This window comes from Arachis hypogaea, chromosome 16 (assembly GCF_003086295.3).
Source record: "Arachis hypogaea cultivar Tifrunner chromosome 16, arahy.Tifrunner.gnm2.J5K5, whole genome shotgun sequence".
Classification (NCBI taxonomy): domain Eukaryota; kingdom Viridiplantae; phylum Streptophyta; class Magnoliopsida; order Fabales; family Fabaceae; genus Arachis; species Arachis hypogaea.
In genome coordinates, this window is record NC_092051.1 from 58,106,773 (window position 1) to 58,178,861 (window position 72,089).

Below are 72,089 nucleotides of genomic sequence, written 5' to 3' on the forward strand. Positions count from 1 at the left end.
ATTCCCCAAATGGAAAATAAAAAGAATCAATGCACATGCGACAAAATTAAATTTAATGCATGAGTTTGCAATACAAAGTGGAAAAATTTGGACAATTAGGTTAAGGAACTTTAAAATTATATAAAGTATGTATGTTAGGTGAGATCTTAGACTAATCAAGAATTCACTTATTAGCTCACTTAGCCTTATACATATACCCTTACCTTTACCTTAGCCCCATTACAACCTTGAAAAAGACCTCATGATTTTTGTATGTCTGTATTCTATAATTGTTGATTGGTTAGATGAAGAACAAAGTTATAGAAAGTAAGGATAGAAAAAGAATAGAGTGATTAACCCAATAAACACTGAGTGACTAGAGATTAAACACAAAATCCAGTGAGGGTTCAATAGCTCATCACCATATATCTCTGCTTAAATTGTTAATTGTCTTGCAAGTTTGTGAAATATTTTTACCCATTTCAATTGTAAAAGTGCTTTAACATTATCTAAGGTTTGGCTATGCATATATGATTCCTTGAGGATATGAATTGATTTAACTACATTTAAGCTTTATATACAAGTGAATAACAATTAGAATTGCATGACTCATTTAGGTAGTTGCATTTAGAATAGATTGCATTGCATGAGATTCCACCACTTTAACCTTAGCTTATTCTTTATCTTGGATTTAGCATGAGGACATGCTATTGTTTAAGTGTGGGGAGGTTGATAAACCCATATTTTATGATATATTTTGTGCTCAATTTAAGTGATTTATTCAACCCTATACCCATTTATTCATTTGAAATTGCATGGTTTTACTTTCCCTTCCTTATTATGTGATGTATGTGAAAAACATGTTTCCTATGCTTTAAAAATAATTATTTTAATTACCTTTATTACCATTCGATGCCGTGATTTATGTGTTGAGTATTTTTAGATCCCGTAAGGCAGGAATGATTTAAAGGATGGGAAGGAAACATACAAAAATGGAAGGAAAGCACAAAATGGAGTTTTTGAAGGAACTGGCAGCGACGCGAACGCATGGACGACGCGGCCGCATGCCCAGCGCGAAAAGGCAGCGACGCGAACGCATGACTGACGCGGACGCGCACCTTGAGCAGAATGCAGATGACACGTACAAGTGACCGAAGCGAATGCGTCACAAGGAAATCTCCCAGATGACGCGACCGCGTGACCCACGTGGACGCGTGACAGACGCCAAACACCAGAAACTGCAGAAAACGCTCCAAGCAATTTCTGAAACCCTTTTTGGCCCAGATCCAAGTACAGAAAGGACAGATTAGAGGTTATAAAGTGGAGGAATGCATCCATTCAGAGGAGGCCTTCGATTATTCATTTTTCACAATTTAGATGTAGTTTTTAGAGGGAGAGGTTCTCTCCTCTCTCTTAGGTTTTAGGATTAGGATTCCTCTTAAAGGATTTAGTATTTCAAACTCTTTATCAGGTTTAATATTTCTTTTACTTTATAATTCTCTTTTACTTTCAAATACTTTAATGCTCTCATTTAATTACTTATGTTGCCAAATTGGCTTATGAACTCTTTAAGTTTAGATTGATTTTCTTTTATTAATGCAATAGAGGTATTTCAGATTTATAATTTAGCTCTTCATATTCTCGGCTTTAATTGATTAATTGGAGACTCTTGAGTTATCAAACTCATCGTGATTGATAATTGTTATTTTGCTAATTGAATCGAATTCCAATAACTCTAGTCTTTCCTTAGGAATTGACTAGGACCTGAGGATCAAATTGATTAGTCCACTTGATTTTTCTTTGTTTAGTAAAGGTTAATTAAATGGGATTAAAACCCAATTATCATCGCCACTGATAAGGATAACTAGGATAGGAATTTCAGTTCTCATACCTTGCCAAGAGTTTATTTTACAATTATTTATTTATTTTACTTGTCATTTAAACTACTTGTTCCTTACTTTCAAAACCCCCAATTTACAAAACTCATAACCAATAATAAGAACACCTCCCTGCAGTTCCTTGAGAAGATGACCCGAGGTTTAAATACTTTGGTTATCAATTTTAAAGGGGTTTGTTACTTGTGACAACCAAAACGTTTGTATGAAATAATTTTCTGTTGGTTTAGAAGCTATACTTACAACGCGATCATATTTTACGTTTCTTTACCGATAGAAAAACCGATCGTCAGTCGCCCACGCGTACACGTGGTTGGCCATAAAGGGAACATGACGCGCATGCATCAGGGACGCGTACGCATGAATGAATTTGTGCCTTTCGTACGATGCCATCCTCAGACCATCACAACTTTCTGGTCAGCACGCTTTTACGCCGATGGTTCAACCCACGCGTACGCGTCGCTGACGCTTATGTGTGGGTTGAACTTTTTGTAGGGGACGCGTACGCGTGGGGTGACTTGTGCGCCACGCACCCCTCCTGCGCTTCTCTCGTGCAACTTTCTGTAAGGTTTAGCGTTGCATGTGATGCGTGCGCATGGTTCACGCGCACGCGTGGGACGCATTTTTTTATGCAGTATGCAGAATGCAAAATGCAGATGCTGATGCAGATATTATGAATGAATACTATAAAAAATAGAATAAAATAAAAATAAGAATAAAACAAAACAAAATAAAACTAAGAATAAAAATATAATAAAATAAAACTAAGGAAAAAATAGAAGATAATACCATGGTGGGTTGTCTCCCACCTAGCACTTTTAGTTAAAGTCCTTAAGTTGGACATTTGGTGAGCTCTTTGTCATGGTGGCTTGTGCTGGAACTCGTCTTGAAACTTCCACCAATGCTTGGACTTCCAATAAGCTATATCAATACCAAGTAAATTTCTCAAGTTTTGATGGAGTTCTTCACAAGCTTTGAGCTCCCAAATTTGATCCTCATATATTCCCGGATCCCAAATCCTGTTTCTGCACCCGTCTTCAAGTGGAGCATGATGATTCCATCCGGGTGGTTCAACCTTAGAATTCTCATTTAAGCATCCAAACATCCTCCTAGACACAATTAATTGAGAATTATGCCAACCCTTGCAATCAGGCCCTGAGCTTCCAACCATAACGAACCTAGGATGGTGTTGCCAACCACTACCCATCTCCTTTTTACTCTTAATGCCACAAAGAGCTCTAAGTTGACCATCTGTCTCAAGTAAACCATATTCAAGTGGGAAAGTAAAGGTCAAGGATAAGAATTTTACCCACTTGAATGTTGTATTGGATGGTAATGGCTTTGGGGGAGGTGTTTCTAATGATCTTGCAAGCTCCACTCCCTTGTGCTCTTCTTTGACAACTTCCACCTCTTTGCAAGCTTCTTCAATATCAACCTCTTCCTCTTGGTAGCTTTCTTCCAATTTGATCTCTTCTTCATTGTTCACCAAGGGCATGGGAGGTTGTGCTTCTTCTTCTTTAATCTCTATCTCTTGATCAACCTCTTCAAAGTCTTTAGCCATGACATGCCTTAGAGGTTGTACACCCTCTTCAACATCAAATTCAAATGTCTTGGAAGGAGGTTCTATGATTGGACTTTCCCATGGAGGTTCTACATCTCCCAAGTCTTCAACCACTTCTTCCTCTTCAATAATTACTGCTTTGTCCAGTTGTTTTAGTATAAAATCATACTCATCCTTGATGATTTCCTTTCCATGACAACTCCTTTCAACTATTCCTTCATCTTCAAGGGTCTCTCCTACCTTTACCTTTTGGGCCTCCTCTTGCTCTAAGACAATATCAGACTCCTCTTCGATGTCTTCCTTCACTAATTCTTCAACCACTCTTTCGACTTCAAGGGTCTCTGATAAACCCATATTTTATGAGTTCTTTTGTGCTTAATTTGAGTGATTTATACAATCCTTCACCTGCTTATTCACATTAATTGCATGGTTTTACTTTCCCTTCCTTATTACGTCATATTGTGAAAAACATGTTTCCTAAGCTTTAAAAATTAATTATTTTAATTACCTTTATTTCCATTCGATGCCGTGATTAGTGTGTTGAGTAGTTTCAGATTTTCTAAGGCAGAATGACTTAAAGGATGGAAAAGGAAACATATAAAATGGAAGGAGAAAGCAAAACGGAGCTTTAAGGAAACTGGTATCCATGCGATCGCATGGATGACGCGATCGCGTGCCAGAAGCGAAGATGCAGCGATGCGGCCGCATGACTGACGCGACCGCGTGGCAAGGAAAAGCTCTGAATGACGCGACCGCGTGACCCACGTGGACGTGTGACAGAGGCCACGTATCAGAATTTACAGAATGCGCCCCCAGCGATTTCTGAAGCCCTTTTTTGGCCCAGATCCAAGTACAGACAGCATAGACCAGAGGTTATAAAGTGTGGGAATGCACCCATTCAAAGGGAGCTCGCATATTTTACTTTTCAATGATTTAGATTTAGTTGAGAGGGAGATCTTCTCCTCTCTCTCTTTTAGGATTAGGATTTAGGATTTCTTCTTGCTTTAAGAGTAACTCTCAATCCAGGTTTTACGTTCCTTTGTTTTAGCTTCCTTTTACTTTTATTTATTCCAGCACTTGAATTGATCAATGAATTTATGAATTTCATCCATGTTATAGATTGTTATCTGAATTAATAATATTTGAGGTATTTTTAGTTTATGATTGTTCTCTTTGATTTAAGTTACCATTGCTTCCCATCTAAGGATATTTTTATTATTCCAGCAATTTTACTTTTTCCCCTTTTGGTCCTGGTTAAGAATTCAGTAACTCAACAGTTATTAAACTCAACATAATTGATAATCATTATCTTTCTAATTGAGCTGAACTTAAGTAATCCCAACCTTTTCTTAGGAAATAAATAGGATTCAAAGGTCAATTTAATTAGTCCCTTGACTTTCCGTTGCCCTAGTACAGGTTGATCAAGTGGAGTTTAGATTCAACTTTCATTATAGTTGAGAGAGATAACTGCGTTGGACCTCCAATTTCTCTTACCTTGCGAAAAGTCTGTTTTACAGTACTTATTTACTTTAATTGCCATTTACTTTACTTGTCATTCAAATTACTTGCCTCTCATCTTCTAAACCCCGATTACAACCTTTATAGCCAATAATAAAAACATACTTCCTCGCAGTTCCTTGAGAAGACGACCCGAGGTTTGAATACTCGGTTAACAATTTTTAAAGGGGTTTGTTACTTATGACACCCAAAACGTTTGTACGTTGGGATTTTTGTCGGTTTAGAGACTATACCTACAACGCAACTGTTTCTATGAATCTCTTTACTAGTAAAAAAACCTAACGTCAGTCTCTACTACCTTCATCTGTAGGGCCTCCTCTAGCTTCTTATGAAGTATGGATTCGCGAAGATGATTCCTTCTTTCTTGTTCCATATCAATAGCATAATTGGGATCATCTTGCTCTTGGATTGATGGATGTGGGTGCTCTACCATGGAGGGTGGTAATGGAATAGAAAGATCATTATGTGGTTAAAAAAGAAGCATGCTAAAGCTTGAGGGTTGAATATTGGAGGTAGAGGGTTGGTCTATGCGGGATATAAGTGCTTGAAGAGTAGATGTGAGACTAGTGATAGAGGCAAGTGTAGTATGAAGCTCTGTTTGCCCTTGGTGAATAATACCAATGGTGTTGTCATCTAGTGGAGGTTGGGGTGAATATGGGTTAGGGTCATATGGAGGTGAATGGTGTAAAGGGGCTTGTGAGTATGGTGGTTCAAAGGTGTGTTGGGGAGGTGGTTCATAAGCATATGATGGGACTTGTTGGTAACTACAAGGGGGTCCACCATATCTATCATCTTGGTATGCACCTCGGAATGGCTCCTGACCATAGTAATTTGGTGGAGGTGGTTTGTCACGAAAGGGTCCACCATAACTATTGTCTTGGCATGCATTGTAGGATGGTCGTTGTCCATAGTATCTTCGAAGGTGTTGTTGCCAAAAGGGTTGATCAGATCCTCGTGGCTCCTTCCATCTTTGATTGTTTCGACCTTGATACATGTTCCTGTTATAGCTTCCATTCCTTTCAACAACATTAGAACCAAACTCAAAGTGACAGGGATGAGAACTTATAGTAGCTAATAAAAATTAAAAACAAAAATAAAAGCAAATAAACAAGCAAAATAAAATATTTACAATAACCAATAATAAGGCACACGTTTGCAATTCCCCGGCAACGGCGCCATTTTGACAATCGGGTTTCTATCGGTAAAGAATTTTTATAAAAATAATTGCGTTGTAAGTATAGTTTCTAAACCAATAGAGAATCCTTTCGTACAAAAACTTGTTTGTCACCAAAGCAAACCCAATAAAATTAATAACCGAAGTATTTAAACCTCGGGTCGTCTCTCAAGAAATTGCAGGGAGGTGTATTTATTATTGGTTATGGGTTTTTCTGAGAAGATTTTGAGTTTGAGAACATAAAAATAAATAATTGTAATTTAAAGCAGTGGAAATTAAAAAGAGAATTTATATAATTAATTAAAAAGCCTTGACCGGGGTGTGATTAATTGGAAGTTCTATCCTTAATGGATTTTCTCAAGTGTAGTGTCAAGAGGTTGTTATTTTCACTTTGTTAACCCTTACTAAATAAAGGAAAGTCAAGTGATTGAGCTAACTCTTATTCGCAAATCCTAATCCTCTCCCTTGGGAAGGTCTAGTGTTAGTAAATACAGAATTAGCCAACAACTTCTAATTTAACTAATCACTTAAGCATTCCACTTCATGTGTCTCCTCTTAATCAACCCCCATGTCAAGTTGGGAGCTTACTCCATTGACATAACCTTTAAAATTCACTTTTTACCACCCGTAACTTTTAATATTTCTACTTTTACCACCCTAACTTTCAGAAATTACCAAATAACCCCGCAAACACCAAAATAATTACTTCCTTGCCCTTTCTAAGATCTAAAAGGTGTTCTTCAATGTTCTTCACCACACTCAAAGTGTTCTTCGTGTTCTTCGTAAGTTCTTCAAATTCTTTCTTTATTTTTACCCGTTTTTCAATCTTTTCAGCAACCGATTTTTACCAAAATTCATAATAAATTAGCAGCCATTAAAACCCCATCTTTTCTACATGATTTCAACACAAATTGAACCTCAATTTAAGCTTAGGGTTTCGTTTTTCCAGCTGCCCAAGAACATGAACTTTAAAGCTTGAATTTCATCAAATTTCATCAAAGTTTCACCAAATTTTCACCAAGAATCAATCATATATGCAACCAATTTTTAGCACAGCCAAATCATACAACACTCACACAAATCAAACACAAATAATCAAGATTAATTTCGTGACACCCTACCTGGTTTTGCTGCTCCTAATTCAGTTAGACTTTCAGGTGGTCCTTAAGCACTTTTTCCTCCTAAATCACATCAAGAACAACTTTAAATCCAAAAACTCTCAACTGACCAAATCTCACTCAGTATGTTAGGAAGAGATATATAACCTTAGACTTGCTGGAAATTCACATTTCTTGGCCCTCGAGTCAAGTTAAGCATGATTCCTAAGGAAGAACATCAAGAAAACACATGTTTTGCATGGTTTTCCTTGAAAACTGAATTGAAATGGGAGGGAGACAGCCATCTCACCTTATTTCCATCCTTGGTAAGTTACATAGTTATGTAGAGGAAGAAGAGAGGATCATTTTGGTGAAATCGGAGTTTTGATTTAAGTTTTAATTTAGAAGAAATCAAGCTTTGAAGATTAAGTGTTCATGAAAGTTTCTCTCTTTTCTCTCTTGTTATTTTCGGCCAAAATGATGAAATGAGACAGCCTTGGAGGTCTTGGGGTGTAAGGTGAGTTGTGATTGGTTGGCTTGGAGGTGGATTAAAATAATATTAAAATATCTCTGGTGTACAACTACTAAAACTAGGTGTACCGGAACACTCGTAAAAACATCTCTAAAAATTATTTTCTGAGCTACTAGCATAAATGACACTAGTAACATATTTATTATGAGAATAGAACATGTATAATGAGGCCTTAGCATTGCTAAATTCATCAGAGAGTGCTAGTGCTAAGCTGCACTAGTAAACCGTAAACCCAGTTAAACCGATTTTCTATTTTTAACAAAAACAGACTAGGTAACCTTATAATGTCATTCAAGTATTTTCTAATACTAATATAATAATAATATTATACTATTATCTCTCTCCTCTCATGAATCGAGTCCGGTTCATCAAACAGAGACTATTTACGAAAATCAGAATCAAAACTGCCAACCGATACGGTTCAAAAACTAGGTTCTTCGCGATTGCATTATCGAGCTTGCCTCAAAGGAGGTTCTAGCTTAAGGATGACATAATGATAATGAGGATTGAGATACTTGATGATATAGCAGAGGTGTTCCCTTTACTGATCTTCTGGAGAAATCCGTACTTTTAGAAAAGATCTCATGTACTCGAAAATCAGGGTTGTTACATTCTACCCTCCTAAAAGAAAATTTTGCCCTCAAAATTTCAGTTACCTAGGAATAAATGCGGGTAATCAGCTTTCATCTTATCTTCCAGTTCCCAAGTGTGCTCTTCCTCTCCTCTTGGATCCCATGCTACTTTGACTAAGCGAACAACTTTGCCTCTTAGATGCTTATCACTTCTTTCTACTATCTGAACCGGTGATGCTTCATATGTCAAATCATTTCATAACTGTACTGTCTCTGGTTGTAAAACATGACTCTTGTCAGGAATATATTTCTTAAGTTGCGAGACATGAAAAACATCATGAAGATTTGATAAATAAGGAGGAAGGACTATTTGATGAACTACTAGACCGACTCTTTTAAGTATTTGGAAAGGTTCTATGTATCGTGGGTTAAACTTCTTAGTCTTAAGGGCTCTACCTATTCCAGTAATCGAAGTTACTTCTAAAAAGACATGATCTCCCTCACTAAACTCTAAGGGTCTACGTCTATTATCGGCATAGCTCTTTTGACGGCTCTGTGCGGTCTGGATCTTCTGGCGAATCCCCTTTATCTTCTCAGTAGTTTCTTGCACTAAGTCTGGACCTAAGACACTAGCTTCTCCGTCATCATTCCAACACAATGGTGTCTGACATCTCCTTCCGTAGAGAGCTTCATATGGTGCCATCCCGATACTTTGTTGGTAACTGTTGTTGTAGACGAACTCGACCAATGGCAAATACCTATCCCAATTGCCCTGGTTATCCATCACACAAGATCTTAACATGTCTTCCAATGTCTGGATTGTTCGCTCTGATTGTCTGTCTATCTGAGGATGGTATGCTGTACTCATATGCAATTCTGTTCCTAAAGCTTTCTGGAAAGCTCCCCAGAATCTGGAAGTAAACCTCGGATCTCGATCTAAAACAATTGACGAAGGTATCCCGTGCAATTGTACGATTTCTTGAAAATATAGCCGTGCTAGCCTTTCTAAAGTATAGTCAACTCGAATCGAAAGAAAATGTGTTGATTCTATTAACCTGTCCACAATCACCCAAATAGCATCGTGTCCTATTGAGGTCCTTGGCAATCCCGTGACAAAATCCATAGTGATACGCTCCTATTTCCATTATGGTATTTCCAAGGGTTGCAGGGTTCCTGACGGTTTCTGGTGTTCCACCTTCATCTTCTGGCAGGTTAAACATTTTGAGACATAATCAGCTACCTCTTTCTTCAAGCCCGGCTGCCAGAACATTTGTTTCAAATCCTTGATACATCTTTGTTACTCCAGGATGCATAGAAAATATACTTTGATGAGCTTCTGCAAGAATCCTTTTCTGCAAATCTCCAGAGCTAGGCACACAAATTCTGTTCTTGTATCTCTAGAGGATGCTACGATCTAGTCTTACAACTTCTGGTTCCTCTACTTTCATCCATCTCAGCATCATCATCATTTTTGAATACTGTGCTTGTGCTTGCTGAATCCTAATCTTAAAATCTGGTGTTATATGCAATTGGGCCAAACGGACTCCACTTGACGTCTCAGTCATAGCCAACTTAAGGTCCTCAAATTCTGCGAGTAACTTTTCATCCTTTATCATCATCCAAGAGATATTCAAATTCTTCCTGCTCAAAGCGTCTGCCACCACGTTCGCTTTTCCTGGTTGATAACTTAACTTAAAATCACAGTCCTTCAGGAACTCCATCCACCTTCGCTGTCGCATATTAAGATCCTTCTGGTCAAAGATATACTTTAAACTTTTGTGGTCAGAGAAATCTTCTAGTTGAGCGCCATACAAATAGTGTCTCCAGATCTTCAGAGCAAACACTACTGCAGCTAACTCCAATTCATGCGTCGGATAATTTCGTTCATGAGGTCTCATCTGCCGGGAAGCATAAGCCACCACATTTTTGTCTTGGATCAGCACACATCCAAGTCCTTTATGAGAGGCGTCACAGTATACTTCAAAAGGTTTCTGCGGGTCGGGTAGTACTAATACAGGTGCAGTTGTTAACTTCTCCTTAAGCATCTTGAAACTTCTATCACACTCAGCCGTCCAAATGAACGGAACTTCCTTTCGTGTAAGGTAAGTCAGAGGTAAGGCTATCTGTGAAAACCCTTTAATAAACCTCCGGTAATATCCAGCAAGTTCGAGAAACTCCGAACTTCTGTAACGGTCGTAGGTGGTTCCCATTGCACTACTGCTTCAATTTTTGAAGGATCACTGCAATTCCTCCCTGTGATATAACATGTCCTAAAAATGCCACCTTCTCGGTCCAGAACTCGCACTTTGATAGCTTAGCATATAACTTCAGAGTCCTTACTATCTGCAATACAGTCCTTAGATGCTCTTCATGCTCTCTTTCTGTCTTCGAATAGATGAGAATATCGTCTATGAAGACTACTTTGAACTGATCAAGGTACGGACGGAAAATACGATTCATGTAACCCATGAAAATCGCAGGAGCATTAGTTAGTCCAAACGACATAACCGTATACTCATAGTGACCATCTCGAGTTCTAAATGCAGTCTTCGGTATATCTGACTCTTTCACTCGAATCTGGTGATAGCACGATCGCAAATCAATCTTCGAAAATACAGTTGCACCTTTTAACTGATCCATCAAATCATCTATTCGTGGAAGTGGGTACTTGTTCTTGATAGTGACTTTATTTAACTGTCGGTAATCTACACAAAGTCACATTCCACCATCCTTCTTCTTTACTAGCAACACCGGAGCTCCCCAAGGTGATGCGCTGGGACGAATAAATTTTTTTCCAAGTAGCTCATCGAACTGCTTCTTCAACTCTGCAAGTTCCAGTGGTGACATCCGGTACGGTGCTATGGAAATCGGTCTAGTTCCAGGTACAAGTTCAATGCTGAATTCTATCTCTCGCTGACGAGGAAACTCAGGTATGTCGTCCGGGAAAATATCAGGAAATTCCTTCACCACTTGGATTCGTTCTAAGCTTAGTTCACTATCATTCGAGCTAGCCGCTAACAGAACGTACCCCTCACAATCACTCCCGTCTAATGCAACTCTTACAGAATTTTGATATAAAGTATGAGACAGAAATGGTTTAATATCTAAACTATCAGACGGAAAAACAGCAGTTCTTTCATAACAATCAAGGAAAAAATGATACTTAGATAACCAATCTAATCCTAGAATAACTTCTAAACCACATAGAGGTAAACAGATTAGATAGTGTATAGAAGTCCTGTTCCTAATAGCGAATGGTACTTGCAGGCACACTAAACTGGTCAAAGTATTTTGGGATGCAGGTGTATGGACAATCAAGTAAAAATTAAATTTAAAGAAATATAATCCTAACTCGTGAGCAATAGTTAGAGAAATAAAGAATGCGATGCACCCGAATCATACAGTACAGTTAGAAATCGATTCTTGACATAACCTGACCTTGAATGAGGGTGTTCGATTGCACAACATCTTCAATAGTGATAGCAAAAACTCGTCCTTGTTGTTGGGTTCTAACTGAATTTTGAGTAAATCCCTTCGGACAATCCTTGGCAATATGTCCAAGTTCTCCACAAGCATAGCAGTTAGGTGATCCAAACTGGCAAGACCTGTTACTATGCTCTTTTCCACATTGCTTACATGTAGGGTTTATGTAAGCCTGACGGGCTCGTTTACCATTGCCTTTCCTTACTTTACCTCGAGCGATAAATCCAAACTTTATAGTATTGCCAGCGGACTCATCTACCATTCTTTTTCGACAGTCTCTTGCCCGATGTCCTTCCTTATTACAGTAGTAACATAAACCTGTTCTGAACCGGCAAAGCCTACTACCATGATGCTTTCCACAAGTTGGACATACTACACCACTTTGAGCTTGGTGAGGTTGACTCTCATGTCCTTGTTCAATGTCACAGTTATTGTCACTACCATTATTGTGAGTTAAAAGGCTGACATCTCGGTAGTTTCCATTCCAACAATGGAATTGACCAATGGCTTTAAAGTTGCGACCTTGAGGGGCTAAATTTTGAACAAAGTCTCTTTGTGAATCCTCCCTACGTCTTGCTCGAGCTATCGCCACCTTCTTTGAACATTCTTCCACTAGTTTACTTTTATTCACCAGTTCAGCAAAATTTCGTATCTCCAGCGAAACAACAGAATTCATCAGTTCTTCTCGGAGTCCTCCTTCAAACTTTAAATACTTCCATTCCTCAAAGTCTTCTCGGTTCCCTTGACAAATCTTGGAGAAACGGCATAAGTCATCGAACTTACGGGCATACTCAGCAATAGTCATATCCCCTTATTTCAACTGCATAAGTTCCATCTCCTTAACATCTCGTGCTGCTCCCAGAAAATACTTTTTATAAAATTTGTCCCTAAAGATATCCTACATGTATATATACATACAACATCCCATGTCCTGACCTGTTCAAGAGGTCCCTAAGCTGGCACCTAGGCTAGCCTAGACTCTATACTCACCTAGTCCCTCTAAACTACTAAAGCGAGGGAAAGTACGATCTAGGTCTTCAAAACTCAAGTCAGGTGGAACGTCATCAAAAGATAGAACATCATCTGCTACTCCTCTGCACGATCAGACTTTTCCACAGGACGTCTCTCTGGTACCTCATGAAGTAGCCACACAATAGGAATCTGGTACACAGGATTTAGGTTAAAGTGCACATACGAACAAGGTACAAACGTTGGCTGGTCTCACAGTATATACATATAATCTGAGAACGATACTCACCCTAGACTCAGAAGACTGCCTAGAGTAGAATCCCTTTTTGCGTACAATCGTCAGCGAACTACGGAAAGGAACTCTTACTTCCATCTGAAGGGGAAGGGAGAGAGAAGGGGTAAGAACTGGGGAGTTCTTAGTAGGGCCGGGGTTATTAGTTATGTTCATTTATTTGGGGTCGATTAGCAGACAAATAACATAATATAGCAAAGCAGTAAACAGAAGATAAAGATAGAAAGAGAAAGTAGAGATAACAGAAAGCAGAACACAAACAAAAGAATACAAGAAAATAAAACACAGAAAAAGAATACAAGAAAATAAAACACAGAAATAACATGCAAGTAGACAAACATAAAGAAATAGACCTCACACAGAAAGGAATGCAACAGAGAATGATGCGCAGACAAGAATGATGCATGTCTAGCCCTAGTGCAGGTAATGAGCTCATCTGTCGGTTACTAACCCGCTCCCGACGTTATCCAGCAACCTCTGTCTGGATAAGGCTTTCCTATTGGCTATACCCCTGTGTACAGGAAATAACCCCTCTGCCACCACAGGGTCCACTGCACACAGGAAATAACACATCTGCCACTGCAGGGATGTACGCCGACACACCTTCTGTATACAGGAAATAACCCCTCTGCCACTACAGAAATGGAACAGGTGGTCACGGTACTTCTGTAGCAGGAAATAACCCCTCTGCCTTACAGAAATAAATATGGATCTGTACCGTAGGAAAGCGTTCTCAGTGATCACACCATTATCTATCTGACTGCCTCACTGCAGCAGATGATCATACAAGTATATCTGGAGTTGCCTTAAAGCAACAAATGAATAAACACATCTCTTGGGTTGCCTCAAGCAACAAATCATCACATAATCATTCTCATTATCATCAGTCATCATCATTCTCATTATTCATCCTCATTTTCACATTTTTATGCAGTACCTCTTTCTTTTTCTGTTCCATCATACTGTACAAACTTTACATCTTTCACTTTTACAACATCTTAATTCAAACCATTTCTCTTTATCACATTACTCTTTTCTCTTTGTCTTTTTACTTTGCTCTAATTACTCTTTTCTCTGTATCCCTTTATTCTGCTCTGGTTACTCTGTTCTCTGTGTTTCTTTACTCTGCTCTGATTTCTCTGTTTAACGTATGTATTTAAAGCTTATGTAAATTTCGGTATGAATAGTTAGTGTATCCCAAGTATAGGTTCATTAAGTCTATACTGAAACAGATTAACTTTTCATATAATACCTAACCCTATTCGCAATTCCAGGACTAACTATGTTGCCCTAGTTCGTTCACTAGTCTCTGTCTGTTTTTCTGTCATTAAAACTTTACAGACTTTTCTTTGGTTCTTATCTTTTCTTCAACTTTTTATCTTTCCTTTATCTTTTCCTCACTAATATGTTCTTACCACTCCCTAAGTATTTTATGAAGGTAATTATGAGATTTTGTGCTTAAAGTTGTCTTTCTAAGGCTTTTACAGAAAACTACCTTTTTCGCATTATTTTATTATTTTTATTAAAATATTATTTTTAATTAAATATTATTATTTAATATTTTATTATTATTTATTATTTTATCATTAAATTTTTGAAAATTACCCCACTTTAACTTTTAACCTTTAGAATTCACTTTTTACCACCCGTAACATTTAATATTTCTACTTTTACCACCCTAACTTTCAGAAATTACCAAATAACCCCTCAAACACCAAAATAATTACTTCCTAGCCCTTTCTAAGATCTAAAAGGTGTTCTTCAATGTTCTTCACCACACTCAAAGTGTTCTTCGTGTTCTTTGTAAGTTCTTCAAATTCTTTCTCTGTTTTTACCCGTTTTTCAGTCTTTTCAGCAATCGATTTTTACCAAAATTCATAATAAATTAGCAGCCACTAAAACCCCATCTTTTATACATGATTTTAACACAAATTGAACCTCAATTTAAGCTTAGGTTTTCGTTTTTCCAGCTGCCCAAGAACATGAACTTTAAAGCTTGAATTTCTTCAAATTTCATCAAAATTTCACCAAATTTTCACCAAGAATCAATCATATATGCAACCAATTTTTAGCACAGCCAAATCATACAGCATTCACACAAATCAAACACAAATAATCAAGATTAATTTTGTGACACCCTACCTGGTTTTGCTGCTCCTAATTCAGTTAGACTTTCAGGTGGTCCTTAAGCACTTTTTCCTCCTAAATCACATCAAGAACAACTTTAAATCTAAAAACTCTCAACTGACCAAATCTCACTCAGTATGTTAGGAAGAGATATATCACCTTAGACTTGCCGGAAATTCACGTTTCTTGGTCCTCAAGTCAAATTAAGCATGATTCCTAAGGAAGAACATCAAGAAAACACATGTTTTGCATGGTTTTCCTTGAAAACCGAATTGAAATGGGAGGGAGACAGCCATCTCACTTTATTTCCATCCTTGATAAGTTACATGGTTATGTAGAGGAAGAAGAGAGGATCATTTTGGTGAAATCGGAGTTTTGATTTGAGTTTTAGTTCAAAAGAAATCAAGCTTTGAAGATTAAGTGTTCATGAAGGTTTCTCTCTTTTCTCTCTTGTTATTTTCGGCCAAAATGATGAAATGAGACAGCCTTGGAGGTCTTGGGGGTGTAACATGAGTTGTGATTGGTTGGCTTGGAGGTGGATTTAAATAATATTAAAATATCTCTGGTGTACAACTACTAAAACTAGGTGTACCGGAACACTCGTAAAAACATCTCTAAAAATTATTTTCTGAGCTACTAGCATAAATGACACTAGTAACATATTTATTATGAGAATAGAACATGTATAATGAGGCCTTAGCATTGCTAAATTCATCAGAGAGTGCTAGTGCTAAGCTGCACCAGTAAACCGTAAACCCGGTTAAACTGATTTTCTGTTTTTAACAAAAACAGACCAGGTAACCTTATAATGTCATTCAAGCATTTTCTAATACTAATATAATGATAATATTATACTATTATCTCTCTCCTCTCATGAATTGAGTTCGGTTCGTCAAACAGAGACTATTTACGAAAATCAGAATCAAAACTGCCAACCGATACGGTTCAAAAACTAGGTTCTTCGCGATTGCATTATCGAGCTTGCCTCAAAAGAGGTTCTAGCTTAAGGATCACATAATGACAATGAGGATTGAGATACTTGTTGATATATCAAAGGTTTTCCCCTTACTGATCTTCCGGAGAAATTCGTACTTTCAGAAAAGATCTCGCGTACTTTAAAACCGGGGTTGTTACATTCTACCCTGCTAAAAGAAAATTTTGCCCTCAAAATTTCAGTTACCTGAGAATAGATGCGGGTAATCAACTTTCATTTTATCTTCCAGTTCCCAAGTGTGTTCTTCTTCTCCTCTTTGTCCCCAAGCTACTTTGACTAAGCGAACGATTTTGCCTCTTAGCTGCTTATCACTTCATTCTACGATCTGAACTGGTGATGCTTGATATGTCAAATCATTTCGTAACTGTACTGTCTCTGGTTGTAAAATGTGACTCTCATCAGGAATATACTTCTTAAGTTGCGAGACATGAAAAACATCATGAAGGTTTGACAGATATGGAGGAAGGGCTACTTGATAAGCTACTAGACCGACTCTTTTAAGTATTTGGAAAGGTCCTATGTATCGAGGGTTAAGCTTTTTAGTCTTAAGGGCTCTACCTATTCCAGTAGTCGGGGTTACTTTAAGAAAAACATGGTTTCCCTCACTAAACTCTAAGGGTCTATGTCTATTATCGGCATAGCTCTTTTGACGGCTCTGTGCTATCTGGATCTTCTGGCGGATCCCCTTTATCTTCTCAGTAGTTTCTTGCACTAAGTCTGGACCTAAGACACTAACTTCTCCGTCGTCATTCCAACATAATGGTGTCTGACATCTACTTCCGTAGAGAGCTTCATATGGTGCCATCCCGATACTTTGTTGGTAACTGTTGTTGTAGACGAACTTGACCAATGGCAAATACCTATCCCAACTGCCCTGGTTATCCATCACACAAGATCTTAACATGTCTTCCAATGTCTGGATTGTTTGCTTTGATTGTCCGTCTGTCTGAGGGTGGTATGCTGTGCTCATGTGCAATTCTATTCCTAAAGCTTTCTGGAAAGCTCCCCAGAATCTGGAAGTAAACCTCGGATCTCGATCTGAAACAATTGACGAAGGTATTCCGTGCAATCGTACGATTTCTTAAATATATATCCGTGCCAGCCTTTCTAATGTATAGTTAACTTGAATAGGAAGGAAGTGCGCTAATTTTGTCAACCTGTCCATAATTACCCAAATGGCATCGTGTCCTGTTGAGGTCCTTGGCAATCTCGTGACAAAATCCATAGTGATTTGCTCCCATTTCCATTGTGGTATTTCTAAGGGTTGCAGGGTTCTTGACGGTTTCTGGTGTTCCACCTTCACCTTCTGGCAGGTTAAACATTTTGAGACATAATCAGCTACCTCTTTCTTCAAGCCCGGCCAACAGAACATTTGTTTCAAATCCTGATACATCTTTGTTACTCCAGGATGCATAGAAAATCTACTTTGATGAGCTTCTGCAAGAATTCTTTGCCGCAAATCTCCAGAGCTAGGCACACAAATTCTGTTCTTGTATCTCCAGAGGCTGCTACGATCTAGTCTTACAGCTTCTAGTTCCTTTACTTTCATCCGTCTCAGCATCGTCATCATATCTGAGTCCTATGCTTGTGCTTGCTGAATCCTAATCTTAAAATCTGGTGTTATATGCAATTGGGCCAAACGGACTCCACTTGACGTCTCAGTCATAGCCAACTTAAGGTCCTCAAATTCCGCAAGTAGCTTCTCTTCCTTTATCATCATCCAAGAGATACTCAAATTCTTCCTGCTCAAGGAGTCTGCCACCACGTTTGCTTTTCCTGGGTGGTAACTTAACTTAAAATCATAGTCTTTCAGGAACTCCATCCACCTTCGCTGTCGCATATTAAGATCCTTCTGGTCAAAGATATACTTTAAACTTTTGTGATCGGAGAAAACTTCTAGTTGAGTGCCATACAAATAGCGTCTCCAGATCTTCAGAGCAAACACTACTGCAGCCAATTCGAAGTCATGCGTCGTATAATTTCGTTCATGAGGTCTCAACTGCCGGGAAGCATAAGCCACCACATTTTTGTCTTGCATCAGCACACATCCAAGTCCTTTATGAGAGGCGTAACAGTATACTTCAAAAGGTTTCTGCAGATCGGGTAGTACTAGTACAGGTGCAGTTGTTAGCTTTTCCTTAAGCATCTTGAAGCTTCTATCACACTCAGCCGTCCAGATAAATGGGAGTGCAAGGTAAGTCAAAGGTAAGGCTATCTGTGAAAATCCTTTGATGAACCTCCAGTAATAGCCAGCAAGTCCAAGAAAACTCCGAACTTCTGTAACAGTTGTAGGTGGTTCCCATTGCACTACTGCTTCAATTTTTGAAGGATCCACTGCAATTCCTCCCTCTGATATAACATGTCCCAAAAATGCTACCTTCTCTGTCCAGAATTCGCACTTTGATAGTTTAGCATATAATTTCCGAGTCCTCAGTATCTGCAATACAGTCCTTAGATGCTCTTCATGCTCTCTTTCTATCTTCGAATAGATGAGAATATCATCTATGAAAACTACTACGAACTGATCAAGGTACGGACGGAAAATACGATTCATGTAATCCATGAAAATCGCAGGAGCATTAGTTAGTCCAAATGACATAACCGTATACTCATAGTGACCATATCGAGTTCTAAATGCAGTCTTCGGTATATCTGACTCTTTCACTCGAATCTGGTGATAGCCCGATCGTAAATCAATCTTTGAGAACACAATTGCACCTTTTAACTGATCTATCAAATCATCTATTCGTGGAAGTGGGTGCTTGTTCTTGATAGTGACTTTATTTAACTGTCGGTAATCTACACAAAGTCGCATTCCACCATCCTTCTTCTTTACTAGCAACACCGGAGCTCCCCAAGGTGATGTGCTGGGACGAATAAATTTTTTTCCAAGTAGCTCATCCAATTGCTTCTTCAACTCTGCAAGTTCCAGTGGTGACATCCGGTACGGTGCTATGGAAATCGGTCCGGTTCCAGGTACAAGTTCAATGCTGAATTCTATCTCTCGTTGAGGAGGAAACTCAGGTATGTCGTCCGAGAAAACATCAAGAAATTCCTTCACCACTCGGATTTGTTCTAAGCTTAGTTCACTGTCATTTGAGCTAGCCGCTAATAGAACATACCCCTCACAATCACTCCCGTCTAATGTAACTCTTACAGAATTCAGATATAAAGTATGAGACAGAAATGGTTTAATATCTAAACTATCAGACGGAATAACATACAGCAGTTCTTTCATAGCAATCAAGAAAAACATGATACTTGGACAACCAATCTAATCCTAGAATAATTTCTAAACCACATAGAGGCAAACAGATTAGATCATGTATAAAAGCACTGTTCCTAATAACAAATGGTACTTGCAGGCTCACTAAACTAGTCAAAGCATTTTGGGATGCAGGTGTATGGATAATTAGATCAAAGTTCAACTCAGAGAAATCTAGTCCCAACTCACGAGAAACAGTTAAAGAGATAAATGAATGCAATGCACCTGAGTCATACAGTACAGTTAGAAATCGATTTTTGACATAACACTGACCTTGGATCAGGGCGTCTGATTGCATAGCATCATCAGCATTCATAGCAAACACTCGACCTTATTGTTGGGTTCGCACTAGATTCCGAACAAATTTTCCTGGGTAGATCCTAGCTTTGTGTCTAGATTCCTCACAAGTAAAATAAGTGTTCGTTCCTTACAGCATCCAAATATAACATAACCATAACCATGGAGGTCATAACAGCTATGAGGATAGCTGTGCCTCACATCGATTTGTCATTCGGAACTCGATTAAACTATGCCTATTCCCAGTCATTAAGGTCCTATCCGCACCAAACAATCAATATTAAGGTGATCAGTCTTAATATCTCAAGTTAGGCAAGAACATTTCCAAAATGAGCACTCATAGACATTCATGCCAAATGTATCTTGAAGATACCCTAATAGCATGAGACACACAAGCAGAGTATGCAATGAAGCATAGTCAGTCCACTCCCCAGGCTCCACTGGGAACGAACTGCTCTGATACCAAATTGTAACGACCCAACTTCCGGTATGCCATGGTCATACAAGAAGCTAAGTGTTACCAACTTGTTCTTCCTAATTATTAACTATTACTTAATATATGAGCCTGTTTCTTGTTAGAACGTTGCCAATTTATGAGTAACTTTTTTTTTCTTTGTTTTATTTGTTGCGGATGATAAGGTGAAATAAACAAGCAGACATTGATAGAAATAATAAGGAAGCATAAAGAAATATAGAAACACAACTGATAATATACATCATGAACACTATATCAAAACAGGTAGCGTTTACAAAGATCAAGTTAGTTCACATCCTCATCAACCTACGTAGCTAATATATACACGACACTCCCAGGGCCTGGCCTATACAAAAAGCCGCTAAACTGGCGCCCAGGCTAGCCTAACTACTATATAGCTCCTAGCTCTCGGGTGTACTAACACAAGTGAGAGACTAACTATCAGATAATGTCAGACTAGAGTGTCATCAAAAGAATGCCCCTACTGTTGTTAAAAAATATCTACACGTGGTTGTTCAGAGAATCATCATGAGGCTCATCGATCTCCTCATCCTGCTCTATCTCTATCTCAGGATCCTCCTCCTCCTCATCGTCCGCAGCTACAGCTATACCCTCAGATCCACCAGAAACACTACTGTCACTATGTACAAAACCATTCGCGAGCACAGGTCCGTTCACGTTTATAGGAGCTACTCCACTGTCTGGTAGTGCCGGCTCATCAGGCTGTGGCAAGTCGAGGATCGGCTCAGGGGGAAAATCCTACTCTGGTGGTATCACAGGTACGTAGTCACCAGGTAACTCAGGCTCATCAAGAATGATAGGCTCAGGTACCGCCTCATTCAAAGGTGGAGCTGGTATAGGGTGCTCAGGATCATCAGGAAAAGGATGTCCAGGTGCGTCAAGATGTAACCAGGATAAGGGAAAGTCGTAAGGAGCATCGGGGTCAAAATGCGGGCAAGACAGAGGATGTTGAAAAGCTCGATTAGGTAACGCATATCGTCTAATACGAGGCTCCAAACCCATAATGAAGTAACTGTGATGTACCGGATCCTCATAAACGTAAGGGTCCTCGAACTCATAGAAGATCACGCCCGTCTCCATCTGAGGGGGAGGAAGGGAGAGAAGGGGTAAGAACTGGGGAGTTCTTAGTAGGGTCGGGGTTGTTAGTTATGTTCATTTATTCGTTTTCGATTAGCAGATAGATAATAGAATACAGTAATGTAGTAAACAGAGGTTAAAAATACATAGAAAAACAAAGAACAGAACACAAGCAGAAGAATACAAGAAGATAAAGCATAGACATAGCACTCGAACAGACAAACATAAAGAAATAGATCACACACAAAAAAGAATGCAACAGAGAGTGATGCACAGACAAGAATGTTGCATGTCTAGCCCTAGTACAGGTCATGAGCTCATGTGTCGGTTGGCTGCCCGCAATCCCGACATTTATCCGGTCACGAGTAGTCCCCATTTTCCGAATACGATTTTCCGTTCCTAAATAAATGCGCATATAATAATAGCCGCTCATTTGAGACAGCCTCTGCTTACTGCAGGAAAAAAAAAATATATATATATATATATATATATATATATATATATATATATATATATATATATATATATATATATATATATATACTCTGCTCTGCTCTGGGGAAGCGGAAAATAGCTGTAGGTGACTTAGTTTCCATACAGAAGCTCTGGGTTGCATTAAGCAACTAATATATATTAAATATAGCTCTGGGTTGCATCAAGCAACTAATATATATAAATATCTCTTTATTATATTACTCTTCTCTTTATATCTCTTTACTCTATTCTGGTTTCTCTTTTCTCTATATCTCTTTTCTCTTCTCTGATTGTTCTTTTCATCTGTATCTATATTACTCTTTTTCTCTTTATCTCTTTACTTTACTCTGGTTACTCTGTTTTCTGTATTTCTCTACTCTGCTCTGATTTCTCTGTTTAACGTATGTATTTAAAGCTTATGTAAATGTCGGTATGAACAGTTAGCCTATCCCAAGTATAGGTTCATTAAGTCTATACTAAAATAGTTTAACTTTTCATATAATACCTAACCCTATTCGCAATTCCAGGACTAACTATGTTGCCCTAGTTCGTTCACTAGTCTCTGTCTGTTTTTCTGTCATTAAAACTTTACAGACTTTTTCTTCGATTTTTATCTTTTCTTCAACTTTTTATCTTTTATTTATCTTTGCCTCACTAATATGTTTTTACCACTCCCTAAGTGTTTTATGAAGGTAATTATGAGATTCTGCGCTTAAAGATGTCTTTCTAAAGCTTTTACAGAAAACTGCCTTTTCCGCATTATTTTATTATTTTTATTAAAATATTATTTTTAATTAAATATTATTATTTAATATTTTATTATTTTTTTTATTATTTTATCATTAAATTTTCGAAAATTAACTTACTTTTACTTTTAACCTTTAAGAAATTACCAAACAACCCCTTAAACACCAAAAATTTTACTTCCTTGCCCTTTTTAAGATCTAAGGCCTGTTCTTCATTGTTCTTCATCACACTCAAAGTGTTCTTCATGTTCTTCATAAATTCTTCAGATTCTTTCTCTGTTTTTACCCGTTTTTCAGTCTTTTTGGCAACCGATTTTTTCTATAATTCATAATAAATTAGCAGCCACCAAAACCCCATCTTTTCTACATGATTTTAACACAAATTGAACCTCAATTTAAGCTTAGGGTTTCATTTTTCCAGCTGCCCAAGAACATGAACTTTAAAGCTTGAATTTCATCAAATTTCATCAAAATTTCACCAAATTTTCACCAAGAATCAATCATATATGCAACCAATTTTTAGCACAGCCAAATATTACAACTTTCACACAACTCAAACACAAATAATCAAGATTAATTTCATGACACCCTACCTGGTTTTGCTGCTCCTAATTCAATCAAACTTTTAGGTGGTCCTTAAGCACTTTTTCCTCCTAAATCACATCAAGAAAACACATATTTAAGCATGTTTCCTTGAAACCGAATCAAAAGAGAGATGGTGCAGCCAACTCACCTTGATCCCAGCCTTGATAAGTCATATGATCATGTAGAGAAAGAAGAGAGGATCATTTTGGTCGGATTGGAATTTTGATTTGAGTTTTAGTTCAGCAGAAATCAAGCTTTGAAGATTTGGAACTAAGAACTTTTCTCTCTTTTTCTCTCTATCTATTTTCGGCCACAAAGTGAAAATGAGCCAGCCTTGGGGGTTTTGGGGGTGTAGGGTGAGTTGTGATTGGTTGGCTTGGAGGTGGATTAAAATAATATTAAAATATCTCAGGTGTATAACTACTAAAACTAGATGTATCGGAACACTTGCAAAAACATCTCTAAAAACTATTTTCTGAGCTACTAGCATAAATGACACTAGTAACATATTTATTATGAGAATAAAACATGAATAATGAGGCCTTAGCATTGCTAAAGTCATCAGAGAGTGCTGGTGCTAAGCTGCACCAGAAAATTGTGAACCCGGTTAAATCGATTTTCTGTTTTTAACTAAAACTGATCAGGTAACCTTATAATATCATTCAAGAGGCTTCTAATACTCATATAATGATAATATCATCCTATTATCACTCTTCTCTCATAAATCAAGTCCGGTTTGTCAAACTGAGACTATTTACGAAAAACCAAATCAAAACTCCTAACCGATACGGTTCAAAAACAAGGTTCTTCGTGATTGCATTATCGAGCTTGTCTCGGAAAAGGTTCTAACTTAAAAATGACATAATGACAATGAGGATTGAGATACTTGATGATATATCAAAGGTTTTCCCCTTACTGATCTTCCGGAGAAATTCGTACTTTCAGAAAAGATCTCGCGTACTCCAAAACCGGGGTTGTTACATTCTGGATCTGCTTCAACAAGAATGTTATTGTCCTTGCTCCTGCTCATATGAAAAAGAGGGAACAGAAAAATAATAATAATAGGGATCCTTTTTGCCCAGGTATAGAGGTTCCCTTATGTAAGTAGAAGAAGAAAAGAAGAAGAGAAAATCTGAACTCAGAGAGAGAGAGGGGGAGAGAAGGAGAATTTTCGAAAATTATTTTTGAAAAAGAGTTAGTGATTTCGAAAATAGTTTTTGAAAAAGGTTAGTAATTTTTTGAAAATTAAAATCAAAAATTAAAATAATTAGTTAATTAAAAAAAAATTTTGAAAAAGAGGGAAGATATTTTCGAAAATTAGAGAGAGAGTGAGTTAGTTAGGTAGTTTTGAAAAAGGTAAGAAACAAACAAAAAGTTAGTTAGTTAGTTGAAACAAATTTAAAAATCAATTTTGAGAAGATAAGAAGATAAGAAGTTAGAAAAGATATTTTAAAACCAAATTTTGAAAAAGATAAGATAAAGAGATATTTTTGAAAAGATATGATTGAAATTAGTTTTGAAAAAGATTTGATTTTTAAAATCACAATTAATGACTTGATTCACAAGAAATCACAAGATATGATTCTAGAACTCAAAGTTTGAATCTTTCTTAACAAGCAAGTAACAAACTTGAAATTTTTGAATCAAAATATTAATTAATGATGTTATTTTCAAAAATTATGATATAAAATTAAGAAAGAGATTTTTGAAAAATATTTTTAAAATTTTCGAAAATAAATAAGAAAAATGAAAAAGATTTGATTTTTGAAAAAAGTTTTGAAAAAGATAAGATTTTTAAATTGAAAATTTGATTTGACTCATAAAAACTACTAGATTTTAAAAAGTTTTGAAAAAGTCAACTCAAATTTTCGAAATTTATGAGTGAAAAAGGGAAAGATATTTTTTTGATTTTTTTGAATTTTTATGATGAGAGAGAAAAATATGAAAATGATGCAATGCATGAAAATTTTTGGATCAAAACAATGAATGCATGCAAGGATGCTATGAATGTCAAGATGAACACCAAGAACACTTTGAATGTCAAGATGAACATCAAGAACTTATTTTTGAAAAATTTTTAATGCAAAGAAAACATGCAAGACACCAAACTTAAAAATTTTTCATGTATAGACACTATGAATGCAAGAATGCATATGAAAAACAAGAAAAGACACAAAACATGAAAACATCAAGATCAAACAAGAAGACTTATCAAGAACAACTTGAAGATCATGAAGAACACTATGAATGCATGAATTTTTCGAAAAATGCAAGATGAATATGCAATTGACACCAAACTTTCAACTTGACTCAAGACTCAAACAAGAAACACAAAATATTTTTGATTTTTTTGATTTTCTAATTTTTTTGGTATTTTTGGATATTTTTTTTGGAAAAAAACATATAGGAAAAAGAAAATAAGGATTTCAACATTTTTTTAATATGAATTCCAGGAATCTTGTATTCTTAGTCTAAAGCTCCAATCTGAGGGTTAGGCATGGCTTAATAGCCAGCCAAGCTTTAGTATGCTATTACATGCATTGAAGTGATTAGTTGAATCCTCAGTCCAAAGGAATTTGGACATGGCTTCACAGCCAGCCAGGATTCAACAAATCATCATGAAACACTAGAATTCATTCTTAAAAATTCTGAAGAAAAATATATTTTTGAAAACATTTATTTTTAAATTTTTTTTCGAAAACAGATGAGAAATTTTTGAAAGGTTTTTGAAAAATTTTTGAAAATAAAATAAAAATAAAATTACCTAATCTGAGCAACAGGATGAACCGTCAGTTGTCCAAACTCGAACAATCCCCGGCAACGGCGCCAAAAACTTGGTGCACGAAATTGTGATCTCAGGCAACGGCGCCAGAAACTCTGTACGCACGTCTTAATAAATCATTTTTCATTCACAACTTCGGTACAACTAACCAGCAAGTGCACTGGGTCGTCCAAGTAATAAACCTTACGTGAGTAAGGGTCGATACCACAGAGATTGTTGGTATGAAGCAAGCTATGGTCACCTTGTAAATCTCAGTCAGGCGGATATCAAAAGGTTATGGAGTTTTCGAAATTTAATAATAAGTAAACATAAAATAAGGATAGAAACACTTATGTAATTCATTGGTGAGAATTTCAGATAAGTGTATAGAGATGCTTTCGTTCCTCTGAACCTCTGCTTTCCTGCTGTCTTCATCCAATCAGTCTTACTCCTTTCCATGGCTGGCTTTATGCAAGGACATCACCGTTGTCAATGGCTACTTTTAATCCTCTCTGGAAAATGGTCTTATGCACTGTCACTGCATGGCTAATCGTCTGGAGGCATCACCCTTGCCAAAGGCTGCATCCCATCCTCTTGTGAAAATGATCCAAATGCTCTGTCACAGTACGGCTAATCATCTGAGGTTCTCGATCATACTGGAATAGGATTTACCCTCCTTTTGCGTCTATCACTACGCCTAGCATTCGCGAGTTTGAAGTTCATCACAGTCATTCAATCCCAGAGTCCTACTCGGAATATCACAGACAAGGTTTAGACTTTCCGAACTCTCATGAATGCCCCCATCAATCTAGCTTATACCACGAAGATTCTGATTAAGAGATCCAAGAGATACTCATTCAATCTAAGGTAGAACGGAAGTGGTTGTCAGGCACGCGTTCATAGGGAATGATGATGATTGTCACGTTCATCACATTCAGGTTGAAGTGCGAATGAATATCTTAGAAGCGGAATAAGTTGAATTGAATAGAAAAACAGTAGTACTTTGCATTAATCTTTGAGGAACAGTAGAGCTCCACACCTTAATCTATGGAGTGTAGAAACTCTACCGTTAAAAATACATAAGTGAAAGGTCCAGGCATGGCTGAGAGGCCAGCCCCCATGATCTAAGAACCAGACGTCCCAAGATGCCTAATACAATAGTAAAAAGTCCTATTTATACTAAACTAGTTACTAGGGTTTACATAAGTAAGTAATTGTTGCATAAATCCACTTCCGGGGCCCACTTGGTGTGTGCTTGGGCTGAGCTTGAATGTTACACGTGCAGAGGCTCTTTCTGGAGTTGAACGCCAGGTTGTAACGTATTTCTGGCGTTCAACTCTGGTTTGTGACGAGTTTCTGGCGTTTAACTCCAGACAGCAGCGTAGAACTGGCGTTCAACGCCCTTTTAAGTCATCTAAACTCGGCCAAAGTATAGACTATTATATATTGCTGGAAAGCCCTGGATGTCTAGTTTCCAACGCAATTAGAAGCGCGCCATTTTGAGTTCTGTAGCTCTAGAAAATCCACTTTGAGTGCAGGGAGGTCAGAATCCAACAGCATCAGCAGTCCTTCTTCTACCTCTGAATCTGATTTTTGCTCAAGTGCCTCAATTTCAGCCAGAAAGTACCTGAAATCACAGAAAAACACACAAACTCATAGTAAAGTCCAGAAATGTGAATTTAACATAAAAACTAATGAAAACATCCCTAAAAGTAACTAGATCCTACTAAAAACATATTAAAAATAATGCCAAAAAGCGTATAAATTATCCGCTCATCAATGACCATAGCTTGCTTCAAGCCGACAATCTCCGTGGGATCGACCTTACTCACGTAAGGTTTATTACTTGGACGACCCAGTGCACTTGCTGGTTAGTTGTGTGAAGTTGTGACAAAGAACTAAGATTATGAACGTGCGTATTAAGTTTTTAGCGCCATTACCAAGGAATGAATGATCACGATTTTGCCACACCAAGTTTTTGGTGCCGTTGCCGGGGATTGTTCGAGTTTGGACAACTGACGGTTCATCCTCTTGCTCAGATTAGGTAATTTTATTTTAATAAAAATAAATTATTCTATGTTCTTTAGAATTTTTAAGGATGAATTCTAGAGTTTCTTCATGATTTGTTGAAGCCTGGCTGGCTGTCAAGCCATGTCTAAATTTTTGGATTGAGGCTTCCACTTATCATGGCAAGAGTCCTTGGACTCTCATCTAATCAGTTGTTATATGCCTGATTTGTATCTGCTGAAGCTTAGCTGACCATTGGCCATGTCTAGTATTTTGGACCGGAGCTTTCACTAAAAGCTTGGCTGGCTAGTAAGCCATGTCTAATTCCTGGACTAGAGCTTTAGACTAACATTGCATGATTCCTGGAATTCTCATTAGAAATTTTGAAATCCTTATTTTTCTTTTTCCAATTAATTTTCGAAAAAAAAATTACAGAAAAATTTAATAAAATCATAAAACCAAAAATAATTTTGTGTTTCTTGTTTGAGTCTATTGTCAATTTATAAGTTTGGTGTCAATTGCATGTTTATCTCTTTCTTGCATTTTTCGAAAATTCATGCATTGCATTCTTTATGATCTTCAAGTTGTTCTTGATGAATCCTCTTGTTTGATCTTCATATTTTCTTGTTGTGTGTCGCATCTTGTTTTTCATATGCATTCTTGCAGTCATAGTGTCTAAAAATTAAAAATTTCTAAGTTTGGTGTCTTGTATGTTTTTCCTTTCTTAAAAGTTTTCAAAAATAAGTCTTGATGTTCATCTTGATCTTCAAAGTGTTCTTGGTGTTCATCTCGACATTCATAGTGTTCTTGCATGCATCATTTGTTTTGATTCATAATTTTCATGTTTTGAGTCTTTATGATGTTTTTCTCTTTCTTCATTAAAAATTCAAAAATCACAAAAATATCTTTCCCTTTTCTTCTTCTCATAAATTTTAAAAAATTTGGTTTGATTTAGTCAAAAAGTTTTTAAATTTAATTGTTTCTTATGAGTCAAATCAAATTTTCAATTTAAAAATTCTATCTTTTTCAAATCTTTTTCAAAAATCAAATCTTTTTCACTTTTTCTTTCATAATTTTGAAATTTTCAAAATTTATTTTCAAAATCTTTTTCTTATTTCTATTTCATATTTTCGAAATTAATGCTAACAATTAATGTGATTGATTCAAAAATTTTAAGTTTGTTACTTGCCTAGTAAGAAAGGTTCAATCTTTAAATTTTAAAATCATATCTTTTTGTTTCTTGTTAGTCAAGTAATCAACTTTAACTTTCAAAATCAAATCTTTTTAAATTTCTTTTTCAATTCTTTTTTTAAAATAAATGTCAATCACATCTTTTTCAAAATCAATTTCAAAATCTTTTCTAACCTCTTATCTTTTTAAAATTGGTTTTCAAATCTTTTTCAAACTAATCCTATCTTTTTGTTTGATTCTTATCTTTTTCAAAACCACCTAACTACTTTTCTCTCTCTTATTTTCGAAAATCCCTCCCCTCTTTTTCTAAATTTCTTTTAATTAACTATTTGTTTTAAATTTTAATTTGATTTAATTTTGTTTTTCTTTTTAAATTTTCGAATTTTAACTTTAATTTTAGATTAAAAACAAAAATATTTTTTTCTTTTCAATTATTTTCGAAAATTCTTCTCTCTCACCTCCTCCTAATTATTTATTTATCTACTAACACTTCTCTTCTTCTTAAAAATTCGAACCCTCTCCCTCTTTCAGTGTTTGAATTTCTTTTCTTCTTCTACTCACATAAAGGAATCTCTATACTGTGACATAGAGGATTCCTCTTCTTTTCTATTTTCTTCTTTTTCATATGAGCAGGAACAAGGATAAGAACATTCTTGTTGAAGTTGATCCTGAACCTGAAAGGACTCTGAAGAGGAAGCTAAGGGAAGCTAAAGCACAACTCTTTGGAGAAAATCTGACAGAAATTTTCGAAAAAGAAGGAGACATGGCCGAAAATAATAACAATGCAAGGAAGATGCTTGTAACGACCCAATTTTCAGTACGCCTAGGACATACCGGAAGCGGAGTGCTACCAATTTGTCATCCTAATTATTATCTATTATTTATTATATGAGCCTGATTCGTTGTTAAAAGCGTAGTTAGTTTGCGAGGTACTTTTTTTTGAAAACGTTTGAATTAATAAACAGAATCATTTATAATCAATTCATAAATAATAACAGATAAAACAGTTAATAACAACCACACATAAATGCATCACAAGTAGTTGACAACATTCGGTGATTCAGCCTTTATTAGAATATAGACTGTTAGTTAGAACACCCCTAGATGTAGCTAAATAATATCTATATACATATATATACATACAACATCCCAGGTCCTGATGTAACATCCCGCATTTTTGAAAATCTAAATATAAATAAATTGTGATTTTATCTTATTAAGTTTAAACTTTATAATTTTAGAAATTATTTTATTAGAAATAATTAAATAGACTCGGAGATAATTTTATTTTGAATCAATTAATATTCTTAAGTAATTTTATTATATTGGAATATTTTGTATAATTTTAGTAATTGAAAAATAATAAAGAATTGTACAATTTAATTTAAGTAACTTTTATCCTGAAAAAGTTATGATTTATTTTACTAATTTGATATCTTATTTTATGAAGTAATAAATTAAGAGTAATTAAATTAGTTTTATTAATATTTGGAGTTTAAGTTGATTAATATTCTTATGTAATTTTTATAATTGGTTATTTCATATGCTTTGGAAATAAAATTTAGTAAATAGAAGTATTATATAATTTAATTTAAGTAATTTCTATTATGAATGAATTATGGTTTATTTTATTAGTTTGAGTTTTAGAGATTAATTTATTAGGAATGATTAAATAGATTTTTATAAATACTTAAAGTTTAAGTAATTATATTATAATTAGATATTTTGTAAATTGAAATTAAAGTTTCGGTGATAGAAAAATAATAAAAAGTTATATCATTTAATTTAACTAATTAATATTGAGTTTAAACTGTATTTTATAAAAATATGATTAATATGTTTATTTTATAATTTAAATTAAAAATAATTGTTTGCTCTCATTGATATGCTGATAAATAAAAGCTTATGCATTTTGAAAGTAATTTTTATGAAGTAATTTTTATGGTATTATATTTGAATCTTAGATTGTTATTCTATCTCAAATATTTTATAAAGATTGTTATATTACTCATATACATTATACCTTAACCTTAAATTCCTAATTAAAAACCTAATTCTACCCTAAATTCACAAAACACGCACAAACAGAATGGGAAAGAAAGGAAACAGGGGAGCTCGAGGGGGGGGGGAAATAGAAAGGGAAAAGAAAGGAAGGGGAAGGAGGGAAGATGGGGAAAATGGAGAACAGGAAGGGAGACAGAGGACGAGGGAGAAGAAGAGAAGGGGAGGAACGACGCTATGGAGCTTGGCGCCGCTGCCGAGCTGCTGTCGCAGAGAAGAAAGGGAGAGGCGAACGTAACCCACGGAGGAGAGGAAGGAACTGCCGTCGAGCCACGCCCCTTTGCCTTGTTCGTGTATTGCCGTTGCTGTTCGCTGAGGGTGAGACGTGAAGAGAAGATGCTGACCCGCACCATCGTGCCTCGCTATCTTCGTCGAGCTTTCATCATTGTCGCTCCCTATTCCCGTTGCCATCAGGGTTTGCTGCCGCTGCCATTGGGAGTGACGCAGCAGAGGAGGAGTCGTTCCTCTTCCGCCGCTGTCGCCGGAGACCTTGGTTGCTACTGTTCATATGGGTGAGTTCATTGTTTCCTTGTTACCGGAGTCACTGTCTATGAATCTTTTGTTTCTTTAGAATGACCTTGTCCCTATCTTTAATGTTCCTGAGTACACTATAGTTGTTGGAATCATTACAGCTGGAACTTGTTCTATTTGGTATTTTGTTTCTCTATTATGTTCTTATTTTAATTACGATAGCCAATATCTCTGTTTTAGTATTATGGTGTTATGCTGAAATTGTCGAAATTGCCGTTGCTGCGAGCGTAACTAGAATTGATGCTGCTGCCGCCGTCTCAGTTGCGTTGAAATCACCGCTGCAGTTGCCAGTTTAGACTAAGCAGGGATTGTTGCGTTAAACTATGCGATTGCGACATCGAGGTAGGGGGTTTAAAACGATTTCAATTTAAGAATGCCTACAAGGTTTATTGAATAACTGCAAATATATTTAATAGCTGTGAGTAATTGATTGATTATGTAATTATTGAATTGTGGCTGAAATTGTGATTGGAATGGTTGAAATTGTGATTTGGAATTGTTGATTTGTGATATTGATTGATTATGTGGATTGGGAATTGCTTGATGACTAATTGTTGAGAATTTCTGAATTTTAATGGGTTATGTTGGATTTGTTGCCGTTGAGTTGTTATTTGGTATATTGTAATATTAATGAACTTGGTTGGTGGTTGATTTGGAATTGGTTTTGAGGGGTTTTGAAAGGTTGGATTTTGAATACTAAATAGATTGCTAAAAAACTGATTTTTGAAATTAAAAGGTGACTTTGGAAGTGAATTAGTTATTCAACGATAATCGAAATGATATAAGAGCAAAGGCTGAGTAAAGTATAATAAAAGTTGTTGTTGGGACTCAATTTTGAGAAGTTTGAATTAATTATAGAACTAATTATGATTTTTCAAAGTTAAAATGTAAAACTTGATTTTCTGCATTATTTTTAAAGGAAGCCGGAAACTTTGAAAAACTATAACTATTTCTGTGATTACCGGAATTGAGTGGGACCAAGTCCGGATTGAGCTTGGGGATATAGGGAACTGGACTACTGAATTTGAGACTTTTTCACTAAGTTTATGATTTATGGTGAATTTTTGAATCATGAATGTCAAAACTGGTTTTTCTGCAGAACGTTTAACGCAGCAGCAACTTGATTCCTCTATTGGAAATTTTGCAGTTTGAATTTTGGAATGGAACCAATTTTAAATACAACTTTATTCTTATTATTTTGATGCCGTAAAATTTCAGAACAATTGGACTTGTAGTTTTAAAGATATGAATTTTTGAAGGATGATGCATTATGCAGAAAAAGCCAGGTTCTGTTTCCTTAAATTAGTAACTTTGGGAGTTTATAACTTTTGATCCTGGATAGATATTGAGATGCAACTAATTGGAGGTGAAAATTAAGTATGTTTAGTACATGTGATTTAAATTTCAGGATTTTCTATATTTTAATAAGTGAGTTATGGGACTTGGAAGAGGTTGTGTTCAATGATTTGTAAAACAGAATTCTGCAGAAAATTACCTAACTTCCAAGCTACGTAACTCCGGTATGACCCTGGAACCAATTGAGAAAGAAATTTGGATGAGTTATGTTTAACCACATTAATTTTTAAGGTAGTTGGATTTAAGTTGGATTTTATATGAAATTTCAAATGTTGTATGGTGTTGCTGTCTTCTGGTTTTAAAACACTGGAGAACAGTCACGGTTTTGCTTATATTCCCGAAGCTATAGTCAGCGAAAAATTATGATTTTTGATTTAATAGAAAGTTTAATCCGAGACGGTCGCATGGATATAAAGTTTGCGCAACTCCAAATTCATTTGATATTTTAAAAATAAAATGGAAATCAGGCTACCAAGTTGTGTTGGTAATTATTTTGGATATGGAATTTAAGAAATAGATTTTCTATTATCAAATGTTTTTGAGAATATATTGCTATGGCAAATGCTGAAAGAGGCTGATGAATTGTTGAGAAAGAAGGAACCCGTAAGGGTGGATAAGTCATATTTTTAAAGGAGATTATGTCCAAACATTTATAAAAAATATAAGGACTTAATCAAAATAAATATTCAGGGCTTATTTAATAATAATAACTCCAATGATTCTTTTAAGAAAAGAATATTTGATCTATGATATTGTTGGTAGGGGCGTGGGTCTAGTCCTGCTTGCTCAGTGCGTAAACCATTATGCAGGGATGGTGGTTTTGTCCCGCCTGCAGTGAGGATGGTGGTTTTATCCCGCTCACGTATTCATAAATTGTTCAGCAAGGACGGTGGTGTGATCCCGCTTGCATATTATTTTATGTACCCAGTAAGGATGGTGGTTTAATCCCGCTTATTGTGTAGGCAAGAACGGTGGTTTAATCCCGCTTGCGTGTTCCGGGCAAGGATGGTGGTTTAATTCCCGCTTGTCTATGGAACCTACGGATAAGGATGGTGGTCTAATCCCGCTTATCCGAGTCGGGTCTGGCAACATAACCGACGCGTGAGCTCATGGCCAGTAGGACAGGCATGCATCATATGCATCTATGTGACATTGTTTGGGTGTTTATATTGTAATTGGTTTGCCTAAGTGAATAATTCTGTTAACTGCTAATTGTTATACTTGATATAATTGCTCTTGATTGTGTTTGAACCTCATTACTTGTGTTTGTAACTGATTGGCTGGATTGTGGTGAATTGGGTGCTGGTTGAATTGCTTGGGCCTGAGGCCGTGATTGGATTGTGTTTGAGGTTTAGTAAGTATGAAAGATTGAGCTGGTTCAGCATAGACTTAATGAACCTATGCTTGGAACAGATTAGTCATTCATACGGTCTAGGAAAACTTTTAAGATTTTTATAAAGGAAAATATGGGTTTAGAATTTTGGATAATTAACTGATGCTTTATATGATTTTGGATTTTTGAATGTTATGCGGTTGGTTTTCAAAATAAAAGGTTGACACGGCGAGTAAAGATCACTGCAAATGAAAACAGTTTTTCTTTTAAATACTTTTGAGTGAAATTAACTATTTGCGTTTTATTCTTTACTTTCACGGCATTCTCTACCTCTACTGAGAACATGTGGTTTGGTTCTCACCCCGAAATTTTCCACCCTTTCAGCGACAGGTTTGAAGACGCAATTTAAAGCTGCGAGCGATCAGTAGGCTTTCTTTATGGTCTTAATTGCTTTCATTGAGTCCCCTCGCTATTGTCCTTTGAGATTTTATTTTACATAGAGGGGTAGGTTTAGTATATTGTATTTGAGTTTTATTTGGTCTCTTTTGTATGAGAATTATTATCAATAATATTTATGTGATTATTATTATTTGTGAATGTTTGAATTATGACTTTAATGAAAAAAAAATTTTCTGGCATTTTCTTAAAACTGAAACGCGAACTCGATACAAAGGCTTGATAATTAAGTAGTTAATACTAGAAAAGGTTACGTAATGTCCTTTCTAGTAGAAATACCCTGACTTAAGCAAGGTATTTTGCTGGACGGGATGTTACAATATGGTATCAGAGCAGTCCTTCCTGTAGAGCCTTGGGAGTGGACTGACTATGCTTCATTGCATACTCTGAGTGTCTGTCATGCTTTATAACTTGTTCTGATGACAAGAGTTTGTGTTTTATATGCATGACTGTCTGATGATTAATGCTATTAGTTTACCATTGCATACCTCATGGTATCAAGTTTGGCTAACTTAATACTAATGATTTATGTATATGGAAATACTAATGGGTTATCATAGACGAAATAGAAGTGATAGGTTAACGCGAATCACGAGGTTTTGGGGACGTTAGAGACTAAGTTCTAGAGACTAGTTCCGTTTCGACGTATGCTCTTTATTCGTGCTTAGTGTTATCTCTTTCTCTATTAATTGTATTGGAATTTCTAGTTTCTGATCTCTTTCTTGCTAATCTTGTATTATCATTCGTGCATATCCTTGCTTGACTCTGTATCTAGTTGTTGTTTGAATCTTTTGAACCATTTATCCTATACCTTACCAACTCTATGTTCTTTGCTTTGAACTTGGATTTATTTCGGTGCAACATATCATTTCTTGTAATTTCCTTGTTGAGTACTTGTTTCAGATTCTCTTACAAAAAAATTTCAATTTAAATCTTTTCTTACTTGGCTGCATCCACAACCCTTGCTTAAATTTTGATGGGATTGTTTTTAATTCGGTCTAGACTTTCTTACATAAACTCTAAAACTTCTTTATATAGTTTAATCTTGTTTATCTGTGATATACCACTTATCTTTTATTGATTTATAGAAAATTTTATTTCAAAATTTATTCTTTGAATTGAACCAGATTTTCTTCCAACTTTATTATAATTTTATAGCTATTCTTACCTAATTATGTACTTAAGTATCCTCCAAGATTTTTTTTAAAAGAAAGTATTTTGCCCTTAACATCAAACAAGCTTTAATTTACAAACCATGCATGATTTGTTTTGATTTAAAAACTAAATTGATATAACATTATTTATACTAAGTTTAGTACTTTTGGGAAATGTTAGATTTATATGTATTCTTTTGAAAAAGATAAACTAATTCCCTCTATTTCAAATTGAAGTTGTTCAAAATCGTTGTACCATCTTCCCTAATGATGTTCATATTGAAACTGTTCGATTTAAAATTTCTTCCTAAGCTTTGAATTAACTCCCTTTATGCTCCATTTCATTGCTTATATATATCCTTGTTTGTTGACGATCTCACGTATTCCTTCAAAACCTTGCGAAATACCATCTTGTGCAATTGCAAACTTGAGTATTCATCTAATTTCACGCATAAACCTTTTGTGCCGTTTGTCTTTCTCTTCTCATGTTTCGTAATCCTTATAGGCAGTAGTTCTTAGGGACACGATTTGTGCGTACGGAAAGTGAATCTGGTCAGTATACGAAGTTATAAGGAGTTTAATTCTGAGGCGACAAGAGGAAGTGGTCGTACTTTGTTAAGAGTTCTGAACGAATATTGTGCCTATTTGATTTTGGATTTTGAAATTTTTCTTGTGTTAAGTTATTTTATCAACTCTTGCATTACCTAGTATATTTTCTTCTATGTTTATGTGATATGATTTTCTTGGATCCTTTAAAATGTTCAAAAGGGGATGTGAAAATAAACTTTTTCTTCATCTTGTATCAATTTTCGAGGGCGAAAATTTTTGTAAGTTGAATAGAATGTAGCATCCCGCATTTTTGAAAATGTAAATATAAATAAATTGTGATTTTATCTTATTAAGTTTAAACTTTATAATTTTAGAAATTATTTTATTAGAAATAATTAAATAGACTCGGAGATAATTTTATTTTGAATCAATTAATATTCTTAAGTAATTTTATTATATTGGAATATTTTGTATAATTTTAGTAATTGAAAAATAATAAAGAATTGTACAATTTAATTTAAGTAACTTTTATCCTGAAAAAGTTACGATTTATTTTACTAATTTGATATCTTATTTTATGAAGTAATTAATTAAGAGTAATTAAATTAGTTTTATTAATATTTGGAGTTTAAGTTGATTAATATTCTTATGTAATTTTTATAATTGGTTATTTCATATGCTTTGGAAATAAAATTTAGTAAATAGAAGTATTATATAATTTAATTTAAGTAATTTCTATTATGAATGAATTATGGTTTATTTTATTAGTTTGAGTTTTAGAGATTAATTTATTAGGAATGATTAAATAGATTTTTATAAATACTTAAAGTTTAAGAATTATATTATAATTAGATATTTTGTAAATTGAGATTAAAGTTTTGGTGATAGAAAAATAATAAAAAGTTATATCATTTAATTTAACTAATTAATATTGAGTTTAAACTGTATTTTATAAAAATGTGATTAATATGTTTATTTTATAATTTAAATTAAAAATAATTGTTTGAACTCATTGATATGCTGATAAATAAAATTTTATGCATTTTGAAAGTAATTTTTATGAAGTAATTTTTATGGTATTGTATTTGAATCTTAGATTGTTATTCTATCTCAAATATTTTGTAAAGGTTATTATATTACTCATATACATTATACCTTAACCTTAAATTCCTAATTAAAAACCTAATTCTACCCTAAATTCACAAAACACACGCACAAACAGAATGGGAAAGAAAGTAAACAGGGGAGCTCGAGGGGGGAAAATAGAAAGGGAAAAGAAAGGAAGGGGAAGGAGGGAAGATGGGGAAAATGGAGAACAGGAAAGGAGACAGAGGACGAGGGAGAAGAAGAGAGGGGGAGGAACGACGCTATGGAGCTTGGCGCCGCTGCCGAGCTGCTGTCGCAGAGAAGAAAGGGAGAGGCGAACGTGACCCACGGAGGAGAGGAAGGAGCTGCCGTCGAGCCACGCCCCTTTGCCTTGTTCGTGTATCGCCGTTGCTATTCGCTGAGGGTGAGACGCGAAGAGAAGATGCTGACCCGCACCATCGTGCCTCGCTATCTTCGTCGAGCCTTCATCATTGTCGCTCCCTATTCCCGTTGCCATCAGGGTTTGCTGCCGCTGCCATTCAGAGTGACGCAGCAGAGGAGGAGTCGTTCCTCTTCCGCCGCCGTCGCCGGAGACCTTGGTTGCTGCTATTCATATGGGTGAGTTCGTTGTTTCCTAGTTACTGGAGTCACTGTCTATGAATCTTTTGTTGCTTTAGAATGACCTTGTCCCTATCTTTAATGTTCCTGAGTACACTATAGTTGTTGGAATCATTACAGTTGGAACTTGTCACCGGGGGAGAGAAGCGGCTGCACTATCCTCTTCGTTTTGACATTGAACCTCTATTCCTAACCCTGTAACGCTCTTGCTCTTGTTCTATTTGGTATTTTGTTTCTCTATTATGTTGTTCTTATTTTAATTACGATAGCCAATATCTCTGTTTTAGTATTATGGTGTTATGCTGAAATTGCCGAAATTGCCGTTGCTGCGAGTGTAACTAGAATTGATGCTGCTGCCGCCGTCTCGGTTGCGTTGAAATCGCGGCTGCAGTTGCCAGTTTAGACTAAGCAGGGATTGTTGCGTTAAACTATGCGATTGCGACATTGAGGTAGGGGGTTTAAAACGATTTCAATTTAAGAATGCCTACAAGGTTTATTGAATAACTGCAAATAGATTTAATAGCTGTGAGTAATTGATTGATTATGTAATTATTGAATTGTGGCTGAAATTGTGATTGGAATGGTTGAAATTGTGATTTGGAATTGTTGATTTGTGATATTGATTGATTATGTGGATTGGGAATTGCTTGATGACTAATTGTTGAGAATTTTTGAATTTTAATGGGTTATGTTGGATTTGTTGCCGTTGAGTTATTATTTGGTATATTGTAATGTTAATGAAATTGGTTGGTGGTTGATTTGGAATTGGTTTTGAGGGGTTTTGAAAGGTTGGATTTTGAATACTAAATAGATTGCTGAAAAACTGATTTTTGAAATTAAAAGGTGACTTTGGAAGTGAATTAGTTATTCAACGATAATCGAAATGATATAAGAGCAAAGGCTGAGTAAAGTATAATAAAAGTTGTTGTTGGGACTCAATTTTGAGAAGTTTGAATTAATTATAGAACTAATTATGATTTTTCAAAGTTAAAATGTAAAACTTGATTTTCTGCATTATTTTTAAAGGAAGCCGGAAACTTTGAAAAACTATAACTATTTCTGTGATTACCAGAATTGCGTGGGACCAAGTCCAGATTGAGCTTGGGGATATAGGGAACTGGACTACTGAATTTGAGACTTTTTCACTAAGTTTATGATTTATGGTGAATTTTTGAATCATGAATGTCAAAACTGGTTTTTCTGCAGAACGTTTAACGCAGCAGCAACTTGATTCCTCTATTGGAAATTTTTCAGTTTGAATTTTGGAATGGAACCAATTTTAAATACAACTTTATTCTTATTATTTTAATTCCGTAAAATTTCAGAACAATTGGACTTGTAGTTTTAAAGATATGAATTTTTGAAGGATGATGCATTATGCAGAAAAAGCCAGGTTCTGTTTCCTTAAATTAGTAACTTTGGGAGTTTATAACTTTTGATCCTGGATAGATATTGAGATGCAACTAATTGGAGGTGAAAATTAAGTATGTTTAGTACATGTGATTTAAATTTCAGGATTTTCTATATTTTAATAAGTGAGTTATGGGACTTGGAAGAGGTTGTGTTCAATGATTTGTAAAACAGAATTCTGCAGAAAATTACCTAACTTCCAAGCTACGTAACTCCGGTATGACCCTGGAACCAATTGAGAAAGAAATTTGGATGAGTTATGTTTAACCACATTAATTTTGAAGGTAGTTGGATTTAAGTTGGATTTTATATGAAATTTCAAATGTTGTATGGTGCTGCTGTCTTCTGGTTTTAAAACACTAGAGAACAGTCACGGTTTTGCTTATATTCCCGAAGCTATAGTCAGCGAAAAATTATGATTTTTGATTTAATAGAAAGTTTAATCCGAGACGGTCGCATGGATATAAAGTTTGCGCAACTCCAAATTCATTTGATATTTTAAAAATAAAATGGAAATCAGGCTGCCAAGTTGTGTTGGTAATTATTTTGGATATGGAATTTAAGAAATAGATTTTCTATTATCAAATGTTTTTGAGAATATATTGCTGTGGCAAATGCTGAAAGAGGCTGATGAATTGTTGAGAAAGAAAGAATCCGTAAGGGTGGATAAGTCTTATTTTTAAAGGAGATTATGTCCAAATTTTTATAAAAAATATAAGGACTTAATCAAAATAAATATTCAGGGCTTATTTAATAATAATAACTCCAATGATTCTTTTAAGAAAAGAATATTTGATCTATGAGATTGTTGGTAGGGGCGTGGGTCTAGTCCTGCTTGCTCAGTGCGTAAACCATTATGCAGGGATGGTGGTTTTGTCCCGCCTGCAGTGAGGACGGTGGTTTTATCCCGCTCACGTATTCATAAATTGTTCAGCAAGGACGGTGGTGTGATCCCGCTTGCATATTATTTTATGTACCCAGTAAGGATGGTGGTTTAATCCCGCTTACTGTTGAGGCAAGAACGGTGGTTTAATCCCGCTTGCGTGTTCCGGGCAAGGATGGTGGTTTAATTCCCGCTTGTCTATGGAACCTACGGATAAGGATGGTGGTCTAATCCCGCTTATCCGAGTCGGGTCTGGCAACATAACCGACGCGTGAGCTCATGGCCAGTAGGACAGGCATGCATCATATGCATCTATGTGACATTGTTTGGGTGTGTATATTGTAATTGGTTTGCCTAAGTGAATAATTCTGTTAACTGCTAATTGTTATACTTGATATAATTGCTCTTGATTGTGTTTGAACCTCATTACTTGTGTTTGTAACTGATTGGCTGGATTGTGGTGAATTGGGTGCTGGTTGAATTGCTTGGGCCTGAGGCCGTGATTGGATTGTGTTTGAGGTTTAGTAAGTATGAAAGATTGAGCTGGTTCAGCATAGACTTAATGAACCTATGCTTGGAACAGATTAGTCATTCATACGGTCTAGGAAAACTTTTAAGATTTTTATAAAGGAAAATATGGGTTTAGAATTTTGGATAATTAACTGATGCTTTATATGATTTTGGATTTTTGAATGTTATGCAGTTGGTTTTCAAAATAAAAGGTTGACACGGAGAGTAAAGATCACTGCAAATGAAAACAGTTTTTCTTTTAAATACTTTTGAGTGAAATTAACTATTTGCGTTTTATTCTTTACTTTCACGGCATTCTCTACCTCTATTGAGAACATGTGGTTTGGTTCTCACCCCGAAATTTTCCACCCTTTCAGCGACAGGTTTGAAGACGCAATTTGAAGCTGCGAGCGATCAGTAGGCTTTCTTTATGGTCTTAATTGCTTTCATAGAGTCCCCTCGCTATTGTCCTTTGAGATTTTATTTTACATAGAGGGGTAGGTTTAGTATATTGTATTTGAGTTTTATTTAGTCTCTTTTGTATGAGAATTATTATCAATAATATCTATGTGATTATTATTATTTGTGAATGTTTGAATTATGACTTTAATGAAAAAAAAATTTTTCTGGCATTTTCTTAAAACTGAAACGCGAACTCGATATAAAGGCTTGATAATTAAGTAGTTAATACTAGAAAAGGTTACGTAATGTCCTTTCTAGTAGAAATACCCTGACTTAAGCAAGGTATTTTGCTGGACGGGATGTTACAATATGGTATCAGAGCAGTCCTTCCTGTAGAGCCTTGGGAGTGGACTGACTATGCTTCATTGCATACTCTGAGTGTCTGTCATGCTTTATAACTTGTTCTGATGACAAGAGTTTGTGTTTTATATGCATGACTGTCTGATGATTAATGCTATTAGTTTACCATTGCATACCTCATGGTATCAAGTTTGGCCAACTTAATACTAATGATTTATGTATATGGAAATACTAATGGGTTATCATAGACGAAATAGAAGTGATAGGTTAACGCGAATCACGAGGTTTTGGGGACGTTAGAGACTAAGTTCTAGAGACTAGTTCCGTTTCGACGTATGCTCTTTATTCGTGCTTAGTGTTATCTCTTTCTCTATTAATTGTATTGGAATTTCTAGATTCTGATCTCTTTCTTGCTAATCTTGTATTATCATTCGTGCATATCCTTGCTTGACTCTGTATCTAGTTGTTGTTTGAATCTTTTGAACCATTTATCCTATACCTTACCAACTCTATGTTCTTTGCTTTGAACTTGGATTTATTTCGGTGCAACATATCATTTCTTGTAATTTCCTTCTTGAGTACTTGTTTTAGATTCTCTTCCAAAAAAATTTCAATTTAAATCTTTTCTTACTTGACTGCATCCACAACCCTTGCTTAAATTTTGATGGGATTGTTTTTAATTCGGTCTAGACTTTCTTACATAAACTCTAAAACTTCTTTATATAGTTTAATCTTGTTTATCTGTGATATACCACTTATCTTTTATTGATTTATAGAAAATTTTATTTCAAAATTTATTCTTTGAATTGAACCATATTTTCTTCCAACTTTATTATAATTTTATAGCTATTCTTACCTAATTATGTACTTAAGTATCCTCCAAGATTTTTTTTAAAAGAAAATATTTTGCCCTTAACATCAAACAAGCTTTAATTTACAAACCATGCATGATTTGTTTTGATTTAAAAACTAAATTGATATAACATTATTTATACTAAGTTTAGTACTTTTGTGAAACGTTAGATTTATATATATTCTTTTGAAAAAGATAAACTAATTCCCTCTATTTCAAATTGAAGTTGTTCAAAATCGTTGTACCATCTTCCCTAATGATGTTCATATTGAAACTATTCGATTTAAAATTTCTTCCTAAGCTTTGAATTAACTCCCTTTATGCTCCATTTCATTGCTTATATATATCCTTGTTTGTTGACGATCTCACGTATTCCTTCAAAACTTTGCGAAATACCATCTTGTGCAATTGCAAACTTGAGTATTCTTCTAATTTCACGCATAAACTTTTCGTGCCGTTTGTCTTTCTCTTCTCATGTTTCGTAATCCTTATAGGCAGTAGTTCTTAGGGACACGATTTGTGCGTACGAAAAGTGAATCTGGTCAGTATACGAAGTTATAAGGAGTTTAATTCTGAGGCGACAAGAGGAAGTGGTCGTACTTTGTTAAGAGTTCTGAACGAATATTGTGCCTATTTGATTTTGGATTTTGAAATTTTTCTTGTGTTAAGTTATTTTATCAACTCTTGCATTACCTAGTATATTTTCTTCTATGTTTATGTGATATGATTTTCTTGGATCCTTTAAAATGTTCAAAAGGGGATGTGAAAACAAACTTTTTCTTCATCTTGTATCAATTTTCGAGGGCGAAAATTTTTGTAAGTTGGATAGAATGTAATATCCCGCATTTTTGAAAATCTAAATATAAATAAATTGTGATTTTATCTTATTAAGTTTAAACTTTATAATTTTAGAAATTATTTTATTAGAAATAATTAAATAGACTCGGAGATAATTTTATTTTGAATCAATTAATATTCTTAAGTAATTTTATTATATTGGAATATTTTGTATAATTTTAGTAATTGAAAAATAATAAAGAATTGTACAATTTAATTTAAGTAACTTTTATCCTGAAAAAGTTACGATTTATTTTACTAATTTGATATCTTATTTTATGAAGTAATTAATTAAGAGTAATTAAATTAGTTTTATTAATATTTGGAGTTTAAGTTGATTAATATTCTTATGTAATTTTTATAATTGGTTATTTCATATGCTTTGGAAATAAAATTTAGTAAATAGAAGTATTATATAATTTAATTTAAGTAATTTCTATTATGAATGAATTATGGTTTATTTTATTAGTTTGAGTTTTAGAGATTAATTTATTAGGAATGATTAAATAGATTTTTATAAATACTTAAAGTTTAAGTAATTATATTATAATTAGATATTTTGTAAATTGAAATCAAAGTTTTGGTGATAGAAAAATAATAAAAAGTTATATCATTTAATTTAACTAATTAATATTGAGTTTAAACTGTATTTTATAAAAATGTGATTAATATGTTTATTTTATAATTTAAATTAAAAATAATTGTTTGAACTCATTGATATGCTGATAAATAAAATTTTATGCATTTTGAAAGTAATTTTTATGAAGTAATTTTTATGGTATTGTATTTGAATCTTAGATTGTTATTCTATCTCAAATATTTTGTAAAGGTTATTATATTACTCATATACATTATACCTTAACCTTAAATTCCTAATTAAAAACCTAATTCTACCCTAAATTCACAAAACACACGCACAAACAGAATGGGAAAGAAAGTAAACAGGGGAGCTCGAGGGGGGGGAAAATAGAAAGGGAAAAGAAAGGAAGGGGAAGGAGGGAAGATGGGGAAAATGGAGAACAGGAAAGGAGACAGAGGACGAGGGAGAAGAAGAGAGGGGGAGGAACGATGCTATGGAGCTTGGCGCAGCTGCTGAGCTGCTGTGGCAGAGAAGAAAGGGAGAGGCGAACGTGACCCACAGAGGAGAGGAAGGAGCTGCCGTCGAGCCACGCCCCTTTACCTTGTTCGTGTATCGCCGTTGCTATTCGCTGAGGGTGAGACGCGAAGAGAAGATGCTGACCCGCACCATCGTGCCTCGCTATCTTCGTCGAGCCTTCATCATTGTCGCTCCCTATTCCCGTTGCCATCAGGGTTTGCTGCCGCTGCCATTCAGAGTGACGCAGCAGAGGAGGAGTCGTTCCTCTTCCGCCGCCGTCGCCGGAGACCTTGGTTGCTGCTATTCATATGGGTGAGTTCGTTGTTTCCTAGTTATTGGAGTAACTGTCTATGAATCTTTTGTTGCTTTAGAATGACCTTGTCCCTATCTTTAATGTTCCTGAGTACACTATAGTTGCTGGAATCATTACAGCTGGAACTTGTCACCGGGGGAGAGAAGCGGCTGCACTATCCTCTTCGTTTTGACATTGAACCTCTATTCCTAACCCTGTAACGCTCTTGCTCTTGTTCTATTTGGTATTTTGTTTCTCTATTATGTTCTTATTTTAATTACGATAGCCAATATCTCTGTTTTAGTATTATGGTGTTATGCTGAAATTGCCGAAATTGCCGTTGCTGCGAGCGTAACTAGAATTGATGCTGCTGCCGCCGTCTCGGTTGCGTTGAAATCGCCGCTGCAGTTGCCAGTTTAGACTAAGCAGGGATTGTTGCGTTAAACTATGCGATTGCGACATCGAAGTAGGGGGTTTAAAACGATTTCAATTTAAGAATGCCTACGAGGTTTATTGAATAACTGCAAATAGATTTAATAGCTGTGAGTAATTGATTGATTATGTAATTATTGAAATGTGGCTGAAATTGTGATTGGAATGGTTGAGATTGTGATTTGGAATTGTTGATTTGTGATATTGATTGATTATGTGGATTGGGAATTGCTTGATGACTAATTGTTGAGAATTTCTGAATTTTAATGGGTTATGTTGGATTTGTTACTGTTGAGTTGTTATTTGGTATATTGTAATGTTAATGAACTTGGTTGGTGGTTGATTTGGAATTGGTTTTGAGGGGTTTTGAAGGGTTGGATTTTGAATACTAAATAGATTGCTGAAAAACTAATTTTTGAAATTAAAAGGTGACTTTGGAAGTGAATTAGTTATTCAACGATAATCGAAATGATATAAGAGCAAAGGCTGAGTAAAGTATAATAAAAGTTGTTGTTAGGACTCAAATTTGAGAATTTTGAATTAATTATAGAACTAGTTATGATTTTTCAAAGTTAAAATGTAAAACTTGATTTTCTGCATTATTTTTAAAGGAAGCCGGAAACTTTGAAAAACTATAACTATTTCTGTGGTTACCGGAATTGCATGGGACCAAGTCCAGATTGAGCTTGGAGATATAGGGAACTGGACTGCTGAATTTGAGACTTTTTCACTAAGTTTATGATTTATGGTGAATTTTTGAATCATGGATGTCAAAACTGATTTTTCTGCAGAACGTTTAACGCAGCAGCAACTTGATTCCTCTATTGGAAATTTTGAAGTTTGAATTTTGAAATGGAAACAATTTTAAATAAAACTTTATTTTTATTATTTTGATGCCGTAAAATTTCAGAACAATTGGACTTTTATTTTTAAAGATATGAATTTTTGAAGGATGATGCATTATGCAGAAAAAGCCAGGTTCTGTTTCCTTAAATTAGTAACTTTGGGAGTTTATAACTTTTGATCCTGGATAGATATTGAGATGCAACCAATTGGAGGTGAAAATTAAGTATGTTTAGTATATGTGATTTAAATTTTAGGATTTTTTATGTTTTAATAAGTGAGTTATGGGACTTGGAAGAGGTTGTGTTCAATGATTTGTAAAATAGAATTCTGTAGAAAATTACCTAACTTCCAAGCTACGTAACTCCTTCATTAAAAATGGTATGACCCTGCAACCAATTGAGAAAGAAATTTGGATGAGTTATATTTAACCACATTAATTTTGAAGGTAGTTGGATTTAATTTGGATTTTATATGAAATTTCAAATGTTGTATGGTGCTGCTGTCTTCTGGTTTTAAAACACTGCAGAACAGTCACGGTTTTGCTTATATTCCTGAAGCTATAGTCAGCGAAAAATTATGATTTTTGATTTAATAGAAAGTTTAATCCGAGATGGTCGCATGGATATAAAGTTTGCGCAATTCCAAATTCATTTGATATTTTAAAAATAAAATGGAAATCAGGCTGCCAAGTTGTGTTGGTAATTATTTTGGATATGGAATTTAAGAAATAGATTTTTTATTATCAAATGTTTTTGAGAATATATTGCTGTGGCAAATGCTGAAAGAGGCTAATGAATTGTTGAGAAGAAGGAACCCGTAAGGGTGGATAAGTCCTATTTTTAAAGGAGATTATGTCCAAATTTTTATAAAAAATATAAGGACTTAATCAAAATAAATATTCAGGGCTTATTTAATAATAATAACTCCAATGATTCTTTTAAGAAAAGAATATTTGATCTATGAGATTGTTGGTAGGGGCGTGGGTCTAGTCCCGCTTGCTCAGTGTGTAAACCATTATGCAGGGATGGTGGTTTTGTCCCGCCTGCAGTGAGGACGGTGGTTTTATCCCGCTCACGTATTGATAAATTGTTCAGCAGGGACGATGGTGTGATCCCGCTTGCATATTATTTTATGTACCCAGTAAGGATGGTGGTTTAATCCCGCTTACTGTGGAGGCAAGGACGGTGGTTTAATCCCGCTTTCGTGTTCCGGGCAAGGATGGTGGTCTAATCCCGCTTATCCGAGTCGGGTCTGGCAACATAACCGACGCGTGAGCTCATGGCCAGTAGGACAGGCATGCATCATATGCATCTATGTGACATTGTTTGGGTGTGTATATTGTAATTGGTTTGCCTAAGTGAATAATTCTGTTAACTGCTAATTGCTATACTTGATATAATTGCTCTTGATTGTGTTAGAAACTCATTACTTGTGTTTGTAACTGATTGGCTGGATTGTGGTGAATTGGGTGCTGGTTGAATTGCTTGGGCCTGAGGCCGTGATTGGATTGTGTTTGAGGTTTAGTAAGTATGAAAGATTGAGCTGGTTCAGCATAGACTTAATGAACCTATGCTTGGAACAGATTAGTCATTCATACGGTCTAGGAAAACTTTTAAGATTTTTATAAAGGAAAATATGGGTTTAGAATTTTGGATAATTAACTGATGCTTTATATGATTTTGGATTTTTGAATGTTATGCGGTTGGTTTTCAAAATAAAAGGTTGACACGGCGAGTAAAGATCACTGCAAATGAAAACAGTTTTTCATTTAAATACTTTTGAGTGAAATTAACTATTTGCGTTTTATTCTTTACTTTCACGGCATTCTCTACCTCTACTGAGAACATGTGGTTTGGTTCTCACCCCGAAATTTTCCACCCTTTCAGCGACAGGTTTGAAGACGCAATTTGAAGCTGCGAGCGATCAGTAGGCTTTCTTTATGGTCTTAATTGCTTTCATAGAGTCCCCTCGCTATTGTCCTTTGAGATTTTATTTTACATAGAGGGGTAGGTTTAGTATATTGTATTTGAGTTTTATTTGGTCTCTTTTGTATGAGAATTATTATCAATAATATTTATGTGATTATTATTATTTGTGAATGTTTGAATTATGACTTTAATGAAAAAAAAATTTTTCTGGCATTTTCTTAAAACTGAAACGCGAACTCGATATAAAGGCTTGATAATTAAGTAGTTAATACTAGAAAAGGTTACGTAATGTCCTTTCTAGTAGAAATACCCTGACTTAAGCAAGGTATTTTGCTGGATGGGATGTTACAATATGGTATCAGAGCAGTCCTTCCTGTAGAGCCTTGGGAGTGGACTGACTATGCTTCATTGCATACTCTGAGTGTCTGTCATGCTTTATAACTTGTTCTGATGACAAGAGTTTGTGTTTTATATGCATGACTGTCTGATGATTAATGCTATTAGTTTACCATTGCATACCTCATGGTATCAAGTTTGGCCAACATAATACTAATGATTTCTGTATATGGAAATACTAATGGGTTATCATAGATGAAATAGAAGTGATAGGTTAACGCGAATCACGAGATTTTGGGGACGTTAGAGACTAAGTTCTAGAGACAAGTTCCGTTTCGACGTATGCTCTTTATTCGTGCTTAGTGTTATCTCTTTCTCTATTAATTGTATTGGAATTTCTAGTTTCTGATCTCTTTCTTGCTAATCTTGTATTATCATTCGTGCATATCCTTGCTTGACTCTGTATCTAGTTGTTGTTTGAATCTTTTGAACCATTTATCCTATACCTTACCAACTCTATGTTCTTTGCTTTGAACTTGGATTTATTTCGGTGCAACATATCATTTCTTGTAATTTCCTTCTTGAGTACTTGTTTCAGATTCTCTTCCAAAAAAATTTCAATTTAAATCTTTTCTTACTTGACTGCATCCACAACCCTTGCTTAAATTTTGATGGGATTGTTTTTAATTCGGTCTAGACTTTCTTACATAAACTCTAAAACTTCTTTATATAGTTTAATCTTGTTTATCTGTGATATACCACTTATCTTTTATTGATTTATAGAAAATTTTATTTCAAAATTTATTCTTTGAATTGAACCAAATTTTCTTCCAACTTTATTATAATTTTATAGCTATTCTTACCTAATTATGTACTTAAGTATCCTCCAAGATTTTTTTTAAAAGAAAATATTTTGCCCTTAACATCAAACAAGCTTTAATTTAAAAACCATGCATGATTTGTTTTGATTTAAAAACTAAATTGATATAACATTATTTATACTAAGTTTAGTACTTTTGGGAAATGTTAGATTTATATATATTCTTTTGAAAAAGATAAACTAATTCCCTCTATTTCAAATTGAAGTTGTTCAAAATCGTTGTACCATCTTCCCTAATGATGTTCATATTGAAACTGTTCGATTTAAAATTTCTTCCTAAGCTTTGAATTAACTCCCTTTATGCTCCATTTCATTGCTTATATATATCCTTGTTTGTTGACGATCTCACGTATTCCTTCAAAACTTTGCGAAATACCATCTTGTGCAATTGCAAACTTGAGTATTCTTCTATTTTCACGCATAAACTTTTCGTGCCGTTTGTCTTTCTCTTCTCATGTTTCGTAATCCTTATAGGCAGTAGTTCTTAGGGACACGATTTGTGCGTACGGAAAGTGAATCTGGTCAGTATACGAAGTTATAAGGAGTTTAATTCTGAGGCGACAAGAGGAAGTGGTCGTACTTTGTTAAGAGTTCTGAACGAATATTGTGCCTATTTGATTTTGGATTTTGAAATTTTTCTTGTGTTAAGTTATTTTATCAACTCTTGCATTACCTAATATATTTTCTTCTATGTTTATGTGATATGATTTTCTTGGATCCTTTAAAATGTTCAAAAGGGGATGTGAAAATAAACTTTTTCTTCATCTTGTATCAATTTTCGAGGGCGAAAATTTTTGTAAGTTGGATAGAATGTAACATCCCGCATTTTTGAAAATCTAAATATAAATAAATTGTGATTTTATCTTATTAAGTTTAAACTTTATAATTTTAAAAATTATTTTATTAGAAATAATTAAATAGACTCGGAGATAATTTTATTTTGAATCAATTAATATTCTTAAGTAATTTTATTATATTGGAATATTTTGTATAATTTTAGTAATTGAAAAATAATAAAGAATTGTACAATTTAATTTAAGTAACTTTTATCCTGAAAAAGTTACGATTTATTTTACTAATTTGATATCTTATTTTATGAAGTAATTAATTAAGAGTAATTAAATTAGTTTTATTAATATTTGGAGTTTAAGTTGATTAATATTCTTATGTAATTTTTATAATTGGTTATTTCATATGCTTTGGAAATAAAATTTAGTAAATAGAAGTATTATATAATTTAATTTAAGTAATTTCTATTATGAATGAATTATGGTTTATTTTATTAGTTTGAGTTTTAGAGATTAATTTATTAGGAATGATTAAATAGATTTTTATAAATACTTAAAGTTTAAGTAATTATATTATAATTAGATATTTTGTAAATTGAAATTAAAGTTTCGGTGATAGAAAAATAATAAAACGTTATATCATTTAATTTAACTAATTAATATTGAGTTTAAACTGTATTTTATAAAAATGTGATTAATATGTTTATTTTATAATTTAAATTAAAAATAATTGTTTGAGCTCATTGATATGCTGATAAATAAAATTTTATGCATTTTGAAAGTAATTTTTATGAAGTAATTTTTATGGTATTATATTTGAATCTTAGATTGTTATTCTATCTCAAATATTTTGTAAAGGTTATTATATTACTCATATACATTATACCTTAACCTTAAATTCCTAATTAAAAACCTAATTCTACCCTAAATTCACAAAACACACGCACAAACAGAATGGGAAAGAAAGGAAACAGGGGAGCTCGAGGGGGGGAAATAGAAAGGGAAAAGAAAGGAAGGGGAAGGAGGGAAGATGGGGAAAATGGAGAACAGGAAGGGAGACAGAGGACGAGGGAGAAGAAGAGAGGGGGAGGAACGACGCTATGGAGCTTGGCGCCGCTGCCGAGCTGCTGTCGCAGAGAAGAAAGGGAGAGGCGAACGTGACCCACGGAGGAGAGGAAGGAGCTGCCGTCGAGCCACGCCCCTTTGCCTTGTTCGTGTATCGCCGTTGCTATTCGCTGAGGGTGAGACGCGAAGAGAAGATGCTGACCCGCACCATCGTGCCTCGCTATCTTCGTCGAGCCTTCATCATTGTCGCTCCCTATTCCCGTTGCCATCAGGGTTTGCTACCGCTGCCATTCAGAGTGACGCAGCAGAGGAGGAGTCGTTCCTCTTCCGCCGCCGTCGCCGGAGACCTTGGTTGCTGCTATTCATATGGGTGAGTTCGTTGTTTCCTAGTTACTGGAGTAACTGTCTATGAATCTTTTGTTGCTTTAGAATGACCTTGTCCCTATCTTTAATGTTCCTGAGTACACTATAGTTGTTGGAATCATTACAGCTGGAACTTGTCACCGGGGGAGAGAAGCGGCTGCACTATCCTCTTCGTTTTGACATTGAACCTCTATTCCTAACCCTGTAACGCTCTTGCTCTTGTTCTATTTGGTATTTTGTTTCTCTATTATGTTCTTATATTAATTATGATAGCCAATATCTCTGTTTTAGTATTATGGTGTTATGCTAAAATTGCCGATATTGCCGTTGCTGCGAGCGTAACTAGAATTGATGCTGCTGCCGCCGTCTCGGTTGCGTTGAAATCGCCGCTGCAGTTGCCAGTTTAGACTAAGCAGGGATTGTTGCGTTAAACTATGCGATTGCGACATCGAGGTAGGGGGTTTAAAACGATTTCAATTTAAGAATGCCTACAAGGTTTATTGAATAACTGCAAATAGATTTAATAGCTGTGAGTAATTGGTTGATTATGTAATTATTGAATTGTGGCTGAAATTGTGATTGGAATGGTTGAGATTGTGATTTGGAATTGTTGATTTGTGATATTGATTGATTATGTGGATTGGGAATTGCTTGATGACTAATTGTTGAGAATTTCTGAATTTTAATGGGTTATGTTGGATTTGTTGCCGTTGAGTTGTTATTTGGTATATTGTAATGTTAATGAACTTGGTTGGTGGTTGATTTGGAATTGGTTTTGAGGGGTTTTGAAGGGTTGGATTTTGAATACTAAATAGATTGCTGAAAAACTAATTTTTGAAATTAAAAGGTGACTTTGGAAGTGAATTAGTTATTCAACGATAATCGAAATGATATAAGAGCAAAGGTTGAGTGAAGTATAATAAAAGTTGTTGTTAGGACTCAATTTTGAGAAGTTTGAATTAATTATAGAACTAGTTATGATTTTTCAAAGTTAAAATGTAAAACTTGATTTTCTGCATTATTTTTAAAGGAAGCCGGAAACTTTGAAAAACTATAACTATTTCTGTGATTACCGGAATTGCGTGGGACCAATTCCAGATTGAGCTTGGGGACATAGGGAACTGGACTGCTGAATTTGAGACTTTTTCACTAAGTTTATGATATATGGTGAATTTTTGAATCATGGATGTCAAAACTGATTTTTCTGCAGAACGTTTAACGCAGCAGCAACTTGATTCCTCTATTGGAGATTTTGCAGTTTGAATTTTGAAATGAAACCAATTTTAAATAAAACTTTATTCCTATTATTTTAATGCCGTAAAATTTCAGAACAATTGGACTTGTAGTTTTAAAGATATGAATTTTTGAAGGATGATGCATTATGCAGAAAAAGCCAGGTTCTGTTTCCTTAAATTAGTAAATTTGGGAGTTTATAACTTTTGATCCTGGATAGATATTGAGATGCAACCAATTGGAGGTGCAAATTAAGTATGCTTAGTATATGTGATTTAAATTTTAGAATTTTCTATGTTTTAATAAGTGAGTTATGGGACTTGGAAGAGGTTGTGTTCAATGATTTGTAAAATAGAATTCTGCAGAAAATTACCTAACTTCCAAGCTACGTAACTCCTTCATTAAAAATGGTATGACCCTGGAACCAATTGAGAAAGAAATTTGGATGAGTTATGTTTAACCACACTAATTTTGAAGGTAGTTGGATTTAATTTGGATTTTATATGAAATTTCAAATGTTGTATGGTGCTGCTGTCTTCTGGTTTTAAAACACTGCAGAACAGTCACGGTTTTGCTTATATTCCTGAAGCTATAGTCAGCGAAAAATTATGATTTTTGATTTAATAGAAAGTTTAATCCGAGACGGTCGCATGGATATAAAGTTTGCGCAATTCCAAATTCATTTGATATTTTAAAAATAAAATGGAAATCAGGCTGCCAAGTTGTGTTGGTAATTATTTTGGATATGGAATTTAAGAAATAGATTTTTTATTATCAAATATATTTGAGAATATATTGCTGTGGCAAATGCTGAAAGAGGCTGATGAATTGTTGAGAAGAAGGAACCCGTAAGGGTGGATAAGTCCTATTTTTAAAGGAGATTATGTCCAAATTTTTATAAAAAATATAAGGACTTAATCAAAATAAATATTCAGGGCTTATTTAATAATAATAACTCCAATGATTCTTTTAAGAAAAGAATATTTGATCTATGAGATTGTTGGTAGGGGCGTGGGTCTAGTCCCGCTTGCTCAGTGTGTAAACCATTATGCAGGGATGGTGGTTTTGTCCCGCCTGCAGTGAGGACGGTGGTTTTATCCCACTCACGTATTGATAAATTGTTCAGCAAGGACGGTGGTTTTATCCCGCTCACGTATTGATAAATGGTTTTATCCCGCTTGTCTATGGAACCTACGGATAAGGATGGTGGTCTAATCCCGCTTATCCGAGTCGGGTCTGGCAACATAACCAACGCGTGAGCTCATGGCCAGTAGGACAGGCATGCATCATATGCATCTATGTGACATTGTTTGGGTGTGTATATTGTAATTGGTTTGCCTAAGTGAATAATTCTGTTAACTGCTAATTGCTATACTTGATATAATTGCTCTGGATTGTGGTGAATTGGGTGCTGGTTGAATTGCTTGGGCCTGAGGCCGTGATTAGATTGTGTTTGAGGTTTAGTAAGTATGAAAGATTGAGCTGGTTCAGCATAGACTTAATGAACCTATGCTTGGAACAGATTAGTCATTCATACGGTCTTGCTATACTTTTAAGATTTTTATAAAGGAAAATATGGGTTTAGAATTTTGGATAATTAACTGATGCTTTATAAGATTTTGGATTTTTGAATGTTATGCAGTTGGTTTTCAAAATAAAAGGTTGACACGGCGAGTAAAGATCACTGCAAATGAAAACAGTTTTTCTTTTAAATACTTTTGAGTGAAATTAACTATTTGCGTTTTATTCTTTACTTTCATGGCATTCTCTACCTCTACTGAGAACATGTGGTTTGGTTCTCACCCCGAAATTTTCCACCCTTTCAGCGACAGCTTTGAAGACGCAATTTGAAGCTGCGAGCGATCAGTAGGCTTTCTTTATGGTCTTAATTGCTTTCATAGAGTCCCCTCGCTATTGTCCTTTGAGATTTTATTTTACATAGAGGGGTAGGTTTAGTATATTGTATTTGAGTTTTATTTGGTCTCTTTTGTATAAGAATTATTATCAATAACATTTATGTGATTATTATTATTTGTGAATGTTTGAATTATGACTTTAATGAAAAAAAAAAACAATTTTCTGGCATTTTCTTAAAACTGGAACGCGAACTCGATACAAAGGCTTGATAATTAAGTAGTTAATACTAGAAAAGGTTACGTAATGTCCTTTCTAGTAGAAATACCCTGACTTAAGCAAGGTATTTTGCTGGACGGGACGTTACAATATGGTATCAGAGCAGTCCTTTGACTTGCAGGGCGGCACTAGCAATCCACTGCAAGAGTCCTTTGACCTGCATGGCGGAGCTAGTTAACTTATTTCTGCTCAACACACTCACTGTAAGAGTCCTTTGACTTACAGGAGCACACACACACTCACTGTAAGAGTCTTTTGACTTATAGGAGTATATGCTAGTTGTGTTTTCTCGATACCTCTGTAAGAGTCCTCTGACTTACAGAATAGCATTATAGCTAAGTATCCCAGGAAAGCAATCTCAGTGGTCATACCACCATCTATCTGACTGCCTTCACGCAGAAGATCATCACATAATCATTCTCATTATCATCATTCATTATCATTCTCATTATTTATCATCACTTTCACATTCTTATGCAGTACCTCTTTCTTTCTCTGTTCAATCATACTATACAAACTTTACATCTTTCACTTTTACAACATCTTAACTCAAACCATTTCTCTATATCAGATTACTCTTTTCTCTTTGTCTTTCTACTCTAATATGATTACTCTTTTCTCTTAATCTATTTACTCTATTATGGTTATTCTGTTCTCTGTATCTCTTTACTCTGCTCTGGTTACTCTTTTTTCTGCTTAACGTATGTATTTAAAGCTTATGTAAATTTCGATATGAATAGTTAGCCTGTCCCAAGTATAGGTTCATTAAGTCTATACTGAAACAGTTTAACTTTTCATATTATACCTAACCCTGGGTGCAACTCAAGAACTAACTATGTTGCTCCTAGTTCGTTTACTAATCTCCGTCTGTTTTTCTGTCATTAAAACTTTACAGACTTTTCTTTGGTGTTTATCTTTTCTTTAACTTTTTATCTTTCATTTATCTTTGCCTCACTAACATGTTATTACGACTTCCTAAGTGTTTTATGAAGGTAGTTGATAAACCACTATTTTATGGTTTATCTTGTGCTCAATTGAGTGGTTTTTATCTACTCTTTACCCACTTATTCATACTATTCGCATGGTTTTACATTTGCCTTCCTAATTATGTGCTTTGATTGAAAACATGCTTCTTTGATCTTATATTTTTTTATTATTAATCCTCTCTTATCACCATTAGATGCCTTGATATGTGTGTTAAGTAATTTCAGAGATTATAGGGCAGGAATGGTTTAGAGGATAGAAAGGAAGCATGCAAAAGTGGAAGGAATACAAGAAGTTGGAGAAATTGCTAAGCTGTCCAGCCTGACCTCTCTGCACTCAAACGGCTATAACTTTAGCTACAGAGGTCCAAACGACGCGGTTCTAGTTGCGTTAGAAAGCTAACCTCCGGAGCTTCGATTTGATATATAATATGATATAGTTTCCCTGAAGCTAAGCGACGCGACCGCGTGATTCATGTGGCCGCATCGCAATGACGGAAATCCAGCGTGGCAAAATTCGAACCCAGCGAATTCTAGACTGTTTTTGACTCAGTTTGCAGCCCAGAAAACACAGATTAGAGGCTATAAAGTGGGGGAATGCATCCATTTAGAGGAGGCTCTCATAATTCATAATTTTAGGAGTATATGTAGTTTTTAGAGAGAGAGGTTCTCTCCTCTCTCTTAGGATTAGGATTTAGGATTTATCTTAGTTTTAGGAGTGACTCTCAATCCAAGGTTCAACGTTCTTTTACTTTATATTTATCTCTTACGTTCAGATACTTTATTGCTTATATTAGTTATGTTGCCTATTTGGCTTATGCTACATTAATGTTATGATTTTCTTAATTAATATTATTTGAGGTATTTCAGATTTAAGATCGCTTTGCTTTTAATTTAATTTAGATATTTTCTTCCTTTTGGCTTTGGTTAAGTAATTGGTAACACTTGAGTTGTCAAACTCAGGAGTGGTTGAAATTGGCAGATTTTGCTTTAGCTAGGATCGCTCTAACACTAGTCTCTCCACAGGAGTTGACTAGGACTTGAGATTTTTCAGTCTTTTCAGCATGAGATTTTTACCATAATTTATAATAAATTAGCAGCCACTAAAACCCCATCTTTTCTACATGATTTCAACACAAATTGAACCCCAATTTAAGCTTAGGGTTTCATTTTTCCAACGGACCCAAGAACATGAACTTTAAAGCTTGAATTTCATCAAATTTCATCAAAATTTCACCAAATTTTCACCAAGAATCAATCATATATGCAACTAATTTTTAGCACAGCCAAATCATACAACATTCACACAACTCAAACACAAATAATCAAGATTAATTTCGTGACACCCTACCTGGTTTTGCTGCTCCTAATTCAGTTAGACTTTCAGGTGGTCCTTTAGCACTTTTTCCTCCTAAATCACATCAAGAACAACTTTAAATCCAAAAACCTTCAGCTAACCAAATCTCTCTCAGCACATTAGGAGGTGATTTATAACCTTATACTTTCTGGAAAGTCACGTTTCTTGGCCCTCAAGTCAAGTTAAGCATGATTCCTAAGGAAGAACATAAAAAAATACATGTTTAAGCATGTTTCCTTGAAAACCAAATTGAAAGGGGAAAGGAACAGCCATCTCACCTTATTTCCAGCCTTGATAAGTTACATGGTTATGTAGAGGAAGAAGAGAGGATCATTTTGGTGAAATCGGAGTTTTGATTTGAGTTTTGGTTCAGCAGAAATCAAGCTTTGAAGATTAAGTGTTCATGAAGTTTTCTCTCTTTTCTCTCCTTTCAATTTCGGCCAAAGGGAGTAAATGACCAGCCTTGGAGTGTCTTGGGGGTGTAAGGTGAGTTGTGATTGGTTGGCTTGGAGGTGGGTTAAAATAATATTAAAATATCTCAGGTGTATGACTACTGAAACTAGATGTATCGAAACACTTGTAAAAACATCTCTAAATTTTATTTTCTGAGCTACTAGCATAAATGACACTAGTAACCTATTTATTATGAGAATAAAACATGTATAATGAGGCCTTAGCATTGCTAAAGTCATCAGAGAGTGCTGGTGCTAAGCTGCACCAGTAAATTGTGAACCCGGTTAAACCGATTTTCTATATTTAACTAAAATAGACCAGGTAACCTTATAATATCATTCAAGCATTTTTTAATACTAATATAATGATAATATTATACTATTATCTCTCTTCTCTCATGAGTCGAGTCCGGTTCATCAAACAGAGACTATTTACAAAAATCAGAATCAAAACTGCCAACCGATACGGTTCAAAAACTAGGTTCTTCGTGAATGCGTTGTCGGGTCCGTCTCAACTAAGGTCCTGAGTTAAAGATAATATAATGACAATGAGGATTGAGATGCTTGATGATACAGAAGAGGTATTCCCTTTACTTATCTTTCGGAGAAATCCGTGTCTTCAGAAATGATCTCGCGTACTCGAAAATTAGCGTTGTTACAATACTTGGTGACTTTACTATACCAAATTCCAATTTACATAGAAGAAGCATCTTAATCCCTGCCATTGGAGTAAACAATTTTGAGCTAAAGCCTCAATTAGTTTCTCTGATGCAACAGAACTGCAAGTTTTATGGACTTCCATCAGAAGATCCGTTTCAGTTCTTAACTGAATTCTTGCAGATCTGTGATACTATTAAGACCAATGGGGTTGACTCTGAGGTCTACAGGCTTATGCTTTTCCCGTTTGCTGTAAGAGACAGAGCTAGAATATGGTTGGATTCTCAACCTAAAGATAGCCTGAACTCTTGGGATAAGCTGGTCACGGCTTTCTTAGCCAAGTTCTTTCCTCCTCAAAAGCTTAGCAAGCTTAGAGTGGATGTTAAATCTTCAAACAGAAAGAAGGTGAATCCCTCTATGAAGCTTGGGAGAGATACAAGTAACTGACCAAAAAGTGTCATTCTGACATGCTTTCAGAATGGACCATCCTGGATATATTCTATGATGGTCTTTCTGAATTATCAAAGATGTCATTGGACCATTCTGGAGGTGGATCCATTCACCTAAAGAAAACGCCTGCAGAAGCTCAGGAACTCATTGACATGGTTACAAATAACCAGTTCATGTACACTTCTGAAAGGAATCCTTTGAGTAATGGGACGCCTTAGAGGAAGGGAGTTCTTGAAATTGATACTCTGAATGCCATATTGGCCCAGAATAAAATATTGACTCAGCAAGTCAATATGATTTCTTAGAGTGTGAATGGATTGCAGGCTGCATCCAACAGTACTCAAGAGGCATCTTCTGAAGAAGAAGCTTATGATCCTGAGAACCCTACAATAGCAGAAGTGAATTACATGGGGGAACCCTATGGAAACACCTATAATCCCTCATGGAGAAATCATCCAAATTTCTCATGGAAGGATCAACAAAAGCCTCAACAAGGCTTTAATAATGGTGGAAGAAACAGGTTCAGCAATAGCAAACCTTTTCCATCATCCATTCAGTAACAGACAGAGAATTCTGAGCAGAATCCATCTAGCTTAGCAAATATAGTCTCTAATCTATCTAAGGCCACATTAAGTTTCATGAATGAAACAAGGTCCTCCATTAGAAATTTGGAGGCACAAGTGGGCCAGCTGAGTAAACGAGTCACTGAAACTCCTCCTAGTACTCTCCCAAGCAATACAGAAGAGAATCCAAAAAGAGAGTGCAAGGCCATTACCTTACTTGGTGTGGCTGAACCCAGAGAGGAGGAGGAGGACGTGAATCCTAGTGAAGAAGACCTCCTGGAACGCTCAGTGACCAATAAAGAGTTTTCCTTTGAGGAACTAAAGGAATCTGAGGATCATCTAGAGACCATAGAGATTCCATTGAACCTCCTTTTGCCCTTCATGAGCTCTGATGAGTATTCATCCTCTGAAAAGGATGAAGACATTACTAAAGAGCAAGTTGCTAAGTACCATGGTGCAATCATGAAGCTGAATGCCAAATTATTTGGTAATGAGACTTGGAAAGATGAACCTCCTTTGCTTACCAATGAACTGAATGCATTGGATAGGCATAAATTACCTCAAAAGAAATAGGATCCTAGTAAATGCCTAATTCCCTGTAACATAGGCACCATGACCTTTGAGAAGGCTCTGTGTGACCTGGGGTCAGGAATAAACTTAATGTCACTCTCTGTAATGGAGAAACTTGGGATCTTTGAGGTGCAAGCTGCCAGAATCTCATTAGAGATGGCAGACAACTCAAGAAAACATGCTGATGGACAAGTAGAGAACGTGTTAGTAAAGGTTAAAGGCCTTTACATCCCTGCTGATTTCATAATCCTAGACACTGGGAAGGCTGAGGATGAATCCATCATCCTTGGCAGACCCTTCCTAGTCATAGCAAGAGCTGTGATTGATGTGGACAGAGGAGAGTTGGCCCTGCAACTAAATAAGGACAACCTTGTGTTTAAAACTCAAGGATCTCCTTCTGTAACCATGGAGAGTAAGCATGAAAAGCTTCTCTCACTACAGAGTCAACCAAAGCCCCCACAGTCAAACTTTAAGTTTGGTGTTGGGAGGCCACAACCAAACTCTAAGTTTGGTGTTGAACCCCCACATTCAAACTCTAAGTTTGGTGTTGGGAGGTCCCAACAATACTCTGAACATCTGTGAGGCTCCATGAGAGCTCATTGTCAAGCTATTGACATTAAAGAAGCGCTTGTTGGGAGGCAACCCAATGTTACTTAATTATATCTATATATTTTCTATTGTGATTTTATGTTGTTTTTAGGTTGATGATCATGTGGAGTCAGAAAAACTACTGAAAAATAAAAAACAAAATGAAAAATAGCTTTAAAAATAGCTCACCCTGGAGGAAGAACCTACTGGCGTTTAAACGCCAGAAAGAAGCATCAAACTGGCATTTAACGCCAGAAAGAAGCATCAAACTAGCGTTAAATGCCAGAACAAGCACCAGACTAGCGTTTAACGCCAGAACAGAGCATGGCAGTGGCGTTAAATGCCAGAAACAAGCAGCAAGCTAGCGTTTAACGCCAAACATGCATACTAAGGATGTTAAGTCCTTGACCCCACTGGATCTGTGGACCCCACAGGATCCCCACTTTTTCTTCTCTCCTCTTCACACCTTTTCATAACTCTCTTCCACAAATACCCCTCACCAATCACCTCAATCACTCTTCCCCATCACCTTTTCACCACTCACATCTATCCTCTCTTCCCCAAAAACCCCACCTACCTCCAAAATTCAAACTCTTTTCCCTCCCAAACCCAACCCTAATAGCCGAACCCTAAACCTCCCCCCACTCCTATATAAACCCCTCATTCATTCTTCATTTTCACACAACACAACCCTTTCTTCTTCCCCTTGGCCAAACACACACCTCTATCCCTCTCCTCCATTTTTCTTCTTCTTCTCCTTCTTTCTTTCTTTTTTTGCTCGAGGACGAGCAAATATTTTAATTTTGGTGTGGTAAAAGTATTGCTTTTTGTTTTTCCATAACCATTAATGGCACCTAAGGCCAGAAAAACCTCAAGAAAGAGGAAAGGGAAGGCAATTGCTTCCACCTCTGCAATTCGGCTGGAATTGACATAGAGGGAGATATCCTCATTGATGAGGACAAGCCCATCACTAAGAAAAGGATGGAGCAAACAAGAGATCATGGACCTTAACAAGAGCATGAGGAAATTCCTCACCATGAAATCCCTGAGATACCTCAAGGGATACACTTCCCTCCACAAAACTATTGGGATCAAATCAACACTTCTCTAGGAGAATTAAGCTGCAATATGGGACAACTAAGGATGGAGCACCAAGAGCACTCCATCATCCTCCATGAGATTAGAGAAGATCAAAGAGCTATGAGGGAGGAGCAACAGAGACAAGGAAGAGACATAGAGGAGCTCAAGAGCACCATTGGTTCTTCAAGAAGAGGAAGACGCCACCCTCACTAAGGTGGACCCGTTCCTTAATCTCCTTGTTCTTATTTCTCTATTTTTTTCGTTTACTATGCTTTATGTTTATGTTTGTGTCTTATTACATGATCATTAGTATTTAAGTTTCTATGCCTTAAAGTTATGAATGTCCTATGAATCCATCACCTCTCTTAAATGAAAAATATTTTAATTACAAAAGAACAAGAAGTACATGAGTTTCGAATTCATCTTTGAAATTAGTTTAGTTATTTTGATGTGGTGACAATACTTTCTGTTCTCTGAATGAATGCTTGAACAGTGCATATGTCTTTTGAATTTGTTGTTTATGAATGTTAAATATGTTGGCTCTTGAAAGAATAATGAAAAGGAAAAATGTTATTGATAATCTGAAAAATCATAAATTTAATTCTTGAAGCAAGAAAAAGCAGTGAATACAAAAGCTTGCGAAAAAAAAAGAGAAAAGAAAAATGGCAAAAAAAAAAGAGAGAAAGAAAAAGAAAAAACAAGCAGAAAAAGCCAAAAGCTCTTTAAACCAAAAGGCAAGAGCAAAAAGCCAATAGCCCTTAAAACTGAAAGGCAAGGGTAAAAAGTGTAGAACCTATGCACAATTACTCAAGAGGGGGGGGGTGAATTGAGTATTGCAACAACAATGAATCTTTTTGCGAAGGTTAAAGACAATATACAAAAGTGTTATTGTACTAGTATTTTTCCAGGAGCTTAACTCAATTGCTAAGCATTTATAAGGAGCTTTTACTTTCCAATAGACACCAACTCAAATAAATTGATCAAGCTTTTCACCAATCGGACTTAAGCTATTCCTTAAGTACTTACGAAGCTACTTTTCGATCACAATTTATTTGCTCAAAGGTAAAAGACAATAATATTGAAGAGATGAGTTTGGAGAGATGCAAACGCTATTTAGAGTGGTTCGGCACAATCCTTGTCCTACGTCCACTTTCTTTCTCAATCGCTATTGAGAAGTTCCACTATTGCCAAGCTTCAAGGTGCTCGCCAAAACCTTTTACAATCCGAGTCCTTAGTTTCTAACACCTCACGGTATATGATCACCACTCGTATACTAACCCACTCCACTTAAAGATACCTTCTCTAAGATTTGCCTTGAGTACTTAGTATACTTCTTTGGTATCCTCACCGACTATAGTGTTTATAACTCTTGACTCAACCTTGGAGATCACACTCCAATTTACAAAGTGTACAAGAAAACAATTCTCAAAGAATTGTTGAGACGAAATGAGTACTCTCTAGAAGAGTGTATGATTACAAGTTTAGCACTATTGAACCAATTGATATTGCTCTCTCAAATTGTGTATTATAACACCTTAAAAAAATGTGTAGAATGAAAGAATATGAACAAGATAGTTTGCAGATACTCAAGTATTTGAAATAAGGCTTCAATCTATCTATTTATAGACTCCCCAAACCTTAGAAACGTTGGGGAGTTAATGGGATGGAGCCTTTTTGTCAAAACTAGCCGTTTTTTTATGTTTTTGAATCATTTGCATCTATGCATAACACTTTGCATCGATGCAAATGTGTCTTTGAAGCTGAAATTTGAATTTTCAGCTAGGTTGCATCGATGCAAACATCTTTGCATCGATGCAACAAGTCGTCGCATGCTTTGCATCGATGCAAGATGAGTGTGCATCGATGCAAACCTTAAAGAATGGCTTAAAATCACTTCAAAATACTTAGGATTGATCTCAAACTTGTTGGAGTCAATTCCTATGCTTTTGTACCTTTGAAAACAAGTTTTTAAACCATTTGGCTAGCATCGAATTGCAAGATGTGCATCAAAACATTTTGTGAGTGTGTGTTGAGAGATTTAGCAATTGGTTCTTAACAAGAAGTTACCTAAGTCCTAAGACACTATACTTGTCTTCAAATGTTGTGGACTTGAGTTCTTGTTGTTGTTGTGTTGCTTTCAACTCTTCATTCCTCAACGTTGAATGTTGGTTGATCTTTCAACATGCTTGTTCATTCAAGTTGTTTGTTGGTTTGTCTTTCATGTCGTTTGTTGGTTTGTCATTCATCAAAACCTACGAATACAAACTTCGCATACAAGAAACATGATTTACAATTTCCCCCTTTTTGATAATGACAAACCAATTTTGAGGATATGCATTTATAAATGATTTTGAAAGCAACAATAATGCACTTTGTTTTATAGAAAGCTTTGGAGAAGACTTCACAAAAAAATTTTGCAGGAGTTCCCCCTAAATATGTGCATTTGTTCCCTTAAAGGGCGTTTATCAAAGAAAACGATTTAGATATCAAAAAGTTTTTGCTTAGCGGAAGTCTTTTTGAAATCATTGTTTTGCAAACTTATTTCTTCTTTTCAAATCCTCAAACTTCTTCTTTTTCAAAAGTTCAAAACTTCAAATATCCTCAAACTTTTCTTCCCCCTTTTGACATTATCAAAAAGAAATGAGTTTGAAATGTGTCATAGAAGCATGCATAAAACAATGAATTTTTTCTTTTTTTAAGTTCAATATCTCTATTAATCTCAAAGATGAGATATTCCCCCTTTCAAAAAGAATTTGATTTCCTCTTTTTATATATAACAAGCATGCATAATTCCCCCTAAAGAAGTGAAATATATCAAGGCATGCACATTAACTTAAAATAGGGGTACCAAGCCTATTTTGAGTTATTCACCAAATAAGCATACAAGCATTAATCATTAAACAAAATTATGAAGGAAATATCAAAGTATTTAAACCATAATAGAAATCCTTAGCTTACTAGGAGTTAGTTTAACAATTCATATAATCAAATAAATATAAAGCAATAAAAAGTGACTTGATGAAGAGGAGACAATCAATCTTGGTCTTCATCATCATCATTATCCTCTTCATACGGTAGGTGGATGCCGAAATGCTCATATAAGTCATCAATACGACGATCCAAGCGACCCGTGCGATGATCTACACGAGACACACGACGATTAAGTGCTTCAAGTTGCCTACCATGCTCTACTTCAATCCTTTGGATGTTTTGGTTGATGGATTGTAATTCTCTCATTACATCAACCAAGGAGGGTGGTTCTTGAGCTTGAGGTGCTTGTGGAGGAGCTTGCTCTTGAGGACCTTGTTCATCAACATTTCTTCTTCCCATTTTATTGAGAATATGAGTGTTGATACAAGATTGAGGTGGTACTTCCTTGGCAATCTCATTTGATATATCAATACCAACATAATCAAAGACTTTAGACCATAGGCAAAGGAATCCTAATCCACCATTCCTATCCTTCATCTTGAGCCTAATCATATGTTGTACTATAAAGTATGGCCAATTAATCTTAATCCCATTCATCATAGCCCACATGACAATCAAATCTTCATCATTTACATTCGCATGCCCGGATATTCTAGGTTGCAATGCATAGGTGACTAGATATAACAAAGTTCTATGTTCCGCACTCATTAAATTGCAACTAATTTTGGAGTGAGCTCCTTGTACAAGGTTGAACAAATGCATGGCATTGTCCTTTGAATAACCCCATTCATCAATTGGGGTTTTACCACCTTGAAACAAGTCACCTTGATTTGGCAACTCCCAAATGGTGGCTAACTCATCACCATCTAGCCTATAATCCTTTCTTCCTATCTTGAAGAATAATGTGAAATTTGATTCATCTTCCTCATTAATCTCAAGCATGAGTGTACTATAGGCTATGGCAACTAAATCCGGATAATATTTACTCTTAATTTGAACAAAATCCATGAGGCCTTGATGAACTAGAATAGCCTTAAGAGTATCAAACTTATGAATGACAAGAAGGGTCGGATCCAAATACCTCGGAGGAATTTCCTTTCTTCCGGTGAGCCTTGCCTCATAAAATTGAAGATCTTCATTAGAAGCAAAGTACCTTGCCAAAGGATGATCATTTGGAGGTGGAACCACACTTGAAGAGCCTTTTGACTTCTTGATGGTTCTCTTGATTCTAGGCATTGTGGATGATTTTGTTTTATGGGTTTTGTAGAGGAGAATGTGGGGACTTCAAATATGTAATTTGTTTGTAGTGGGTATCTAAGTTTTGTGAGTTGTATGAAGCTATATGTGAGCTTGTTTTGGAGGTTATGGAGGTTTGAATGTGGGGATATGAGTTGTGAGGTTGAAGATGATGAAAAAGTGGGGTTTTGTTGCTCAAAAATGCCAAATTCACGTGTTTTTGTGCAATTTGGTCGTGTTTGCATCGATGCAATAGGCTTTGCATCGATGCACATAGCACGTTGTGTGCTTTGCATCGATGCAAAGCTTGGTTGCATCGATGCAACATGCATCATTTTGCCCAAAATCACCAAATTTTCATCCTTTGGTGGTTCTTTCTTCAATCCTTTGAGTTCCATCATGTATATACTCACTTAAACTATTATAAACTTCAATTTGTTGATCCTCCATTGTTTATAATCTTCAAATTCTTCAATCTACCTCGAGATTAATCACTCATTCATCAACTCATAAACCTACAAAACAATGGCTAATTGGATATCTCCAATGCTTAAGTTAGTAAGAGATACAAAAATAGCAATATAAATACAATGAATTCAAACAAATCATATTAGATTAGAATCCAAGATACCAAGTTCATTTCGGATGTTAAAAAAACTTTCTTTACATAAAGGTTTAGTGAAGATGTCCGCTAGTTGTTTACTAGTTTCGACAAATTCAATAACCACATCACCCTTTTCAACATGGTCTCTTATGAAGTGATGTCTAATCTCAATATGCTTGGTTCTTGAATGTTGAACCGGATTCTTGGTTAAATTTATTGCACTAGTATTATCACATTTGATAGGAATGTGATCAAGCATGAGTCCATAGTCCACAAGTTGTTGTTTCATCCATAAAATTTGGGCGCAACAACTACCGGCGGCTACATACTCGGCTTCGGCGGTAGACAAGGCTACACTTACTTGTTTCTTACTATGCCATGAAACAAGAGAGTTTCCTAGCAAGTGACAAGTGCCGCTAGTGCTTTTCCTATCCAATTTGCAACCGGCAAAATTGGAATCGGAATAACCAATCAAATCACAAGTGGATCCTTTCGGATACCACAATCCAACATTTAATGTTCCTATGAGATACTTCATAATCCTTTTCACCGCACTTAAGTGAGATTCCTTAGGATTAGCTTGGTATCTCGCACACATGCATACACTAAACATGATATCTGGCCTACTTGCCGTTAGATAAAGAAATGATCCTATCATGCCTCTATACTTCTTTACATCTATGTTTTTACCTTGTTCATCTTTGTCAAGGTAGCAAGTAGTGCTCATTGGTGTGTCCATTGCCTTAGCATTGTCCATTCCAAATCTTTTGAGCAATTCCTTGCAATATTTGGTTTGGCTAACGAAAGTTCCTTCTTTTCCTTGTTTGATTTGAAGACCAAGGAAGAAGTTGAGTTCGCCCATCATGGACATTTCAAATTCACTTTGCATGAGGTTTGAGAAAAACTTGCAAAGTGATTCGTTAGTTGAACCAAATATTATGTCATCGACGTAAACTTGTACCAAAAGGATATTTTTGTTTTCAATCATGATAAATAAAGTTGTATCAACCTTCCCTCTTCTAAAACCCTTTTCTATTAAAAACTTGCTCAAACGTTCATACCAAGCTCTTGGAGCTTGTTTAAGACCATAAAGAGCTTTCTTGAGTTTAAAAACATGATTAGGATTTTTATAATCCTCAAAACCGGGAGGTTGTTCAACATATACTTCTTCTTGAATGAAACCATTAAGAAAGGCACTCTTAACATCCATTTGATAAAGTTTGAAGTTATAAGAGGATGCAAAAGCAAGTAACATCCTAATAGCTTCTAATCTAGCTACGGGAGCATAAGTTTCGTCATAATCAATGCCTTCCTCTTGATTATAACCTTTAGCTACCAATCTAACTTTGTTTCTAACAATTGTACCATTTTCATCGAGTTTATTTCTAAAAACCCATTTTGTTCCTACAATTGTTTGATTACTTGGTTTAGGCACCAATTCCCAAACGTCATTTCGTTTGAATTGGTTAAGCTCCTCTTGCATTGCCATAGCCCAATGTTCATCATCAATTGCGGACTCAATGGTAGATGGTTCAATTTGAGAAACAAAAGCACTATATGCAAATAAATTTCTAAAAGTGGATCGAGTTGTTACCCCTTTCGAAACATCACCAATGACGTTGTCTAGAGGATGATCCTTTGAAGTACGCCAGTCCTTTGGAAGTGCATTTATTTGTGCTTGTGATGGTTCAATTTCTTCAACTTGAACACTATCCTTTGTTGAGCTTGTAGAGGCTTCATTTAAATCTTTTTCTTTGTCTTCACCATTCAAATTTAGTGAATCAAAGTTTTCTACATTTTCATCAAAATCTTTTCTAGCACAACAACGGTTAGTTTCATCAAAAGCGACATGAATACTTTCTTCCATAGTCATGATGCGTTTATTATATACTCTAAAAGCTTTGCTAGTTAAAGAGTAGCCTAAGAAGATTCCTTCATCAGCCTTAGCATCAAATTTGCCTAAGTTATCTTTTCCATTATTTAGAATAAAGCATTTACAGCCAAAGACGTGAAGGTGGGAAATATTTGGCTTTCTTCCTTTGTACAATTCGTACGGTGTTTTCTTAAGAATAGGTCGAATGATAATCCTATTCATAACATAACACGCGGTACTAACCGCATCCGCCCAAAAGTACTTAGGAATATTAGCCTCATTGAGCATAGTTCTCGCCATTTCTTCTAAATGACGATTTTTCCTTTCAACCACACCATTTTGTTGTGGTGTTCTAGGAGAGGAAAAATTATGCTCAATGCCATTTTCTTCACAAAAAGTTTCAAAAAGATTGTTTTCAAATTCTCCACCATGATCACTTCTAATAGATGATATATGCAAATTCTTTTCATTTTGAATAACTTTGGCTAATCTTTTGAATGCTCGAAATGCATCACTCTTGTTTGCTAGGAACAAGGTCCATGTAAATCGAGAGTAATCATCAACAATAACTAAAGCATAGTAATTGCCACCAAAGCTCATAGTCCTAGAAGGACAAAATAAATCCATGTGCAAAAGTTGTAATGGCCTTGTTGAAACAATGTTTTTGGATTTAAAAGAGGCCTTTACTTGTTTTCCCTTTTGACATGCGTCGCAAAGGACGTCTTTTTCAAAACGTAGCTTTGGTAAGCCAATTACTAACTCTTTAGAGACCAACTTGCTAAGATGGTCCATGTTAGCATGAGCTACTCTACGATGCCATAACCAAGTTTCATCATTTTTACTAACAAGGCATTTCACATCATTTGAGGAAACTTCATCTAGATTAATCATGTATACATTGTCAACACGGTGCCCAATTAGCACAATTTCATTAGTGTCTTGCCTTTTTATCAAACAACATTTTGAATCAAAGGTGACTAAGTTTCCTTTGTCACAAAGTTGGCTAACACTAATGAGATTATGTTTGAGACCTTTGACAAGTATAACATTATCTATGGAGGTAGAAGAATTTTTACCAACTTTTCCAACGCCGATTACTTTGCCGGTGTTGTTGTCTCCATAGATCACGTTTCCTCCGTTTGTAGGCTCTATTGCGGTGAACTTTGATTCATCGCCGGTCATGTGTTTGGAGCATCCACTATCAACATACCAATTTGTATCCTTAGCTCCAACACGTACCTACAAAACAATTAAAATTGGGATTTAGGTACCCAAGTGAATTTGGGTCCTTGATGGTTAGTATGAGCATAATGCCCATAAGGTGCCCATCTTGTATCTTCACTACTAAAGTTTATATGTTTAATTCTAGTAAAGCATACGGGTGCTATATGACCTACTTTATTACAATAATGACATATGACATTTGGATTATGCATCCTATGCATGTTTCTAAATGGTTGCCTAGGTTGTTTCCTAAATGCAACATCTTTTGATCTATATGCATTGTGATTATAATTTCTAAATGAAGCATGTTGAGGAGGATGTTTAAAGGCTTCATTCCTTTTAGGCATGCTTGCCTTTTGGGCTTGCGGTTGCCTAATAGGAGTTTTAGTATTTTAAAATTTTCCTTTTTCAAAACTTAAACCTTCCTTATTATGAACATGCTTTTGGTTTTTCAACATTTTATCTAAGTTCTTTGAAGATTCATTGAACTTAGCTAAAGTGTTCTTAAGATTTGTAATTTCATTTTCATGCATTTTACAAGATTTGTATGGATCACTACTTGTGCTACACTTATCTTTTCCAAGATTGATATTCTCGTTTTTCAACATCTCATTTTGTTTTAAAAGATCCATATTCTTTTTCTTTAGGAGAGAATAATCTTGGGTAAGTTTTGTGTACACCTCAAGTAAGGCATCATATTCATCTTGTAAATTAAAAGAAGTGGAGTTGTCATCACTAACCTTTTCTTCGCTTGCCATTAAGCAAAGATTTGCAACCTCGTCGTCATCGGAGTCGGATTCATCCTCGTTCTCCCATGATATGTATGCTTTCTCCTTCTTCTTAAATTTCTTGTTTTTGTCCTCCTTTTGAAGTTTTGGACAATTGGGTTTAATGTGTCCAACTTCTCCACACTCATAGCATTTTGGTACCTTTGTTTTGCTCTTGAAGTTTTCTTCATTGCAAACTTATTGAATCTTTTTAATAAGAGTGCAAATTCTTCATCTCCTTCTTCTTCATTATCATCACTCTCTTCTTGTAGTGATGTTGTTTTAAGGGCGAGACTTTTCTTCTTGCTTTCTTCACCTTTTTGTCTATTTAGCATAGTCATTTCATAGGTGAGAAGATTACCTCGTAGTTGATCAAATGTAAGTTGATCATAGAGCCTTCCTTCCACAATGGCGTTCACTTTGGAGTTCCATTTTGGTGTAAGGCTTGTAAGCACCTTGGTCACAATTTGTTTATCATTGTATTTTGTGCCAAGCATGCTTAGGTTGTTGAAGATCTTGGAGAGTCTTTCAAGAGCTTCTTCAATGCTCTCTTCATCTTTCATTTTAAAATTTTCCCATTCATGAACCAACATAAATACCTTTGATTCTTTAACGTGGTCGGTTCCTTCGTAAGTGATTTGGAGTTTATCCAAATCTCTTTAGCGGTTTCACATGTAGAGATCTTCATATAATCATGCTCGTTAAGTGCACAATGAATGAAGTTGATGGCTTTATCATTCATTGCCACTTTCTTCCAATCATCGTCACTATATTCATCTTCTCCTTTCGGTACTTGCTTTGAGACGGAGACTTCTCCTTCTTTAGCGCTTGTTGTCTTTGTTGGAATGTGATTTCCATTCTCAATCACTTTCCAAATTCTCACATCTTGAGAACGGATCCAAATTCTCATCTTATTTTTCCAATAAGAGTAATTTGTTCCGCTAAAAAGAGGAGGTCTAGCGGTTGAGTTACCTTCACTAGTGTTGTTGTTGTTAAAGCTTGTGCTTGCCATGATCTTTTCCCTTAAATGGTTAAGTCTTTCAAAGGGTTAAGCTCTGGTACCACTTGTAGAACCTATGCACAATTACTCAAGAGGGGGGGTGAATTGAGTATTGCAACAACAATGAATCTTTTTGCGAAGGTTAAAGACAATATACAAAAGTGTTATTGTACTAGTATTTTTCCAAGAGCTTAACTCAATTGCTAAGCATTTATAATTAGCTTTTACTTTCCAATAGACACCAACTCAAATAAATTGATCAAGCTTTTCACCAATCGACTTAAGCTATTCCTTAAGTACTTACGAAGCTACTTTTCGATCACAATTTATTTGCTCAAAGGTAAAAGACAATAATATTGAAGAGATGAGTTTGGAGAGATGCAAACGCTATTTAGAGTGGTTCGGCACAATCCTTGTCCTACGTCCACTTTCTTTCTCAATCGCTATTGAGAAGTTCCACTATTGCCAAGCTTCAAGGTGCTCGCGCAAAACCTTTTACAATCCGAGTCCTTAGTTTCTAACACCTCACGGTATATGATCACCACTCGTATACTAACCCACTCCACTTAAAGATACCTTCTCTAAGATTTGCCTTGAGTACTTAGTATACTTCTTTGGTATCCTCACCGACTATAGTGTTTATAACTCTTGACTCAACCTTGGAGATCACACTCCAATTTACAAAGTGTACAAGAAAACAATTCTCAAAGAATTGTTGAGATGAAATGAGTACTCTCTAGAAGAGTGTATGATTACAAGTTTAGCACTATTGAACCAATTGATATTGCTCTCTCAAATTGTGTATTATAACACCTTAAAAAAATGTGTAGAATGAAAGAATATGAACAAGATAGTTTGCAGATACTCAAGT

At 35.4% G+C, this 72,089-nt stretch overlaps 2 protein-coding genes, 1 long non-coding RNA gene and 1 other non-coding gene across 18 annotated transcripts; 3 read left to right on the plus strand and 1 right to left on the minus strand.

The window, feature by feature from the left end:
- The first annotated feature begins 31,909 nt into the window (after window positions 1-31,909).
- Window positions 31,910-41,623, plus strand: LOC140179801 (uncharacterized). 4 transcript variants are annotated; one of them, XR_011873622.1, is made up of 4 exons: window positions 37,758-38,236; window positions 38,357-38,433; window positions 38,524-38,685; window positions 41,417-41,623. XR_011873622.1 is itself a non-coding variant. In XM_072219570.1 (4 exons), exons 1-3 carry the CDS (start codon window positions 37,832-37,834, stop codon window positions 38,637-38,639), a joined length of 561 nt encoding a protein of 186 aa, XP_072075671.1. In that variant the 5' UTR covers window positions 37,787-37,831; the 3' UTR covers window positions 38,640-38,685; window positions 41,417-41,623. The 4 variants fall into 4 exon arrangements, 1 of the variants encoding a protein (XP_072075671.1); XR_011873621.1 differs by having other exon boundaries at window positions 37,775-38,236; window positions 38,339-38,433; XM_072219570.1 differs by having other exon boundaries at window positions 37,787-38,236; window positions 38,339-38,433; window positions 38,579-38,685.
- Window positions 41,624-44,539: 2,916 nt separating this feature from the next.
- LOC112754273 (uncharacterized) lies at window positions 44,540-48,194 on the plus strand. Of its 2 annotated transcripts, none has more exons than XR_011874285.1 (4): window positions 44,540-44,899; window positions 45,020-45,096; window positions 45,184-45,345; window positions 48,044-48,194. It is a non-coding gene; the product is annotated as an uncharacterized lncRNA (long non-coding RNA). The 2 variants fall into 2 exon arrangements; XR_003178456.3 differs by having other exon boundaries at window positions 45,239-45,345.
- A 2,790-nt stretch (window positions 48,195-50,984) lies between these two features.
- Window positions 50,985-56,742, plus strand: LOC112754271 (uncharacterized). 11 transcript variants are annotated; one of them, XR_003178455.3, is made up of 4 exons: window positions 50,985-51,524; window positions 51,645-51,721; window positions 51,809-51,970; window positions 54,577-56,742. XR_003178455.3 is itself a non-coding variant. In XM_072220813.1 (4 exons), exons 1-3 carry the CDS (start codon window positions 51,120-51,122, stop codon window positions 51,922-51,924), a joined length of 543 nt encoding a protein of 180 aa, XP_072076914.1. In that variant the 5' UTR covers window positions 50,985-51,119; the 3' UTR covers window positions 51,925-51,970; window positions 53,805-56,742. The 11 variants fall into 11 exon arrangements, 7 of the variants coding, with proteins under 7 accessions (XP_072076914.1, XP_025657623.1, XP_072076915.1 ...); XR_011874287.1 differs by lacking the exon at window positions 54,577-56,742 and adding an exon at window positions 53,805-53,944; XM_072220813.1 differs by having other exon boundaries at window positions 51,864-51,970; window positions 53,805-56,742.
- A 1,956-nt stretch (window positions 56,743-58,698) lies between these two features.
- LOC112761497 (small nucleolar RNA R71) lies at window positions 58,699-58,801 on the minus strand. Its single transcript, XR_003181891.1, has one exon. It is a non-coding gene; the product is annotated as a small nucleolar RNA R71 (small nucleolar RNA).
- Between the last annotated feature and the right edge of the window lie 13,288 nt (window positions 58,802-72,089).

Coding starts and splice junctions, on each gene's coding strand:
- LOC112754271 (XM_025801836.3), top strand. CDS start 51,120: ATGGGGAAAATGGAGAACAGGAAGGGAGACAGAGGACGAGGGAGAAGA. Junction 51,525..51,626: donor GGTTGCTGCTATTCATATGG/GTGAGTTCGTTG, acceptor AGTACACTATAG/TTGTTGGAATCATTACAGCT. Junction 51,722..51,863: donor GAACCTCTATTCCTAACCCT/GTAACGCTCTTG, acceptor GAGCGTAACTAG/AATTGATGCTGCTGCCGCCG.
- LOC140179801 (XM_072219570.1), top strand. CDS start 37,832: ATGGGGAAAATGGAGAACAGGAAAGGAGACAGAGGACGAGGGAGAAGA. Junction 38,237..38,338: donor GGTTGCTGCTATTCATATGG/GTGAGTTCGTTG, acceptor AGTACACTATAG/TTGTTGGAATCATTACAGTT. Junction 38,434..38,578: donor GAACCTCTATTCCTAACCCT/GTAACGCTCTTG, acceptor GAGTGTAACTAG/AATTGATGCTGCTGCCGCCG.